This window comes from Neomonachus schauinslandi, chromosome 16 (assembly GCF_002201575.2).
Source record: "Neomonachus schauinslandi chromosome 16, ASM220157v2, whole genome shotgun sequence".
NCBI lineage: Eukaryota > Metazoa > Chordata > Mammalia > Carnivora > Phocidae > Neomonachus > Neomonachus schauinslandi.
This window is the reverse complement of record NC_058418.1, coordinates 55,244,044-55,314,495: the sequence shown is the minus strand read 5'-3', so window position 1 is coordinate 55,314,495 and position 70,452 is coordinate 55,244,044. Positions and strand designations below refer to the sequence as shown.

Genomic DNA, 70,452 nt, shown 5'->3' with positions numbered 1-70,452 from the left:
CCACCCCAGGAGAACAGCTCTCAGTACTTACGTGTAAATCAGCCCAGTACGTTCCCCACGCATAAATTCCCCACGCAGCTATGCAAATGAAGTCATGTGATACAGGCCCTTTGCTAACTGCCTTTTTTCCTCTTTTGCAAATATCAGTTGTTTTTCTCATGCCAGTAAGTTCTCTTCTGCGATATGCTTGCGACAGTGGCATCCAAGTCCTCCATCTTCATTGTGCACTTGACCCTCCCTCCCTATGGGGCATCTGGCTGCTTGCGCTATTAGAAATAACGCCAGGTGAACATTCTTATACACACACCTTTGTGCACGTCCCTAATGATAAAGCGGAGTTGCTGGGCCAGGGGAGTACGTGTTGGTAAGGCTCTAATCAACCCCCCAAAGGCTGTCCTAGTGGGTACCCCCTGACAGCGGCTCAGCACCCTGACACTTCTGAGATTCGGGCACCAGGTGGAACCACGGCCAGGTCCATCATTTGCAGGGTCCAGGGCAAAATGAAAATGTGGGGCCCCTTGTTCAGAAAGCAGGAAAAAGCTATTTCCTTTCTTTGCAGTCTCTGATCTGTCCTGGTGCTTTTTATTGGCTGTTTCGTGCTGTGTGCCCTGGGGGGATACTTGTGGGGCACGTGCAGACCCCCACAGCACCTGGGGCCATGTAATCTGGTGGGCAGGGCCCAGAGGCTTGGCTCTAAGCCTTCCTGCACCTGTGCCCAAGCCCCCACTGAGCGACAGCGATGTAAACCTGTGACCCAAGGCCACCCGCACGCGCTCCACTGTCCCACCCGGCCTCGCTTACACAATCCAAACCCCAAAAATAGAATTATTAAGAATTTCCAGACAACCATCTCAGAGCGTTAAACCCCAAGTGCGGGGCCTGAGTGTGGAGCTCTTTGAGACTGCCAGCCAGATGGGGCAGGTGGGACTGTCACCAAAGAGGGACACGTGAGGCTCGTGTTATTTCTATTCTCTCAATACTTCAGTTCAAAGACATGTCACAGCAGAGTGCCCCTGGTAAAGAACGTCATCTGGATCCACAGAAGGGCAAAAAAAGGGCAGGCGAGGGGCGTAGGCAAGGGAGGCCCAGGTGAAGGGCAGGTCACACACAGGCCCTGTGCCACACTCCCTCGGTGGCCCACGTCATCCTTGTGGCGGCCTTCAGGGTCTGTGCTACTGTTCTCCCCACTTTACAGATGAGGAAGCAGAGGCTCTGCAGGACTGCATAGCACATCGATCGAGTACCACGCAGACGGTAAGTGCAGGAACCAGGACAAGAGCCCGCGCCATCGTGGGCCAGCGCCCAGACTTAACCAGCGTGTTAGAAGTTTCTCTGGAAGGGCTGCAAGCTGCTTTCCTTTGCGGCTCCCGAGTTGGTGCTGACCTTCTGGTGCCCAGGAGGTCACAGCCCATAAGGAGGGGAGGCAGGGAAGGGTGTCAGTGAGCTGCCAGCCAGGCTCCCAGAGAGCAGCTGGGCTTGGCGGGGGCTGACCGTGAGGACCGCTCCGTGCAGCCAGCCCCGCCCCCCGCAGGGAGTTTGCAGGCTCCCCAGCCTCCTGGAGGAGGCGGGAGGGCGGAGGAGGTGGGCCTGTTCTCTAAACAGTCTGTTCTTCTCACCAAGGGTTTGTCCTTGGCCCAGCTTCCCTCCCAAAGGCTGAGTAATCCAGAAAAATTGCAGCCCGGCATAAAGGAGCAGGCCCAGGGGCCAACCAGGATCACGAAGTCAAATGGAATTCTTGGCCTGCTCACTCTTGTAAGTTTGTAACCATTTAGACCCGAGGACAAGAAGCAACAGATGCCTTTGGAGGATCAGGCCGGCGTGGTTAGAGCCTCAGCAGGAGACTGGCACTTGCGCCTTCCTCCTTCCCTCTCATCCCCATCGCTTTTCTCCCCAGCTCTGCCTGGGTCTGAGCCCTGGCCTGGCTTCTGCCCCCCAGCTGCGAACTGGACCAGCTACTTAGCTTCAGCGTGCCTCAGTTTCCCCATCTCCAAATGGGGTGGCACTTGTTAAATGACGTCATGCATGACCACCACTTCCCGTGGTGCCTGCCACATACAGCTGCATGCATATGAGCTTTTGCTGAGGATGCCTGACCCTCTGCGGGCCAGAGAGCAGTTCTTGGCTGAAGCCCCTGCTTCCCACCAAAATACGAAGTGTCGGGAAGCAGACACTTCCTATTAGTCATGGACACCTTAGCGTTCATCAGCTTAGGGCGCCTTCTCCAGATCATGCTGTGACTAGAGGGGAAGAAAGATACCAGCCCCCAGACAGAGGTAGCAACAAGGCGGCGGGGGAAGCAGGTGTCCCAGAGAAGATGTCCAGGAAGCTCCCTGCGGATCACGGTTTCACCTGGAGCCGGGCTCCGTCTTGGGTCTTGTCGCTTACCAGGGAGGCCCCTAACTCAACTGGCCTTGCCCACAGCCTGACTCCTCCGTGGCCCGCCAGACGGACCATGTGCTTCTCTTCCTGCCAACGGTTAACATGAAAGGCCTGGGACTTCAGGTTTGCGAACCTGGTTTGGGTCCAAGGCCAGCAGGTAACCCTGAGGGTGCCATATCCTACTCTGGAATCTTCAGACTTCTCATGTGCAGAATTAGACAACACGGAAGAAAGCCTGCCCAGAATTGTTGCGGCCAGAAGAGCACGAATGCAGTTAGTTGCTCGTAGGTCCGCTCGTTGGTTACACCCCTGCCCTCCCTGGTGGAATGATCACGGACAACGTCCCAGTGTATTCCTGCGTGTCTGCGGAGAACCTGGACCCCATTCTGAATCTGGCATCGGGGATCAGTGTAGGGGAGGCAGGCAAGCCGTCAGGCTCTAGAACGGTGTTGTGCCAAAACCATCACCAGCAGCCCCACGTGGGCATTTCAATTTCAATTAGCTAGGTTTACATAAAATTAAAAATTCAGTTTCTTAGCTGCTTGAGCCACAGTTCAAGTCCGTCACAGGCACACGCCCTAGTGGCTGTTGTCATGGGGAGCAGAGGTTACAGGACATTTCCGGCATCTCAGAAAGTTCTACAAGAGATGCAGTCCTAGCTGCATGACTTACTGGCTTCCTAGCACTTACTAGCTGCATGACTTGGAGCAAGTTACTTACTGCTCTGGGGCTCTGTCTCCTTACCTGCGAAATGGGAGTTAATCCACTCCACAGCAAATGCTTAATTGAGTGCCTGCCAGGTATTCTGCGAGGGGCTGGGGATACAGCACTAAACAACACAGATAAATAAAATCATGGCCCTCATGGAACTGACCTTCTTTTTTTTTTGAGAGAGAGAGTGGGGAGGAGTGGAGGAAGAGAGAATCTCAAGCAGGCTCCACGCCCAGCAGCAGAGCCTGATGCAGATGCAGGGCTCAATCTCATGACCCCAAGATCATGACCAAGAAACCAAGAGTTGGACGCACGACAGACTGAGCCTCCCAGCTGCCCCATGGAACTGATCTTCTAAAGGGGGGCAAAACCAGCATTTATCTCTTGGAGTTGGTTTGAGAATCAAATGAAATAGAGCAGGAAAAGCACTTTACATGATTCCTGGAACATTCTAAGTGCTTAATAGGTGGTAGCTGCTATTACTGCTAGTAAACTGCTCAGCTCCCTTCTCCCACAGCCCTGCTAACTGGGATGGTTAAACACATAGCATTCAGGCCTCCACTTCTTATCCTATACCCAGTGCAGACATTGCTAATCAATCACAGCACACTTTCCACTGAACCCAGAAGTACCTATGGGATTCTCGGAATAGAGCATCAGGCAGCACTCTCAGACACATTCTCTCAGAACTCACATCACCCTGTTCAAAATCACCTCTGCATTCTTCTACAAGCTGCCTGCCCCGCCCCAATCCTGATGCGGGGACCCCTTAGGTCCTGTGGAAGCTCACACTCCAGGCCCAGGCCTGCCCCCACTTAGGAGAAAGAGCAAGTGTCTGGTCATTACCTTGTCAGCCAAGCAGCTGGTCCTGCTCTGACCTCCTGCCAGCAACGGGCTTCTTCCTTTTCTGCCTCCTGGAGCGGGGTCTGGCCTTATTTGCACAGGGCTCCTTGGGGTCTCGAATCCTGTTCTTCTTTTTTGTTCGAGAAAAGTGGATTGTTTCTAAGCCAGGCAAATCAGTCCTGGACCAAGAGGTCTTGAGTGAAGCCCAGCCCGCATCTGAAGTGGGAGAGACAGCCACGTGAACATGCAATTGCAATATGGATAAGATAAGGGGAGGGTGGAGGTGGCCCTGTGTTGCGGGGACCCAGGGGAAGAAGGAACGCTAGGTCCCTGGGAGTCTGCCTCACCAGGTGGGGGGCAGGGAGGATGCACATTCTGGACTACAGCCTCCAGCCAGACCCTCTGAGCTGTCTGTCCTGGTCCCTTTGTCCTCCACTGCACAGACGGACCCGGATGGCCCTGCCTGACGCAGCAGGGCTGTCCTCTCTCTGGATCCTAGGTCGGTTTGGTTTTGCTGGTCCATTCAATCATTCATTCAGCACAGCGTGTAGTAACGATACCTGGTATAAACCTCGGAGTTCAACTCTTGTGTCTACCATTTACCAGCCGTGTGACCTTGGGTGAATTACCAAGACTCTCTGTGCCTTGCTTTTCTCCTCTGTGAAATGGGGTTTACAACAGAGCCTACCAGTGAGGGTCTGGGTCTCAGGGAGGATTTAGCGAGATATTGCACGTAGAGGGCTTAGCACGGTGCCTGGGCACGGTAGTTAAGTATGCAATACCAGCTCACTGCTATTGTCCGTCACACGTACATCTCAGGGTCTCCAGAGAGTTTTCTTTTTTGTTGGCATGGTACATTTCATGAACTAAAAAAAATTTTTTTTTCAAATACTAAACTTTCCTGGCACCCCTGAGATAAAGCTTACCTGCTCATGACACATAGCGATTGGGGATTGACATCTGAGCTATTTGCAAGGATAAGTAGGGAATCAGTAGGCAGGTGAAGGAGGAGGGGTATCCCACGCAGAGGAGATAGCTGGTACAAAGGCTGGGGGGATAAGGCAGCAGGTGAGTCCAGCAAAAACCGGACCTGGCTGCAACAACGGGCACCTGACCTGCAGGGAACAGCAGGAAACAGGGTCTCCGGGAAAACAGAAACCTGTCAGCACTGAGCTGGGTGTCTGGCACTGGGTGACTGAGGCAGCTTTATTTTAAATTCCACAAGTGCACCATGAACTTCGAGAAGGAAAAGCTCAGGTAACTTTTTTTTTTTTTTTTTTTTGGTCACACTCAGTATATATTTGTTGTCTGTGTCAAGCTTTAGCAGGTTTGAGGCTCCTTTTCGTCCAAGCTGCAATTCATAAGTAGAAGATGCTGCCCAGCTGCCCCACCCCCACCCCAATCCTGCCCCTTGTGAATATCTGAGGCTCCTACCCTCGAATGCCTGGAGGCTTTCGGCCTCCTCCCCCTTGAGGGCAGCCTGCAGCCAATGTCAATGGCTGACCAGTATCAGAGTATAAATATATGGCCCTCTTGCCTCAAGGTGGAGGGGACGATTTTGTGGTTCTAGTCAAACTCTCGAATCCCAGAGCTCCTTCTGGGATTAAGCTGAGAGCACCCTTTGCTGGGCTTTCTCCCGCCCTGTCCTGCTTCCTCTGTTCCTTACAGGTTTCTCCTGAGAGCTCTCCCTTCATAAACCACTGTAGAGAGTTCAGGTCTCAAGATCTGCTTGTTAGACACCTGACCTAAGATGCTACAGATGAACAAGTCTGTTGACACCTGTTGTTTTGTCCTTGTAAAGTGATAGCCCTGCCCTTACCAATCCTTTCCACCTTAGTCTGGCTTTCCCCAGACGCAGACCTTGAGGCTAGGATTCAAGTTCAAGTAGTGAATTTGGAAAGTGCAGAAACACTGATCAGGAGGAGGAAGCAAGACAGCAAAGGGAAGCCAGCCGCTTCCGAGGGTGGCGGGAGCTTTATACACAGGGAACTCTCGGAAACAGTGGAGACCACACCCTTTAGAGCTTTCCTACCTAAGGAGTGGGGCAGGCAGGGTACTTACACAACATTCCTGGCGTGTATTGGCTGACAGCTGCTCACGGGTCTCATCAGTCCGCACTTCCAGCCCGCTGGGCGGAGGACACAACATCTCCCGCCCATCTAAGGCAAAGCCCTCAAACCCAGGGCTGCCGATACCACCAACAGGGGAAGTGAGGCCGGCGCAATATGGATGGACCACCTTCCTTTGGGAAACTATTCCTGCCCAAAGTCCTTTCCAGAAGCTTCTATTGAAGTTGCCAGTCTGAGAACCGCCCCGCCCCCCAAGCGTGGGCATAGACCCATATTTAGCCAATCAGAGCCAACGATTCACTGGCTTCAGTGATTGGCTGAAAGGGTGGGCCTGTCCTCCAAGCAGGGCCAATCAGAATCGTTCCCTGGCATTTTTATACAGTTGCCAGGAGCGAGAAGTCCTCTCGCTTCTTTGTTGCTAACTGGGGGAGGATGTAAGGTCAAAGTTCTCTGCATGAGATGGTTACACTGTGTCAGTACATTCCCCATCTTTTTTTCTCCCCAAACTATTGGCTTAAGTCAGTGTGATTTCTGGTTCTGTCACTTGCAACAACTGAGTCCTAACTAATATGGAGTCCATTCTGATTTTAATCCCTCAGACTCACGAGGGCCAGCGTTTTTGGGGATATTTTTTGATAGGGAATCTTGGATTATGAGTCTGTGTACTCAAGGCCAGGCCGTTCCCATGTGGTTGGTTCCCGGAAGGCTGAGCTCAACTGGAAAGCTTCCTATTTTTCTCTTCCAAGTTACGTAATACATGTGATTCCAGGAAGTAGGAATGCAGGATGGGGGTGTGAAACAGGGAATCAGAGGGATATACCCTCAAGCTGGCCAATGCAGGGGTGACTGCGTGGTTGAGCCCATGGGGCCTCTGGGGAGCCCATGTAATGAATTTCAGAAATGTCCACCCAGGAGACAAAAGGGGGATACATTTGTGTATGGGTTCCTGCACCCCACTGGTCAAGGGTAGCCCAGGGGTGTGAACCCCGTCGCCAGCTACTGGGTGGTGCCTGTGTGAGTCTCCCAAGGGCTCCGCGGTGTTGCACGCCATGGTGTCTGAGAGGTCTGGGGGCCAAATGCAAGATGTAGGTGGCATTGGCTGGGTGTCCCCATCATTTTGCTTTTACAAAGCTGGTGAGGTCTTTGGGGCTCAGAACTGCCAGGGGCATGAGTGAGAGTTCGGGGAGAGGATGTGAAGGGTGTGTACCTCCTCAAGTGACCATTTGTCATCTAGCAGATTGAGGGCCACAGTCACCCCTTGTTGGGATTTTCTTGAATGGGATGAGAGCTTTGGAGTCACGTCTATCTGCCACACCTCTCATCTGCCTTCTTGACCTCCAATCTGGGGCACAGTTCTTTTTCTGGTCACCTCCTGGGCATCCAGAGATTTGGCTGGCCGGGTCCCTGTCCCCTGCACACTCCCTCTGACCCCCGTACTGCCCTGGCTGCCACGTCCTCCTCCTGCCCCTGCCACTTCCTCTTGTATTCATCTCAGAGATTTCTCAACATTGTAAGGGCAAAAAGAATTCTGACCCCATCAATTATGCCACCCGTTGGCAAGCAGGGTGGGCTGGTTATTCCCTGTTTGCTCACCCCCCAGCTGCATTCCCCAGGCTCTCCAGATCCCAGAAGTTTTACATTGGTGGACATCACCTGGGCTCCCTCCCCTAGGGCTTCTTGTTGGCTTCAGCCAATGGGAGGCGGGAGGGGACAGGTTGGGACATTTCTTTTTTTTTTTTTAATTTTATTTATTTGAGAGAGAGAATGAGATAGAGAGAGCATGAGATGGGGGAGGGTCAGAGGGAGAAGCAGACTCCCTGCTGAGCAGGGAGCCCGATGTGGGACTTGATCCCAGGACTCCAGGATCATGACCTGAGCCGAAGGCAGTCGCTTAACCAACTGAGCCACCCAGGCGCCCGAGGCTGGGACATTTCTTTCCCTGCATGCTCCATGCTCTGGCTGAGGGTCCATCCGTGGCTACTCCCTTCCATGACCACAGCTCCTGCCAGGCCATCCTATCAAAAAGAAATCATTCTGACACTCATTAAAGATGCAAGGTAGGCTTGTTTTAAGACTATGGCAACAGGAGGGGCGCCTGGGTGGCTCAGTCAGTTGAACGTCCAACTCTTGATTTCGGTCATGAGACTAGCCCTGCATCGGACTCCACGCTGGGCGTGAGAGTCTGCTTAGGATTCTCTCTCTCCCTCTTCCTCCACCCCTTCCCTGCTGCTCTCTCTCTCTCTATAAATAAATAAATATTTTTAAAAACCACAATTTTACCCAATGTTTAAAAAAAAAAAGGCAATGGCAATAGGAGAGACTCTGAGCTCACCTCCAAATATAGTAGAGACAGCTGGGGGTTTACAACTGGATGAGGGGGGGGTGGAAACCTGCTAGAAGAGCCATCAGGGTGGGAGGTTCTTGTTGAAGACGTCAAGGTGGGGGATGGGGAATTTAGTCAGATACCAAGGGTCGGGGGAATCTCCCTAAACTGACTTAGCAGGATTCTTTGCTAAAACTGGGCTTGGCAGGCCAAAGACAGAATGGGAGCTGAGGTCAAGGAAGAGCCTGACTATTGTCTGGTCAAGGAGGAGGCTTCGCAATGCCCACTCCTCGGCTCCAGCCCCCCAGACCCTGGGGAATGCTCCTTCCTGCCCCGAGTCTCCAGGCTCGGGGGCGGGGGGGGTGCGGGGAGAGAGCTCCATTCTTGCTAGCTCCGGGTGCCTCAATAGCCCTTGCTAGTTCTAACTTGGTTCCCCCTTAATGAAATTCTCTTCAGAATTCCATCTGATATGCCTTCTGTTTGCTGTCAGCACTCTGGTTCCCTACCCTGGGAAAATTTGCCTTTCTGGCCAGTTGTCGTTTTCCGAAGTGGCTTTAAGAGTTGTCTGTTTTCTGCCTCATACTGTCAACGTGGAGGATCTGAACTTGTGGTCGAACGGGAAGATAAATCTGAACCCACAGCATTACATAGCAGGAAGCTCATGGGATCTGGGTTTGAAGCCTGGCACTTTTTACTGGCCGCACAAGGGACGAGGGACAAATGGCTGAGTCCCAGTCTCCCCATCAATAACAAGGACACGGTAATACCGACCCTGCCAATCAGCCTGCGTTAAGCATTGTGTCTAGTATTATCAGGTCACAGAAGGAATATTTATTGAATGAAAAAAGGAATGGATGACCAAACAAAATGAGCTAATGCATAAAAGACCCCTAACTTCTAATGTCTAATTAATTTTAATTTTAAACATGTATCTTTTAAGATGCTCTCTGAGCCAGCTTCCACGTACTTGACTCACTAGGTTAGCAGACACGTCCCGTCTCGTGTATGGAACACATCAGCACCCTCAGCCCTGCCCCTATGCCCTCCTTCCCCCACCAGCTGGCCTACACGCTCATCTAGGGTCTGCTGGGTTTGTGCCCAAACTTGTTCCTGGCGGTTGTGTTTATTATTGTCATTAATGGATTTAATTAAGTGTTACATACACTGTGGGAACATGAGGGTAACAAGAAGGAATGAACAGGGTCTCTATGAAATCTGGGAAGACTTGGAGTCTGGGGCCGGGTGACACTGAATTAGCTGTGGAACCCGGGAAGGCAAGGTGGGAGGGAGTGTGAGCCAGAGGGAAAGGGCACAATTGTCCAACAGGTTGCTCAGAAAGCATCCTTAGTTTCTCCAGCTGCGGCAAAGAACAGGAAACGGGAAACTGTAGCGGATGGGTAATAGTGTGATCTGTGCGGGAGAACGGGGAGATGCCACAGGACTGTGTCACCAGCCCACGGCCCAGGAAAGAATGTCTGCTCAGACATCTCGGGTCGTGTGAAATCCACATGGAAGGGGTGCATTTAAGGGGGCTTCCTGAGACAGCTGACTTGTTAGCCCCATAATTAGCTGATTGACCGGAGTCCTGATTTACAGGATAAGAAAGCCTCCTTGTCTTTCTGAAGTTCTCTGTCTTCCCTTTTTCCCTGTTTTTCCTGTTTCCCTTTCTCTCTTCTCTGCTATTTGGTCTGCCTTTTCCTCTGTTTATTAAATGTCCAAAAAGGGAACTGGTTTTTTAAATGTATTTAATTGTAATTCTATTTAATATTTAATTTTTGACGTATTGTACTTCTTGAATTAAATGGAATATTCGCTGTTAAGTAACTCACACAGTGTTTTTACTGGCTGCAAGCTGCAGTTATGGGCTGCTTCGTGCCGAAGGGAGGCTCACTTTAACTGCATGCTGCAGACAATTGTGGCTTTTTATTTGCATATTGTCCACATTAATTTCTTCCTCCCTGTGGGTCTCCCCGGTGTGATGGTTTCCCTTCTCCAGCCCGAAAACAATCTTAGATGAACCTGAAAGTATTCAAAGTTCCAGGTAAAATTACTGCTTGAAAAACTTCGGGGTGCCTGGGTGGCTCAGCTGTTAAGCTTCTGCCTTCAGCTCAGGTCCCAATCTCAGGGTTCTGGGATCGAGCCTCGCATCGGGCTCCCTGCTCAGCTGGAAGCCTGCTTCTCCCTCTCCCACTCCCCCTGCTTGTGTCCCCCTCCCCAAATAAATAAATAAATAAAATATTTAAAAATAAAATAAAATAAGATATCAGCTGCTGTTATATCTCTTTTCATGTATTTTCCACATGTGATGCTCAAACAACTCCTCTGTGGGAGGTACCTATTTTGTGCAAGAGGAAACAGGCTGAGGAGAGATTCGGTTGAGCCCAGATTTGGGTGAGTGGCTGTTCCAAACCCTTAACCATCAGACCAGTGTCCTACTCACCGGCAGCTAAGGTCACATTGCTTTTCCAGCATTTTCCTGCTGGATTTCTGGGACCTAAGTGGAGTTGTCTCTGAGGGACTCCTAGTTCCTGAAAAAGACCATTCAAGAGCTCCATTTTACACTCAGTCACTGGCTCAGCATCTTTATTTTTCAAACATTCCTGGGAACCTCTTTTCAGAGATTTGACAATGCGTGAGCTCAGCACCGATTCTATAAATATCATTTTCTATAAATATTCATTCCGTGAAGGCACCTGCTTCAGAATGACAACCACCTTGCTGAGAACAGCAAGTTTTGGGGTTATGGTTTATTCCCGTCTCTAATTACAGCTGACGTGGGATTTTTTTCTTTCTTTTCTTTTGTATTTGTAGCCCCAAGGAAAATGTGGAAGCCAGGATGCTGACCCTACAAAGTCTGTAAGGTTTTTGCAATGAAAGAAAGAAAACCCGTGCAAAAGTGATGGTCTTAAAAAGCCAGCACAGATTTTTCTAATTGTCTCAGCGCATGCATAGCTGAGCTACCCTGGGCCAATGTCAAGGTCTCCAAACTGCTTCTTGGTGGGGTGGCTCAGACCCCTGAGGTCAGACTGCCTGGGTTCAACTAGTATCTCTGCCATGTTCTAGCTGTGTAAACTTGGGGGGTGAATTCTGTTCCCTCGTCCATGTTGGGGACACACTGATATAGCTGAGGGGCTCACACACACTAATCTCTGTCCATTGCCCATTTCCAATAACAGATTAAAAAACTTATTTGTGAGGTCACCTGGGTGGCTCAGTTGGTTAAGCCTCTGCCCTGGGCTCAGGTCATGATCTGAGGGTCTTGAGATCGGGCCCTGCATCAGGCTCCCTGCTCAGCAGTGACTCGGCTTCTCTCCCCCTCTGTGATCTCTCTCACTCTTACCCTGTCTCAAATAAATAAATAAAATCTTTAAAAAAACTTCCTTGTGTACTTACTTAAATCCCCTCCTTCCTGGCTGACCTCCTTCTTCTCCCCTGCTTAATATTATAGGGATGCATCCTAGCTTGTCCAATGCTGGTCACCCCCCCACCCCTTTCCTGAAATACCACCTTTCCTGGGCTTCTTTCTCACTCTGGAAAATTCTTCTCGGTCCACTTCACTGGCTCCTTTTCCCTTAAGTGCTAGTCATTTTGGAGGCTCTGCTATAGACCTTCTTCTTTTATCTAAGCATCCTCCCTGGGCCAACTCAAACATCCCTGGCCTGATTACCCCCCACCCAATAGACTCGTAGCTTCCAGATCTGCACCTCTGACCCAGTCTCTGTCCTGTCTCAGACCTGTGGTTCTGCTGGACGTCTCCACTTTGATGTCCCATGAGCAACTCAAATGCCACCTGTCCCAAACTGGACTCATTTCCTCCACCTGCCCCACTATTCAGCCCCAAGCCCAAGAACATTCCTTCACTCTTTTAAAAAACCTCATTAAACATTTTTTTAAGAGTACAATTCAGTGATTTTTCATATTCACAAATTGTGCAACCAAGAAGCGAAAATCTAAATATCCGTGAGCTCATTGATAGATACACAAAATGTGGTCTAACCATGCAATGAAATATTATTCAGCCATTAAAAGGAATGAGTCACAGATTCATTCTATAACATGGAGGAATCTTGAAAACATTATGCTAAATGAAAGAAGCCCTAAAAGACCAAATGGGGGCGCCTGGGTGGCTCAGTTGGTTAAGCAACTGCCTTCAGCTCAGGTCATGATCCTGGAGTCCCTGGATCGAGTCCCACATTGGGCTCCCTGCTCGGCAGGGAGTCTGCTTCTCCCTCTGACCCTCCCCCCTCTCGTGCTCTCTCTCCCATTCTCTCTCTCAAATGAATAAATAAAATCTTTAAAAAAAAATAAATAAAATCTTTTAAAAAAAAAAGACCAAATGGTAGGATTCTATCTGTATGAAACATCCAGAATAGGCAAATCCATTAGAGACAGGAGGTAGATTTGTGACTGTGTGGGGTTGGGGAAGGTGGCAGGGAATAGAGAGTGACCGCTGGTGAAAATTCTGGAACATTAGCTATATGAATAATACTGCTGTGGACATTCACATGCTAGTTTTTATGTAGATGTAGGTTTTCATTTCTCTTGGGTATATTCCCAGGAGTGGAATTGCTGGGTCATATGTTTAACATTTTGAGGAACTGCCAAACTATTTTCCCAAGTAGCTACAGTATTTCACATTCCCGCCAGCAGGGGATGAGGGTTCTAGTGTCCCCACATCCTCAGCAACACTTGTTACTGTCTTTTTAATTTTAGTTGTTTTAGTGAGTGTGGAGGGGTATCTCATTGCGGTTTTGATTTGCATTTCTGTAATGACTAATCTTACTCAGCATCTTTTCATGTATTTATTAGTCATTTGTATATCTTCTTTAGAGAGATATGTATTCAAATCATTTGACCATTTTTAGTATATGTGCTGCTGAAGGGAGCACTGCCTATTTTTAAATTGGGTTGGGGCTCCTGGGTGGCTCAGTCGGTTAAGTGTCTGACTCTTGATTTTGGTTCAGATCATGATCTCAGGGTCGTGAGATCAAGTCCTGCATCTAATCCTGTGTGGAGCCCTATGTTGAGCCCCCTGTCGAGCCCCGGGTCAGGCTCTGTGCTAAGCATGGAGCCTGCTTGGGATTCTCTCTTTCCTTCTCCCTCTGCTTCTTTCCCCACTTGGGCTCTCTCTCTCTAAAAAAAAACAATAAAAATAAATTGGGTTCTTTTTTTTTTTTTTTTTTTTGTAAGTGTTCTTTATATATCCTGGATCCTTATCAGATATATGATTTGCATGTACTTTCTCCCATTCTATGCATTGTCTTCTCACTTTCTTGATGGTGCCTCTGAATCACAAAATTTTTTTATTTGGTGAGTCCAATTTATCTAATTTTTTCTTTTGTTGCTTCTGCTTTTTGCATCATAGCTAAGAAATAATTGCTTAATCCAAAGTCATGTTTCCTTCTAAGAGCAGTTCTTAGAAGATCCATTTTGAGGGGTGCCTGGGTGGCTCAGATGGTTGAGCATCTGCCTTCTGCTCAGGTCGTGTTCTCAGGGTCCTGGGATCAAGCCCCGGGATGGGCTTCCGCTCAGTGGGGAACCTACTTCTTCCTCTCCGTCTGCCCCTCCTCCCACTCATGCTCACTCTCTCTCTCTCTCTCAAATGAATAAATAAAATCTTTTTTAAAAAAAGGAAGATCCATTTTGGGTCAATTTTTGTATATGGTGTGAGGTAGGGTCTGACTTCATTCTTTTGCATTTGCTATCCAGTCGTTCCAGCGCCATTGTTAAAAGGGCCATTCTTTCCCCATGGAATGATGTTGGCACCGTTGTTGAAAATCAATCAACCAGGGGTGCCCAGGTGGCTCAATTGATTAAGCGGCAAACTCTTGATTTCGGCTCATGATCTCGGGGTCCTGGGATTGAGCCCCGCATCTGTGCTCAGCAGGGAGTCTGCTTGAGGATTCTCTCTCTCTCCCTCTGCCCCTCCCCCCTCTCTCAAATAAATAAATAAGTCTTAAAAAAAGAAAAAGAAAAGCAATTGATCATAAATGTAAGAGTTTATTTCTGGACTCTCAATGGGATTCCCTTGATCTGTATGTTTATCCTTCTGCAAGTATCCCCTTCCTTGGCCTTTCCCTCTCCTTCATCCTCCATCCATCCACTCAATGGCAGTAAACTCTGCATCTGTCTGGGATTGGTGTTGTGTTTGGACATGGGCCTACAATGGTAAGCCAGGCAGACACTGTCCCTGCCATCACAGACTTGATATTCTTCTGAGAGCAGATGCACAATATGCAAGTAAAGAGATAAATGAAAAAGATGATTTCAGACAGTGATTACTGCCATGGAAACCAAAAGGAGGTTATGTGATAGAGAGTGACCAGTGGACATTACAGAGGGGGCTCTTTACATTGGGGTGCTGGGGAAAGCCTCTCCGAGGCTAACACCGGAGGTCTGGATGAGAGGTCAGCTCTGCAGTGCTTGGGGCGGGCTGTGCCAGGCAGAGGGGCAGAGTTTGCATGAAGCGGAAACTGATGCACAAGGAAGAAAACTTGAGCATCAGAAGCTCTGAGAAAGACAGAGGGGAAACCCTGATCATGACATGCCTGAAGCCCCCTTAGCTCTGGGCTTTTCAGTCTCTGAGCTATTAGTTGCCCTCCACTGTGGGAGCCTATTTGAATAGAATTTTCCGTTGTTAATAAGCAATAGTGTTCACACTGAAGGGACTGCTTGTTCTCCTACTAGACTGTAAGCCCCGTGAGGGCCATGGGAGCGTTTGTCTAGCTCAAATTTGCACATAGGGAGCTCTTGTATGTAACATCTCTATTGCCCAAGTTTAAGAATCAAGAGTTTTCATAAAGAGGTCCAGATGTTTTTCTTTTCTTTTCTTTTTAAAGATTTATTTATTTATTTGAGAGAGAGGGAAAACGAGCAGGCGGGGAGCGGCAGAGGGAGAGGGAGAGAAAGTGTCTTAAGCGGACTCCACACTGACCTTGGAGCCTGACTCGGGGCTCGATCCCACAACCCTGAGATCACGACCTGAGCTGAAACCAAGAGTCAGACGCCCAACTGACTGCGCCACCCAGACGCCCCTGGTTTGCTTTTCTTAGACCACTGGAGGGCTTGGCACCACCAAGCTAAGATTCCTTCATGGCAACGAGGGCAGAGCTGAAGACCAGTGGTTCCCTTTTGATGTCAGTTCTGAAGATGAAAATGACAGCCAGAGGAGGGCGGAATAGAGAGGATCACCTTCTCCAGAAAAATTTTCCTTACAGAGTGCATCTTAGATCATTTACATTACGTGCCTGCCCCCTGCAGGTAAGTGAGTTTGTGATCCCCTTGGACACATAATAGGCCCAGTGCCAGGAATGACTGACTGACTGAATGAATGAATGAATGAATTTATAACACTCCCTCAATTCTTGACACTGTACATTACACAAAGTGTCAAAAATTTTTATTTGATTTCTAAAGAAACATGAATTAGATTGCTTTTCATAGTGTGTGGATTTCAATTGAAACCAATATTGACAGGCATTTAGTTCCGGTGTGAAGTTTCTTTTTCTGCCTTAGCTGGGCAAGTTGACCTCAGGGCGCTCAGAATCACCTTCCCTTGAAAACCGACCCTCTACATTTTCCGTCCAGTAGGGGGCGACAGCAGCAACGAATAGAAGGAAAACAACGTTAAAGGCGAAATCCAGGCAAGGTGCTCTCTCCAGTGATGCTGAGCTGTGGAGTCATATTCAGGATGGGGGCCACCTTTGCGAGGGACTGGGGGGGGGCTTTACTTAATATATTCTGAATAGATAATGCATTCACATGGTTCAGGAATAGAATGGAATAAATAGGATGGCATTTGGTGAAATCTCCCTTCTATCCCCTTCCCCTTCTGCCTGATTTCCAACCTCACCTCTACCACGGGTACGACGGTTACTTTTCTCTTGTGTGCTCTTCCAAAGGTTTCTATGCATGTATAAACAAATAGAAATATCTATCTACACCCCCAACTTTAACCAAAATGTAGCAACACCAAAAGGTATGCTGAACATATTGGTCTGTACCTTGCTTTGCGTGCTCATGATGTATCTGTAGAATGTTCCACATCAGTCCACAGAGGAAATCGCAGCCTCCCCCCCTTCCCCCATCTCTCTTTCACAGCTGCCTTGGTTCTCCCTGGCAGACCTACGTCATTTCTATTTGTCCAGGCCCCCTACTGATGGGCCCTCAGGTTGCTCCTAACTTCCTGCTACTGGAAATAAAGCTCAGTGAATAACCTTGAAAAGAATTACACACATGTGAGCTTGAGTATAGCAGTGGCTGCCTCCCCTGTGTGCGTGAGAATCACGGAAGGGGCCTTTAAATATCCAGAACCTTAGATCAGTTACATCAGAATCTCTGACTGTGGGACCCAGGGCATCACGGAAACCCCAGCGTGCAGCCAGCCCTGGGCACCCTGACCTCTAGGGGAGCTTGATGGATCAAGAGCACAGAGACTCGCAAATTTGCTAGATACGGCCAAGGGGCCTCTGTTGGGGGTTATGTCCACATGTACTCCCACCGGCATGAAAGGGCCTGGGTCTTCCTAGCCTCACCGCAAAGCAGGCTTGTCGAACTTTGATCTTTGATGACCTGCTCATTTATTTATTTATTTATTAAGATTTTATTTATTTATTTATTTGACAGAGAGAGAGAGAGGGAGCACGAGCAAGCAGGGCAGCAGGCAGAGGGAGAGGGAGAAACAGACTCCCCGCCGAGCAGGGACCCCCCCCCGGAAGCGGGGCTCCATCCCAGGACCCCAGGATCATGACCCAAGCCGAAGGCAGCTGATCAACCAACTGAGCCCCCCAGGTTCCCCCCTGCTAATTTATTTTGAAGGTATCTCAGTCCCGCCTTAATTTGGGCTGAGAGTGAGCATATGTTTAAGAGCCATTAGGTCTGTCTGGGGGTGGCCTTTGCCCGTTCTGTTTTTGTTTTTGTTTAGATTGGCTTCTTTATATATAGACAAGAGGAATTCTTTGTCATGTGGGTTGCAAATCCTTATGCCCTGCTTAGTCTTTTGTTTTTCCACGTTGCATGAGACACTATGGTTTTTTTTTTTTTTTCCTTGAAGAAGACTTTTTATATATTTGAATGTATCCATCTTTTGTTCTAGCTTCTGGACTTGCCTGAAGGACCTTTCCCACTCCAGACTTGTGAATACAGCTTCCCCATGCTTTTCTTCTGCAACTTTTGTGGTTTCCTTTACTCACATTTAAATCTTTGGTGCTTTTAGATTTATCCTGATCAATGGTGTGAGGTAGGAATCCATCCTTGTTTTTCTTTCCGAAGGCCACTAGTACCATCACCTTTATCAAGGAGTAAGATAGGAACTGCTTTGGGCTACTTCAAACTGGAATTTGTTTTTGTCTTTTTATTTACAGCAACAGCGGCTCCTATTTTTCTCAAAATGTTGTCCTATCCACTCACCCATTTACCCACACACTGATTGATTCAACTTGTTTGCCACTGAGAATTTTATTAACTGGACATCATCCCTGACTTTTTGGATTTCTATTTAGGATTTATCTTAATTACTTAATAACCAACAACAATGACCTTTTATTGAATATCTAATATATTTATTTTTATGTATGTTTCCATTAAAACACAGACAAACCCATAATGTTAGTACTATTATTATCCCATTTGAGGAAGGTAGTCTCAGAGTGTGTGAGGCTTGCCCAGGGGCCCACAGTTAGAAAATGGCAGCACTGGATGTAATTCAAAAGCCTGGTTTCCAGGATCCGACCTTTTTACCTGCCTCGACACTGTAACTGGTCTTTGTGGAATGGCAGGATGAGGAATGAATGAGTGAGTCAGTGAGGGAGTGAGGAAGACAGAATGAGTCAGCTCTTGCACTCAGGAACCCAAAGGGGGAGATTAGACGTGAATGCAAATAACCAGAATACAAAGTAAACAGTGATCCCACCAGCATTTTGGAAGCAATCCACTTTCTATCCCCTCCTATTTAAATGCTTAATTCTTTCCAATTTCTCCCCACCTAGGAACCAAAGAGCCAAACACTGGGGTGGGAGCAGACTCCTTTGGCTTGCTGCATTAAGTCACCCACTTGGAGGCTCCCTTTGGAGGCTCCGCAGCCCTGCAGCCTGGGTGGTGGGGGGAGGGAGGAGGAGGAATAAGAGGAGGGGGAGGCAGGGAGTGGGAGGGAAGAGGAAGGGAAGAAAGGAGGGGGGAAGGAAGGAGGGGGGAAGGAAGGAGGGGGAAGGAAGGAGGGGGGAAGGAAGGAGCGGGGAAGGAAGGAGAGGGGAAGGGAGGAGGGGAGGAACAGAACTTGAGGAGGAGGGAACAGGGAGGAAGGAGAAGGGGTTGGTGTTGGGGATAATGGGGAGAGGAAAAGACGAAGAGAGAAGGGGAAGAAAGGAAGGGAGAGGAGGTAAAAGAGGAGGCAGAGGGGTTAGGGAAGTGGGAGGAGCAAGGAGGGGGAGGGGAGGAGAGGTCTACGGAAGGAATAAAGAGGGGGAGACACAAGTAAGGGGAGGGGGAGGAGGGAGAGGGAGTAGAGAAGGGTGAGGGAAAGGAGAAAGAGGGGTTGGGGAGGAGGAAATGCGGGGAGTAAGAAGGGGAAGTGGGAGACCGGGAAGGGGGTTGGGAGGAGCACAAAGCCCCTCCTCCAGCCCCCGCCACGGAGTTGCGCAACCCGCCCGGACTGGGATTGGTCGCAGGCCAGTCAAGACGCCCCGCCCCCGCGGCCAGGCAGCCAATGGCCAGAGGGGGGCGTGGCGGAGCCGCCTGGGTCCCGGCGCGCGCTCGGTGCGCACTCGGAGCCTCCGCCGCGCTCGCAGCTCGCCGCTCGCGCCCCGCGTCGCTGTCGCCGCCGCCGCTGCCGCCCGTCCTCCGCGCGTCCCCGCCGCGCTCCGATCCCTGCGGCCGGCCCGGGGGGCGCTTGGTCGCTCGGGGCAGAGTGTTCCCGCTGCGGCCCTGCGGCCATGGCCACCAAGATCGACAAGGAGGCTTGCCGGACGGCGTACAACCTGGTGCGCGACGACGGCTCGGCAGTCATCTGGTGAGGAACTTTCCATTGCTCTCCAAGCCCCGCTCCCCGAGCTCGCGAGGGGCCTGGTGCACTGAGCCGTCTTCCAGACGGGACGGATTAAGGGTCATCCCGAGCTGTCTCCCGCAGCCTTAACTCAGGACAGCGTGGAAGGCCAGCGCTGGCTTCCCCCTAGCCAGAGCATCTTTTACGTTGCCCTGCTGGAAGCTCGGCGCCGTGCAGCTACTACCGTCGCTCATGTGTGTGTGTGTTTTTCTTCTCCCAATCCAAAGGGTGACTTTTAAGTATGACGGCTCCACCATCGTCCCCGGCGAGCAGGGAGCGGAATATCAGGACTTCATCCAAGAGTGCACAGGTAGGGAAGCGCGCCTTCTGGGCGAATTCCTGATCTTTTGGGCAACTGTCAACGCGGGGGCGGGGGGGGGGGGGGGAGCTGCAGAGGCCAAACTGGGAGGCGCCTGGCCACCCCGGGTGCCTCTGGCGCTGGAGGAACCAGATTTGAGGTTTTTAAAGCCTCATAAAGCCCACTCCCCTCTGGACATCCAGAGCCACAGAGGTGGCCGCCTGGCTCGTTGCTCCCCGCAGTACCCGGTCCAGAAGAGAGAGCTCCTTTGCCCATGCGGGTCCCTGGTTTTTCAAGGGTCAACTCAGTGTGGTTCCAACCTCGCGTTTCGCTCTCCGCACCATCCCCTTTCATTGGTCGGTGAGCCAAAATAAAAACACAATCCTGGAGCTTATTGCCGGAGAAAGAAACTGTCAGCTATATCTTCCCTTCTCCCAGGCTCATTGTCAGTGTGCTGGTGACATGCGTGTGCTTTATTTGTAGAATATAGAGCAAGATATGACAGAGTACACTCCCTATGATGCCATTTGCATGAAACTGTGGAAAAGGCAAAGCGAATCTGTGGAGTGAAGAGTCAGAATAGTGGTCACATTTCGGAGTAGATAGCCACTGACTGGCGTGGGAGGCACACAGAAGCTCTGGGGTGTTGGAGATGTCTCATATTTCCATCTGGGAGGTGGGTACACAGGTGTGTACGTAGGTAAGAAATCATCAAGCAAAATATTGACGATTTGTAAACTTCTTGCCCTTCCCTGGGGTGTTTAAACCATTGCAAGAAAGGAACGCATGGTGTATGGAACCACAGACCCCTCAGTAGTGGCAAAAGGCTCAGCCTCCTTGGTAATAGGACCCTTCGGAGCGGAGAGTGGAGAATGAGCTCTTTCCGGGTCTCTGGTCCTTGGCTTTGAAACAGAGGTGCAGACAGAGGCAGTGCAGCTTGGAGGTTAGGCAGGAACCCTGAGCTAGCAAGTTGGGCTTGAATCATTTGCGTGGCCACTCCCTAGCTGTGTGGTTTGGGTAAGTTATTTAACCTCTCAGGCCTTGGTTTCCTTACCTGTAATCTTGGAAGGCTGTTGTGAGGATCCGTGAGTGGAGAATGCTCAGGACAGCGCCTATACAAAACTATATGGTCATTTGTGAAATAAAGAACAAGTACGAAATTGTGCCATGGATCACGTGACGGGTCCTTTCCTTAACTGTTTCCTTAACCAAGTGATGGTTTGCATTTAGTCTAAATTGAAAGAATATTTATGAAGTGTCTGCTCTGGGCTGGGTGGTACGAAGGTTTTGTTTTGTTTTTTAATGTTCTTCCAATTCAAATGTCTTCCTGAGAGCTTCCTCTAAATCATCAGTCGTTGCTTTTGTAAAGGGTTGGTTTAAAATACCAGATGTGTAAAGTACTGTAACAACTCACGTTTAATAAGGCATCTAGGGCCTCTTGTGGAGAGTCAGTGGGTCAGGATTTGAACTCAGCCGCCTGACTCAGGAGCCCTGTCTCTCTACCACCTCTACACTTCCTCCCCGATGGTGGTGGTGAATGCTTTTGCAAGTAGACTAAGTGCAAACTCTTGGCTTTCCCCCAATTTGGTGCACATCTAGGAGATTCAGCAGTATTTTTTGCCTTGTCGGATCTGAAGCTTTGTCTCACAGGCCAGCTTCCCTCCTCGCTGACCTCAAGAACAGAAAACTAGCAGTTTCTTTCCTCCTGCTGACCATCCATCACCCCCCCCCCATCAGACTGGGTTTTGCTCCTGAAGCTATTGTTCTCCCCCACCAAGTAGGAGAAGGTGACCCAGAGATGAAAGAGCATCCTGTCAATAGAATAGATTTTGAACAGATGCTCTGGGCCATTGGGCAAAGCTGGAAAGGCTTGGTGCAGTCAGAGAACACTTCCTTCCTCCCTTGGGCTTTGCAGGGGGTGGGGAGGGGGGTGTTACCCTGACCCTTCCCCCAACCAGCAGGGAGGCAGGGCTGGGAGTGCCTTGCCAGGGACTAAAAATGCTTCCCCTGCTGCTTGTTGATCTTATGAATGGGCTGTGGGATCTGAAGGCTCCGTCTGCTTTGGCTGGAAATCTGCCTGTCTTCCCCGGCCATCTGTTGGACAAATATATAGGCGAGTTAGAGTGGCCGTGTCTGCTCTGGTTCGTCTTGGAAAAACGCGTTCCTTCCCCCAGCCGTGTCCTCATAACCCATGACAGAGGACTCAGAACGCAGACTAGTAACTTTATCCATGCAAGTCGCTGCACTCGACGTGCCTTGTCTCCATGACTAAGATTGTCCCCCTTCCACAGATGAATACAGCAAGACCCGGAGAAGTTAAGTGACTTGCCTGCAATCACAGTTAGGACTTGGCAGAGCTGGGACTCGAACCCAGGCAGACTGGCTCAAAGGCCCATAGTCTTGGCCTCATCTCTCTAAGGAAGTGGGTTTAGATTTTTTTTTTTTTGTAAGTTTTAAGTATTGAGGTAATCTCTATACTCCATGTGGGGCTCAAACTCTTGACCCTGGGATCAAGCGTTGCTCGCACTTCTGACCGAGCCAGCCAGGCGCCCCGGAAGTGGTTTACGGTCTCACTTCCCAGCCGTGAGGCTTCTTCAGTATGGTAGGTTCTGGTCAGGCCCCTTGAAATTGTTTGTTTGCAGGTTACAGGAGACATGCTTGCCCACTTTTGTGAGGCAGAGAGGGCTCTCTGGGGCCCTAAATCCCAAGCAGGTGTCCCAACAAGCCCAAAGGGCCCATGCGATGAGGACAGGCTCCCCTTCTGGCCCAGCCTTCCTGTTTCCAAACCTCTAACAAGGTGCTCGGAGGACTTGGAAGCCAGAACCAGCACCTGGTCTCTCCCTCCGTCTGCACCTGGGGGTCGGGGGTGGGCAGGGAGTTTCCTTCTGGGCTTTCTCTCCTCCCTGACAGCCCCTCTTCCGGCATTCTCTCTGACGCACCCTTCTTTCCCACGCCTGTGCCCTGCCTGTTCCGCTTCTCATCTCTCCTCGTCCCCGGGCCTGGCCTCTCCTTGTCCACTGCAGCTGTTTTCTGGAAAGGTCGCTCGTCTTTGTGTTTCTGCTGGCAGGGTTTGGAGCTCCCTGCGCTCTGCACAGGCTCCCCTGGCCCTGGACGCCCCTGGCCCCCTCCTTCGGCACTAGCCGTCCATCAGCGTCTGCGCTCTTGGCTTCTTGGCCCGCACCTCAGTCCCCTGAGAGCTTGCAGGTGCAGAGAGAGAAACCTCACACAGATGAGCTTAGGCCAAACGTCAGTCTGTAGCTTCCATTCTTAGGAAGCCCCGGGGAAGTACTTCCTGCAGGTAAGGCTGCCCAAACTCAGAACCCCCTCCCTGCTCCATCCCCCAGCTCTGCGTGTCTCCTTTATTACTCTTCTTGGGGACAGGAGGGCCTGTTCTCCCGGAGTGGTGATATGGATGGCCACCAGCCGGCCGGGCTTCGAGGCCTTGGGCAGAGCCGTCCCTGTGGGGAGAGGGACACCCTCGGCCAGTGACTTCAGTGGAAGCTCCCAGACTGACGCACACTCCTTGCCCTGGCTGGGTTCATGTGCCCATCCTGGACCAGTCAGTGGGACTCTGGCTGGCTAGGCCTGAGTCAGTGCCCACCCCTGGAGTAGGGGAGGGGCAGCCCCACCCAAACCAGGAGACCAAGTCTCAGGGAGGGTGGCTTCTTAAGGGAAGAGTGGCAGTGTGTGTGTCGGGAGGCAGGCTGTTTCCAGAAGGGGGGCAAACCAAACACAGGTCCATTGCTCCTCACCTCCTGGCCCTTATTGCAACAATCTCTTAGCCCTGATCTTTCTTGTCTTATCCATTCTAGTCCCATTGCTGGAGTAATTCTTCCTAAAGCCCGTCTCTACCCAAGTGACTCTGCTGCTCCTTAACCTTCTCTGGCTCCCTTCTGCCCATGGAATTTGGCACAGGCTCTCTGCTTGAAGGTCCAGTCAGTTTGTCCTCACCCACCTCTCCTGCCCACACCTTTCTTTGTGTACCTGCAGCCCGATACCTTCGGACCTTTGATTTTGGAAGGTCCCTCCAGGCAGAATTCCTCTTCCCCATCTCTGCCCCCAACAAAGCCAGTGTGATGTCTTCTTTATTTCAAAAGCCCAGAGTTAGAAAGGCTCTTGAGTTACATCCCAACTGTGTCCCTTGCTTGCTGTGTAACCTTGGGCAAGGACATCCCTTTCTCTGTGCCTCAGTGTTCTAGTCTGTAAAATGGGGATCCTGGCAGTGCTTACCTCTGACAGTGACTGGGAATGTGAGCTGAAATAACACATTTAAAACGGGAGCATAGGCCCCTGGTGCACGTGGCTGTGGTTACTGTTACTTTTTATTATTTTTGCTCTTGTAGCTTTTAGGATGATGCTGTGCTTTCTGTGCATGCCCCAGCTCAGTGCTCAGTAGGCACACAGCTCCTGATTAGCCCTAGTAGGCGCTCAACCCCAGGCTGGCAAGCAGTAGACATTCGGCCCCATGTGGGCGTGGGTTAGACCTTTGGCCTGGGTCTGCATGCAGTAGGTGCTCGGTACAAAGCACCTACTGTCCGGTGGTTAAAGGTTTAGGCTGCGTTGGATGGCCTGGGTTCCAAGTCTGGTCAGTCGTGTGACTTGGGGTAGGTGAGTGACCCACCTGCTCATCCTTTGCTATAACGTGGTCATTAGGAGGATTAAGGAAGCAGTTCCACAGTGGTGAGGATATAGTAAGTGCTCCTTAAGTGTTAGTTACAGTGATTGTCCTCTTGTTGGTGGAATTTAATTGATGTGGAAGTGGACTGTGTTGGTCTGAGAGCACCAGAAAGGTGGGAGGGTAAAGAGATGATGGGGAGGAAACGGGCATGGAGCTGCATCCGAGGGCCAGTGGTACCCCCGACAGAGCCTTCGGGAGCCAGGAGGAGCCAGGAGGAGCCAGGAGGAGCCGTTTGCCAGGCTGCCCGTGATCTCTCGGATTGCGGCCGAAAGGGCTCACAGATCATGTATATGTGACCAGCAGTGGCTTGCGCTGTCTCTGAAATCACTGTTTTGTTTTTGCACCTTACAAATAACACGTGTTCCTAGTAGAATATTGAAAAAGTACGACTAAGTGAAAAGAAGAGAAGAGAAACTAGGAAACTGGTTTCTGAAACTAGTTCAGATAACAGTTTTACCACTCAGAAATGGGTTCATTAATTCATTTGCTCAGTTTTTCATTCATCCTCCTTCCCTCCCTCGTTCCCTCTTTCCTCTCATGTATATGAGTGGCTCCTCTGCAGGGTACTTTTCTAAGCACTGAGGGTAAATAGAGAAACAGAGAAAGTCCCTGTCCTCAGGGAGCTGATGTTTTATTGTCATTGCTGGGCCTTTCCAATGGCTACATAATGTTCTCTCATATGAATGTAACATTGTTTAGTCAATTCTTTGTTGATGGACCTCAAAGTTCTCTGTTGCAAGCAGTTTTATTTTGGAACGAATCCAAGCACCTGGGAATGAATCCAGTTTTCTGTTGGTATATATTGCAGAGTCGATCGGTTATGAGCATCCCTGGTCGAGCCAGGGTGTCTTGCCTTGACTTGGAGCCTTGACGCGCTGTGTGACCTTGAGCAAGTCTCCCAGATTTTGTTTCCTCCTCTGTAAGATGGGGATAATGATGGCGTGTCACGCACAGCGTTGTTGTGAGGATAAGTTGACACGATATGTATAAAGCTCGTGGGGCAGCTTCTGGTATAGAGTCAGTGCTCAAAACTATGGTCATTGTTAACAGAGTGCCTTCTTGAGGTGTTGCCCATCAGTGGGTAGGTTGAAATAAACTGGTTACCAAAAATCTGCATTCATGGAGGGCAGTGTCAGCATGAAGCTTGATGGGGATAGATGCCCTGGTATGTTGGCTAGATGATGCTCTGGGTGCGGATGATATTCCCATGATGCTTTCTCGAGCCTGGGGTCTTCCACTCAAAATATCACTCACAGAGAAAAATGGGGTTTGATATTTTTGTCTGTCCAACATCCCATCCTTGGGGTGGAGGTGGGGGGCTTTTCCTATTTCATTATAATCCTGCTCAGCCAATGTAGTTCCAAGGAAGTTGACTTGACTCTGCAAGGCCTAAGGGAAGGCATGTGACCCAGGCCTGGCCAATCAGAGTAAGCCATGCCTTCTGTTGACTGATTGGCTCGGGGTTGGGCCCTTGTGACTCAAGTCAAGCCAATCAGCTCCATCCCTGATACTTTGTTTTTGTTTTTTAAGATTTTATTTATTTATTTGACAGAGAGATAGAGAGCACAAGTAGGCAGAGTGGCAGGCAGAGGGAGAGGGAGAAGCAGGCTCTCTGCCAAGCAGGGACCCTGATGCGGGGCTCAATCCCAAGACTCTGGGATCATGACCTGAGCCGAAGGCAGATGCTTAACGGAATGAGCCACCCAGGCGCCCCGATCCCTGACACTTGGGACAGAGTTGCCTGGAGAACCCTTTTTCTCTGGGATTAAGACCTGTGAGCATAAGGAAGGCCTGGAGCTTGCAGGACCCATGTACCATGTGGAGAGAGGACCTGTGTGAGGACTCAGGAACAGAGCCAGAGATGGGGAGTGGGGCCCGGATGGTATGGCTTAACCTCTCGGGTCCAGCCATGCCTAGAGCTCTCTCCTGAGGCCATTTGCTTTTAGGAGCCAGTTAAAATTTCTTTTTCTCAGGCCAGTTTGAGTAGGTTCTTTATCATTTCCATCTAAAATGGAAATGGCCCGCAGACCCCCAAGGTAGATGGCTGGGACAGGCTAAGGGAGGGGTATCCAGGTTGGGCAAGGAGTTCAAAAGCTCTCATAAGAGAATTGGCTCAGGAATCTGGACATATTTAACTTGGGGAGGTGCCTGAGGAGACATGACTGTTGTCTTCTGCGATTAAGAGGCTGCCATGTGAGAAGTGTGCATTTCTTCAGTGTTCCTGTGCCCCCCCCAATCCCATGTGCTAGAATAAGACCAGACAGTAGAAGTTTCAGGGATAGATTTTGGGTCCGCTTGAGAAAGAACTGTTTTCAAGTTAGAATGAGCTCAGTGAAGGTAGTGAGACCCTCATCATGGGAAGTATGTTAGGAGAGGCTGCCCGACCCTGTGGCATAGATGTTTAAGAAAGGGTTTGGGGGCACCTGGGTGGCTCAGTCGTTAAGCGTCTGCCTTCGGCTCAGGTCATGATCCCAGGGTCCTGGGTTCGAGCCCCGCATCGGGCTCCCTGCTCGGCCAGGAGCCTGCTTCTCCCTCTCCCACTCCCCCTGCTTGTGTTCCCTCTCTAGTTGTCTCTCTCTCTCTCTGTCAATAAATAAAATAAAATCTTTAAAAAAAAAAAAAAAAAAGAAAGGGTTTGAAAGGGACCATCCTTGACCATGCACTCTCCTCCTCTCTCACAGCTTCCTTCTCTGGTCTGTTCTACTCCCGGGAAGAGAAACAAGGTATTAGTGTAGGCGGGGGCAGGGCCCCTGGGGGATGAGGTCAGCCCTACCAGGGACTGAGAGTAGCAATAGGATGGTCCCTAAGGAAAATGGAGGTGTGTTTACTGTTAAAATACGATTTGGGGCGCCTGGGTGGCTCATTTGGTTGAGTGGCCGACTCTTGATTTCAGCTCAGGTCATGATCTCAGGGTCCTGGGATTGAGACCTGTTTCGGGCTCCCTGCTCTGCAGGGACTCTGCTTGAGGATTTTCTCCCTCTCCCTCTGCCCCTCATACCCGTCTTGTGCCCATGTGTGCTCTATCTCCTTCAAAAAATAAATACATCTTAAAAAAAAAAAAGAAAGAAAATATGATTTATTTTAACACTTGTTCAAGAATAGTAAGGCAGACTTTATTCAGGGGCACTGTGTGACAGGTGTAGGGACCAATACAGTGGAGGTTTGCAATAGGGGAGAGAGGTCAGTCTCAATTCTGAATACATACAAGAAAAAGTACAAATTTATTGTCAAGGAGCCAGGGAGCAAGGTGGAGGTTGGTGGATGGGGAGTTACCGAGAGGAAACTTCAGGGCTGAGGGGGGGATTCTGGCTGAACTGACCTAACAGGATTCTTGCTGCCGGTGGGTCTGGTGATCACACATCACCTGGTAGGTGATGGAGGATGAGGAACCTGATGAGATATAAGGGATGATCAGACATGGAGGATGGGGGATCTGGTTGAACTGACTTAGCGGGATTCTTGCTGAGATTGGGTAATGCACAGATGAACACAGAAGTCCAAAAGTTGAGACCTAGTTGAAAAAGAGCTCAGAAGACCAGATTCAAATTTGGTCAAGGGCAGACTCTTTGCCGTCACCAAAAGAACAGGGATGGGATGCAAATTGAGAAGTCCACTTGTCTGTGGCTCCTGCATGTGGGGCCATACGATACAGTACAGTTGGAGGTCGGTTTCTCATGCTGTTCTGCCCGTGGGTTTTCTTCACCCTAGCGGCCCACACACATAGAAATTTCAGAAATTTGAGAGAGAAGGTGAGGAGAGATATTGTCTAGTAGAGTCGAAGGGAATATGAGGTCAAAGGAAGCTTGAAATCTGTGACCGTGCTTTGAACTTTGTAAAGTCCTAAGCAGTCTATCAGTCTGTGCATTCAACACACATTGATAGAGCATCTCTTTTGTTCCAGGGACAATGCTGGGTTATGATTTTTAAGTGGCACCCTAAGGCTACTGAGCCATTACCTTCATAGTTTTCTGCAATAGTCAGTGTCTCCTTGCCTTCTTTTCCCACACATCTGTTGCTGGGAGGTTTCGAGCCACATTGCATTGTTTCTGTGTCATAAGATGCGTGGGCTTTGTGATAGCTCGTTTGGATTTGCTCCTGGGTGATATTGGGGCTTGCTTTTGAATTTGGGGTCTTCTCCTTCCCTAGGGAAGGCTGTTACACGTCCATCTTCCTGATCAGTAGGGTGTCCCTTATTCAGAAAGCATGTTCACTTCATTGAATTCAATTGAGTTTTTTTTTTTTAATTTATTCATGACAGTCAGAGAGAGAGAGAGAGAGAGAGGCAGAGGCAGAGGGAGAGGCAGGCTCCCCGCCCAGCAGGGAGCCTGACGCGGGATTCGATCCCAGAACCCTAGGATCATGACCTGAGCCGAAGGCAGATGCTTAACCATCTGAGCCACCCAGGCGCCATCAATTGAGTTTTTGCTCCATGCAAATCCTTGGGAGTTACTGCAAACTTTTTGGAAGTATTGCTTGGGGATCGAATCCAGGTGTTCCATACCCCCTCATCTCCCCTCGCTTTTTCACCTTGTTACATTCTGGTGCCCCCCCCAACACCTAGAGCATGGAAACCTGCCCACCCCCCCACCCCCCGCCTGCATAGGTCTTTGGTAATCCGGTTACCAAAATTAGTGGTCATTTCTTTGTCTTTATTCCACTTTATGTCCCCCCAGCATTTGTCGGTGAGCACAACTTACTGAAAACACACTTTCCCCTCCCTGTGGTTCCCCTGCAAACTCAATACTTCTCCTTTTACACCCCTCATCTCTCTTGTTCTCACTTCCTACTGCTGCTTCTCCTTTCCCTTCCTGCCCTCTAAGTGTGGGTGTTTCCCATGGCTCCACCGTTGATCATGGCTTTTCCTTCTCCGGGAGATGTGGTGAGCACCTACTGTGTGCCAAGCCTATAGCCCAGGCCAGAGGCAGCTTTCTAAACCTCACATCAGGTGGCATCAACTGTTCTCCCTTTGGAACATTTGGTGGGTTTTGCCCATAAGGTCCAAATGCTTAGCGATGACACGGAGTGCCCCTTATGAGCCCTCCAGTGCACGTCCCCAACACGCAGGGTTCTGACCTCATGGATGCCCAGATGCCCATGTAGGCACTTTGCATGTAATATTAGCACAGCTCACGTCTCTTATCTTTGACGGATGTGTATGAAAGGAGTAAGGAGGAGTTATCCCATTTTACTGATGAGGAATCTGACCGTTTCCTTGGAGAGTCAAAAGTTGCTTGCTCAAGATGGCGTAATAAGTGGACAAACTGGGCTTTGACCCCAGATCTGTGTCCAAGCCCCCCAGCTTTCCCCCTGCCCTGCCCTCCCCCTTCCCTGTGGCTTGTGGGCAGTCCTCCCTGTTCCTGCACTGTCCTCATCTGTTTTGCCTTCCTGGAGGACTTCTATACATCCTTCAAGGCCCAGTGTAAGTGTCCCCTCCGTTCAGATGCCCTCCTTGCCTTTGTGATGCTCACCACATTGTGCGGCGGTTCTGTGTGTCTGTTTCTTCAGTTCCATGGCGAGGCCCTGGAGAGAGGGACTCTGGCTCTGGTGGTGGCCTCCTTGGTGGTGAACCCCCCCACCCATCGTGGTTAGCCAGCCCCAATCCCTTTTTCTCCAGGGGTGTGTTGCTCTCTTATGTGGGCCCATGAGGGGCTACCGTGCTTAGCACTTCCTCGAGTCACGTCTGTCGTCTGACTCTCCTGCTGGAGTCTGAGCTCCTTGGCCACAGTCCTGGTCTGTCGGGTTCTGGGCCGTACCTTCAGCATCTGGAACAGCACCTGACATTCTCCCCAGATGCTGGGTGAATAGATGAATGGATGACCGTCCCCTGAGAGGTTTGAGAGCTGAGCTCACCCCTGGAAGGCATGCCATCCCCTGCCGACGGAGCAGCCCAGTGACCCATACAGACGTCTGCAGGTGCTAAGGCTTCCTGGCAGCTGCCTCTGCCCGAGCTGGCTTCTGGCCAGGGTTTCCTGCCCCAGGGCCCCTGCAGGGCTGCATTCCTCGCCCACCTAACTTTATGGGTTTGGCTTTTCAGATTCAGCTCCTTGGCCTCAGCAGGGGCAGGTCCCCAGAGGCCTGTGTCTGACCTGATGGACAGGCAGGGCTATTCCCTCAGCATTTTATCAGTGCATTTTGAAATCAACTTGCCTTCCATCCTGATTTGGTTCTGGACTTAGTTTATGGTCACCTATCTCATTTTTCCTGTGCCTTCTGTAACAGATTCCCACAAACTTAGTGGCTTGAGATGATGTAATTTTATCATCTCACAGTCCCGGAGGCCAGAAGTCCAAAATCTGTCTCACAGGGCTAAAGTCAAGGTGTCAGTGGGGCCGTGTTCTTTCTGGAGGCTCCGGGGGAGAATCCATTTTCTGGCCTTCTCCAGCTTCTAGAGGCACCTGTGGCCCTTGGCTCATGGCCCCTCTTCCACCTTCAAGGCCACCGAGAGTGGGTCGGGTCCTCTCATGATGCCATCTCTCTGGTTCTGATTCTCCTGTCCCCCTCTTCCTGATATGAGGATGCTTGTGATTACTGCAGGCCCACCTGGATCACCTAGGGTGATCTCCCCACATCCAGATCCTTAACAATCACATCCGCAAAGGCCCTTTTGCCCTATCAGCTCACACCGTCACAGGTTCTAGAGATTAGGACGCGGACATCTTCGGGGGCCGCTGTTTTACCAGCCACCGTGATCTAATGATTTCATTTAATCTACACTGTGGCCCAGTTTGATAGGCCCTGTTGTAATTTCTGCTCCATAGATGGGACAACGGAGGCTCAGAGACGTGCAGACACTGGCCCAGGGTTGCACAGAGGCCCAGCTCTGCTCCTGTCTTAGTGCCTGCCTCCCTGGCCACCACTCCCGATGCCCGGCTGCTTCCCTACACTTGCCACTGAAATTCTTTTAAGACAAGGAGGGAAGGGGTGCCTGGGTGGCTCAGTCGGTTCAGCATCCGACTCGATTTCAGCTCAGGTCATGATCTCAGGGTCCTGGGATGGAACCCGGCACTGGGTTCCCAGCTCAGCAGGGAGTCTGCTTCTCCCTCTCCCTCTGCCCCACCCCCCTCTAAAATAAATACATAAATCTTAAAAAAAAAAAAACTAGGAGGGAAGACCACAGGCAAGCTCTTTTCTTTCCCCACCCCCAGCTTTATCGAGAAATAACTGACATACATCACTATCCGTGTGAGGCGTACAGCATGATGGTTTGATTTATATGTACCACGAAATGATTGCCACGGTAGGTTTCCCACGCATCCATCATCTGATGTAGATACAATAAAGAGAAAGAAAAGAAATTTCTCCTTGTGATGAGGACCCTTAGGATCCACGCTCATAAATAGCTTTCCACGAGCTCTTTTCTTGAATGCTAAGGGACAGACCTGAGGCCCGTGTCTCTGGCTGGTGGCACATTTGTGGGAATACGCAGCTCGGAGGTAATTTTTCTGCCTTCCTTGAAGTGGCAAACCTGGGGTGGCCTCTGAGGAGCAGCTCTGTGATTCAAATGCCTCTATCCTTCCCAGGGTAAAATTCTGACTTGACGACTTTTGTCTGAAAGGATGTGCCTGGGAGGTCATCTGATCTGACCCGGAAGTAGTTTCATCCCTTTTTGGGCTATAGTTCTACCCTGACTATAGACTGGAGTGTATTATTCACGGTTGGCAAGTAAAGGAAGGTGCCGCCTCAGGCAGGCCAGGGTCCCCTCTGGGTCACGCTGGGCTTGTGGGGAGGAGTGAGCAGAGCCGGGCTCCGGGCAGCCCCCATGTGAGCCCTCTGCCCAAAAGAGGTGGGCCTGTGTTCACCCCCACGAGCCACGCAGCCCTGGAAGGGATGCCACTTGCCCTGTTTTCAATTTAGCGAAACCCACTGGCATGTGTCCAACTCTGAGAAAGTAGCTTACTCTCTTCTTCGACGACTTGTCATTACTCACCCACTCAACAAATATACGTCGAGGACCTGCTAAGTGTGGCCACTCTGGGTGCTGGGGAAATTGAGGGATCTAAATCACAGGGCTAGCATTTGTTTGGGGAGTGCAGGGGCAGATAATAGACAGGCTGGCAAATTGGACCACTCAGAATGGAACGAGTGCCATAAAGAAAATAAAACGAAGCCACAGCCTGGAGACAGACCACAGTGGGGCCTGAAGAGGAGGGGAGACTGAGGCAAGACCTGAATGAGAAGGAGGTGGACTCTCAGGTATCTGGGTGAGGAGTGGGCCCAGCAAAAGGGAAGGCCCTCAAATCATACATTATCTGATCATAGCCTCATGTCCAGAATATATAAAGAGCTCTTATAACTCAACAAGAACAAGATAAACAACCCAATTAAAAAATGGACAAGGGATCTGAACAGATATTTCCCCCAAGAAGACCTACAGATGGCTAATAAATGAAAAGACGCTCACCATCATTAGTTATTAGGGAGATGCACATCAAACCATTATGAGATATCACTTCCCACGCACTAGGAGGCCGTGGTGAGGGTGTAGAGAATCGGAACCCTCATGCGCTGCTGGTGGGGAAGGAAAATGGTGGCAACACTGTGAAGGACAGTTTGGCAGTTCCTAAAAAGTTTAAGCCTAGCAAGTCCACTCCTTAGTATTTACCCAAGAGAAATGAAAAGACACGGCCCCACGAAAACCTGTATATGAACGTTCCCAGCAACATTATTGGAAACCACCCAAACGACCATCATCTGATGAAGGACAGACAAGGTGTGTCTCTCCATATGGTGGACTATTATTCAGCCATAAAAGGGATGGAGTACCTTTTGAGATATGAATTACCATGCTATTACCTGGACGAACCTTGGAGACGTTATGCCAAGACCCAAGAGGCTCATATTGTAAGAGTCCATGTGTTCGAAGTTTCCAGAACAAGTAAGCCCGTGGAGATAGAAAGCAGATGAGTGGTTGCCAGGGTGGGGACAGGGCAGGAAGAGTGACCACTAGTGGGCATGAAATCTCTTTTTGGGGATGATGAAATGTTTTGGGATTAGACCTTGTGATCATATTAAAAACCAGTGAACCGTACACTTAAACGGTGTGTACCTTTTTATGGTATGTAAATGATATCTCAGTCTTTACAATGTGTAGAAGAAAGGGGGTGAGCGGGAGGAGAGAAATCCAGCAGGGCTGTGGCAGCAAGCCTGTAGGGAGGTGAGGCCCAGGGCGGGCAGGGTCCGGAGCGTGGCGGGCCTTGTGAGTTACGGTGACAACTCTGGGTTTTACTTGAGCATTTTATTCCTATGGCTTCAGTTCTACAACCTTCTAGCATTTAGCCTTGGCCCTTTTTGTGGCGAACTCCCTGGTCAGTATGTTTAGCTCTGTTTCAGACCTGTTCTGTCTGTTTCAGACCTGCCCGTCCCCTTGGCGACCCTCCACCCCAAGAGCCCCTCAGATGCACTCAGCACTGCGGGCCCCTCCACCTGCCATGTGCATTTGACCTCCTGGGTTTCCAATCTCCTTGCCACTTCCATTCGCTCCGTGATAGTTGACCTTCTGTCATCACTGTCTAGCATTTTTTACTGCCAGCTCTGTGCCGGGCCCCCTTCTGAGGGCTTTAGCTATCAATTCTGATGAGGATTGATATCCAGAGACACAGTGCCCATGGCTGGGTCCTCATCTCCCCTGATCCGGGACCCGGCACCGGGCTGGTGCCGACGATCTGTTTGTTTCATTGCCTGAAACCCTGGCGTCGGAAATGAGCGCTTAAAGAAAAGAGGAGGTTCTGTCTTGGATATTCAGAAGGGGTAATAAATAAGTGAGTGACTAAAAGTAAAACGAGTCACCTGTAAGTGTCCTGGCAGACTTGAAGGCTGGTATGTTAACAGCCGTGGGGATAAAATCCATTCGTGAGTTCTGTCCCCACCACCCAGGGGCTCCGAGGCAGCGATGGGAAATCCACGCCCCAGCCCAGAGAACTGGGGATCAGTGGGGGAGGCCACTGGGCCACGGTCACTCCACGGAAAGAGGCGGAGCCGGCATGCTAGCCTGGGTGTCCTTGCCCCCCCAGGCTGGTGAGGTTTAGCGCTTGCTTTGCTCGCCTGTGGCAGCATCCTTGGTGACATGAACATGAGAGGTAGAGAAGACCCCATGTTATGCGTCTCTCGATAATTCTAGTAACATCATGCTGGTCTGCTTTCCCCTCGTGCTTTTATTTAAAGGGCACATTTGTCCAGACCAGTCAGTCAGCTGCTATCCGTCTGTCCACATCAGATCATTTCTGCTTGTCTGTTCACTCCTGCTCCCTGGGGGCGGAAGCCCCGCTTTTAAAATCCAAGAAGGGGATTGGTTTTATTTTTCTAAAATGGCATCTCCGCTGAACTGAATGCAGCCGACAACGGGGGACTGGAGAGCTTTCTAGCGGCCATAGAAGAGGGGCCAGGGGCTCTTCGCGTACTCAGGGCATCTTTACTGAGCATGCACAGTGTGACTGGCACTGTCCTGGGCATTTGATAGAGTAGGGGACAAGACTCCTGCCCTCCTGCAGTGTAGGGATGAGCCAACTATAGGAGCCCTCAGGAGAGCCATCCTGAGCCCTTAAATGCTGATTTTACATGCAGTAATAAGCCAGTTATATGCTCCTCTCGCCTGTGGCAAGTCAGAGATAGAAGAAGAAGTAGAGGAAGGCGTTTGGACTTGCCCCCAGAAGCTGTTGCTCTTGCCTGTGGAGTTCTGTCAGAATCTCTCCCCTGAGTTGTTAACATGAGCCCTTTTGTCCTTATCTTGTTAGCTGGATGAACTCTAGGTTGTCCTTCAAGACCCAGATCAAACATCACCTCCTCTGTGAAGCCTGCCTTGATTACCACTCCCCAGGCAGAATGAGTTTCCTTCTTTCTTTGATGTTCCCATTCGCCCTGTGACAACTTGTTGCTAGGGCACTGACTCCATCGTGTAATTACACTTTGTTTTTGTTTGCCAGGCTAGACTGGGTATCCTTTGAGGGTATGGACTGTGTCTTATTCAGCAAAGTGCCCACATCACAGGTTGTTATTGTCTGTCAAGTGACAGACTGATGGCCGGGGAGGACCCTGCAGCAACATGAATGCAGAGCCGAGCACAACAGAGGAGTTTTGCGCTGGGACAGACACTCCAGTGTCCCCAGGGTGTCCCGCTGCAGGTGCCGGAGACATGGGCTCCGTCTGGGGGAACTGGTTATGGCCTCTGTTCTCTAAGCCAGAAGGTAGAGCCCGGTGTAACACGCTGACTTCCATTTAAGGAAGTAAAAGTAACCATCAAAAAAAAAAAAAAAAAATCTGGTGCCTTGTCATTGGGGGAGAGCCTTCAGCTACCCAGATAATTTGGGTATCCGGATCAGTTCAGTCCCGGAGGGTCCTACCGAAGTAATCATCTTGCTTTTCCTCTGGCTATCTTGTACTCCATTTTCTCGTGTTCTCCGGCAAAGTAGGAAGCTGGGTCATTTCGCATTTAATGAAAATGCAGTGAGTAAGGAATCACTGGAGAAGTCTCCCGCTTCGAGGAACGGGGTCACCAACATCCACCTGCACACGCAGCGTGGCCAAGGATGCGGAGACCGTGTGCTCATCCACGTGCGCACACGCAGTATAGAGCTCGTAAACAAATCAAATCTCCACGCTCTCTGAGCAGCGAACACAGCGGGGTTGTATTCCTAGGATAATGGGCTTTCTTTATTTTTTTTTTCTTGTGCTTCGTGTTTTCTAAACATTTTTTGAGTGGGACAGGAGGGGTTTTTTTGTTGTTTGTTTTACCAATCAGGGCAAACAATAAAAATCACCTTGAAAAAGAAAGAGTGAGTGATTGGGGCTTTTCAGGAATGATAGGTCTCCCCCCTTCGAGGGAGGAACTGGGTCCTGTCACCCTCAGGCCTCAGTCCTCTCCCTGGGGCACCCAACAAACCCTCTGTCCTCAGAGTCCCAGGGAGAACGCTTTCGACTTCCCAGGCCCTGGTCTGTGACTGCCTGCCCACCCCCCGCCGCCCACCCTGTGAGCAGCCCGCTGGGAGGGAGAGCTGATGCGGCTCTTGTCCACGGTCTGCTCATCCCCTCGCCCTGGGCAGCAGGATGTTAGAATTCTTTCCCATTTCCTCTCGTCCTCGCTCCAGGGAGCTCGCCTGGTGGAAGCTGACAGCTCAGCTTTTTGGTGTGTGGGTTGTTTTCTTCCTTACTGAACCTTGTTTGCATAACTTCTTAGGGAGTCTATATAAGGTAAGGTCAGCTTTAGAGCAAGCTCTGGGGCAATTTCCTCCCTGCTTCTCCTTCCCCTTTCTTTTGTCTTGCTCTGAAGTTCACTGTTGAGTGGAAATTATGAAATGAGGTACTCTCTCTGTCTCTCTGTTGGCCAGCACGTATGTAGCGGGCCTACTATGTGCCTGGTGCTGGGGGATGTAACAGCGACTGGACAGATATGAAAGGAGCTAAATAGATCCACAGGACATACACCAGAGTGGTTACTTAGGTGGTTAGACTCTTTATTTTTGCTTATTTGTACAAATTTGCGGATTATTCTCCACTTTGTGTTCTGTGTGAAATGAAAAAAAAAAAATTGTTCAGGGCATTTATAAACAATTCTCAGTCTCCTCTGGGTTTTGTCCCTTTCCAGCCAGGGCTGGATTCAAGGAGAGGCAGCGGGAAAGACTACGGTCCCTTTTGGGAGAAGGTGGGGGTCCTCGGTCAGTGCGGACCTTGCATCGGGGTCACCCTGGTGAGAATGCTGGGTGGCATGGTCAGAATCTGCCTCTCAGTGATGACCTGAGCTGAGGGGGATTTCAAGTTGGGGTGGGAGGGGTGGGGGAGTCCTTGAGAGCTTGGTGGAGATTCTGTGCCATTCGCAGTTTTTGGGAAAATACGGGGTGGCTCATCCTGGTGGCCGCGGTGATCCCAGTGAAGTCTGACTCCTCCTTTCCTTCCTCTGTTCCCGTGCCCTGTGTGGTCATCTCGGTCATCTCCCCTCTTCATGTCTCCTCCCACACCCGCCTTGTCCTAAGCACTTAGCATCACCCCCTGGTCCTCCTGCCATCCCCTCTCTCGCTTCTGAATCCCTCCTGCTGGTCCAGCCGCAGACAGAGCTGAGGAGGAGGTGGTGAGGGGTAAAGGTGGCCATCGGGAGAGAAGGGAGGGAAACGCAGGGTGGAGAAAGGGTGAAAGGAGAGCCCGAGGCAGGGAGGGGCTGTGGAGGAGAGAGTGCACAGTGACCACGGTGACTATCTGGGTGCTTGCTTGGTGCCAGGCCGCGCCCGCAAACTTGGCAGTGGCGGCCTCATGTTGTGTATTAACTTGCTTAGTAAATGAAGGCAAGGACCTTGCAGAGAGAAATAGGACTTGGAACCAAGCGGACCCTGTCCGGCGTCTCTCGGTCCTGAGCTGGCCGGGCCGTGGGGCTGTGGGAGCTCTTTCACACTGCGAGGCCTCACAGACCACCCAGAAGGTCAAGTTCTTTTGCGAGTGGGATTTATTCACGCCATGTGAGGGCCATCTTTCCATGACTGAGACTCTGGCTGGGTGGGAAGGGGCAGGTGTCCACAGCCCTCACTCAGGGACGAGGCCTGACATGCAGTCAGCCTGGGCTCTGAGCTCACAGTGCTGGCCAGAAGGCAATGGGCGGCGGCATTGACGGTCCTCAAGGATGGCGCTCCTGGCCTTGCTTTGTTGCGGGTTGGCGTCTCCTCCGAGACGGAGCTCTATGTGATCTCGTGATGCATTTGTGACTCCTCATCAGTGATAGCTCATGTCTAATGGGCGATCTGGAGGGGACAGGACCCCCGCTACCCCGTGCTGCGGCTCAGTAGCTCTGTTCCTAAAGACGGCTCTTCTCTTCCTTGGGCTGTGGGATTTGAGCGAGGGAGAGTCCTGGGGGGACCGTCCTGGTGGTCTTCGGTGCTGAGGTACTCAGGAGTCCTGCCTAGATGCCTCTGAGTCTGTAAATTCTGATGTTGAGAAGCCAGGCCATACAGGAAGCTCCTTTTCACGATCACTTCCTCAAAATAAAAGAAGTGTGGGTGGGAAGGAAGGGGGTGGGCTGAACTTGGGGCACTTCAGCTTTTCTGCCCTTGAGACCTTCCGTGTCCCCCCTCTCCTGCCAGGGCTGGTGCAGGTTCTCTTCCCCTCCCCCGCTTTCTCTAGGTCAGTGCTTCTCAAGCTTTGAAGGCACCCGAATCCCCCAGGGGCACGGCTTCCCAGAGCTCGCGAATCAGCAAGTCTGGGGTGGACCCTGAGCAGCCACGTTCCCATGGTTTCCTGGGGGATGCTGATGCTGCTGGTCCGGGGCCCCCCGCTCTGGGAACGGCTCTCAACCGGTGCTCCAGCAGGCAGGGAAAGTGGTGTCTGGCTGCTTACCACGTCAGCATTCTGAGCCTCAGTTTCTTCAGCTGTAAAATGGGCCTGGGAGCAGAGCCGACCGCACGGAGAGCTTGGGATGCAGAAATGTGCCAGCATGTGTATGCGCTTCGAACGGTGCCCAGCATGTCCTCGGCGCTCAGTAAATGGCTTCTGTTATCCTTAGCACCCTTGTTTGTCTAATCTGCCCGCCACTGTGCTCGGCACCTAGTAGGCCTGCGAGTAGTGCTCGCCAAGCGGTGGCCAATGACTGTGTGCCTGGGAACGCCCCTGCTTTGACGCTCAGAGGAGTAAGTGTGGGGGGCGCAGAAAGCCAGCGGGGAAGGAAAGGCAGGAAGGCCACCGTTGGGTCTGGTGGGTCGGAGGCACTGAGGCCCCCGGGGCACTTTTAGCGGAGAGGTGGGGACCCAGGAGCCACGCCCGGTGCATATCCTGTTTCCTGTCATCCTCACAGCTATGCAGATGGGGGACACTGAGGTTTAGAGCTGTGGGTGCATCTGGTGCAGGTCACAGAGCTGGCATGAAGGTGGGGGAGCTTCTAATGGATTCCGGAACTTGGGCTGTTAACCTGGATGCTGGGGAGCAGAAGGTGAACGGCTGAGGTGGCAGCCGGTGTAGATAGCTGTGTGGAAGTCTCTATAGAAGACAGGGAGCTCAGGGGTCTGTCTGTAACCCCTCCGGGGTTACCCGGAGCTGCATCCTCAGCTCCTGAGCCTCAGGCTGGAAAGATGTGCCATTGGCCCTCTGGGGACCGAGTGGCACTATGAAGGTGACGGCCGTCTCAAGGACCCACGTCCTCCCGGCCAGATTCCATCACAGTGGGCACACACGGGTGCGTGCACACACACATGCAGGAGCACATGTTATCCACGTGTACGATGTGGCTTAGCTCTGCCTTTCCGTTGGTACACCCACGTTTTCCTGTGTGTGAGCCGGGTACCAGCGGGAGAAAAGGGAGGGGAGGGCTGTTTGTCACTCAGATGCCATGCTGTGGCCGGGCGCGCGCATGTGTTTTGTCAGCCCCGTTTGTCCAGAAGAGGGAAGGTGGCCCAAGTCATGACTAAGAACAAGAACTTCCCCTGCGCCAGCCGGCTGGAGGTCAGAACGGGCTCAGAGCCTCCTTCAGGGTGAGTGGGATAGGGAGGCTTCAGGTCCGAGTGGGCAGCTGTGACAAGGTCGCTCAGACAAACCGACTTTCCCTTGCAGACTCAGCTGACCTTGCAGGTTGGGCCAAATCTGGGGCCGCAAACATTTGTAAGCATAACGTGACTCTTGGATTTTCAAAAACGTCAGCAATCTCGTCGGCCAAAGCATTGTCAGATAAGCCCCAGCAGCCACCCAGGAAAACCATCCCTCCTGCCGTTAGAATGTAAATGACATTGGGCAAGGTCCACGGCTGCCAGGTTCCCCATGCCCGTGGGGGGTGGGGGGTGGGGGGCGTGACTCACTTCTTGTGCATCTCACACTCGGTCCCTGGCTGGTACGTGGGGCACACGGTTTGCAACTTTCCCACCTGGAGGCCTTGGCCATTGATGGGGCGCTGGGAATCCAGCCGCAGTCATGGGCACCCAAGCCTCCAGGCTTCCAGGGTGGGGCTGGGAGACACAGAATGGTTCCCATGGAAACGGGCTGCTGTGCTTTTGCTTGCGTTGCCTTGGCATGAGCACGTCGGGAGGCGCCCGACGTGCGGCCCTGCCTCCCCCTCAGATCGGGCAGCGATTTCATTAAACGCCTGCCATGGCATCTCGGTTTCCTCCACTACGGCTGCTCGGCTGCTCAGAGGAGCGTGCTGGCTTCTCGCATGCAGCTCCGGAACCGGGGGGCCTCCCCCCACGCCGTCTGCACCAGCCTTGCGTGGCTGCGTACATTCAGTTCCCCCGCCCCGCCACCCTGTTTCCTGTGCTCACTGCCCACCTGGCAGCTCACGGAGACATTCCCACCGTGGCCGGGCCCGGCGGGTTGCACGCTGTTCCTATTTAATCCTTGTGGCCGACTGATGAGGGAGGTGCACAATCACCCCGATTGGGAGACCTCCCAGACGTGCATCAGCAGGCGAATGGATGAGCAGAAGGTGGCATATCCATACACTAGAGTATTATTTGGCCCTAAAGGGAATGAGGGACCGATGATGCCACGATGTGGATGAACCTTGCCAACGTGCTGAGTCAAAGAGGGCCATGGATTGTGTGCTTCCATCTATGTGAAATGCCCAGAGTAGGCAGATCCAGAGGCAGAAAGCAGATTAGTGTTGCTTCAGGCTGGGCAGAGGGGCAGGGGAAGGACTATAATGGGTAGGGCTTGGGTGGCACAGAATTGTGAACGTACTCAATATCGCCGAATCGTACCCTGTAAAGTAGTTACAGTGGTGAATCTTATGTTTTGTGACTTCTACCTTTTACTGTGACTTTTTCTTTTTTTAGAAAAAAAAAAAGGAAGGACCAAAAAATATCACCCCATTTTACAGATGAGGCAGCTGAGGCTCCGGGCTTGGAGATTAAGTCAGTCCTCGAGAATAAGAGAGAGCTCCCTTGCCCCCATGTGGAGTTCCTGGACTCCTGCTTCCTTCCCTCCCACGGCCAGTCTGCCACCAAGCCCTTTTGATTTGGCCCGTGAAATGTCCCTGAGACTGTCCTTCTCTGTCCCCACTGACCCCCATGGTCCATTCCCACAATGGGTGTCTGCCGGACTCCTGTGGCCGGGTGGGGGCAGTTCCCCCAAAGGAAGGGGGCTGGGCAGACACACCCAGGCCACCCAGGCCTCGGCTTACCGTCACGTGTCACCTTGGGCACATCCCATGACCTCTGAGCCTCATCTGTCAGAGGGTGAAGTGCGTGTTGATGAAGGCAACAGTGGTGTCCCCTCCTCCCCCATGGCCCACCTCACAGCATCATTTTAAAGACCACCTGAGATAGTAAAACATCAATGTGTTTTATAAACTGTGACTGGGTGATTGTGACCTGTTTCCTTTAAGACATCGACGCCATGGAGCCACCTGGCCTGGACCGTAGGGTCCGAATCAGGAGTCTGTGGTCAGCTGAGAACCGTGTTCCTTGGCTTCCCTGGCCGCCCATGAGACAGCACCGCTTGTAGGCCAGGATGTGCTCAGGCTCTGATGTCCTAACCAGGCAGCGAACTTAACCAGCTCCAGATCTCCTTTATACTCAGAGGGCGTTGGCCTTGGGTCTTGGTGTAAACCTATACTCTGTGTGGGATTCAGCAGGGAGGCCCTGGGAAGTCTAAGGAGGAAGAGACCTTGATTTACAAAAAAATGAAAATACAGAAAAGCTCCCATGTGGTCCTTTTACCCATAGCATCAGCATCTATGGGATGCTGGGAGCCACTTAGAAAATGCAGGCCCCGGGGCCCCATCCAGGACCTGTGGACTCTGAATGTGCATTTTAGCGAGATCCCCAAGTGATTCAGACACACACGAACACTTGAGAAGCACAGCTCTCCACTCGCTTTGGGGACCTGAGAAATCCTAAAGCCAGGAGCTGGGCGCCCTTTGAGAACGGAAGAGCTGAGCCGAGCAGCTAGCCGGAGGGGAACACCTGAAGCCGGTCCTGGGCCGCCGTCTCCAGCAAGGGACAGTGATGAGCTCTCCCTGATAATCGCAATTAAAATATGGACTGTTTAGAAACTAAGCTGACTGAGGATATATAATTTCCTCAAAGAAAAGCACAGAATGTTGGTGGAAGACACAAAGAGGGTCTTGATTCAGTGGGGACACAAACTGCCCAGAAGTTCATTCTCAGCTGGGGGCAAAAGGACGCAGGGCAATGTCTGGCGACGTTTTTGGTTGTTATAACTGGGGCCCGGGGGGTGGTGTGATATTGGCATCTAGTGGGTGGGGGGCCAGGGATGCCGCTCAGCACCCTGCCTTGCCCAGGATAGTCCCCACCACTGAGAGCGATCCAGCCCCAAGAATCAGGAGTGCCGAGGTGGAGAAACCCTAGCTTATCCTAGTGGGACACACGGGTCACTCTAAAAACTCAGGACTGTCGCAGATATTTTGGGTAATGCATAGCAATGGCGGGCTATCTGAAGGGACAATAATGAAAAAAAGCATGGTAATGAAACAAAAGGTAGATAGATGTGGACCAGTGGAACAAACCGCCCCCACCCCGCCCCGAGGCCTTTTAATAACAACAGATCTGTAACATATAGCCAACAGGACATGTCCAATGGGACAATACTCAGCCTTCTTTATTGCGCTAATCCTCCAGCCATGATCTAGACAGGCCCAGCGGTCCTAGGGCCATACCCCACTCCAAGATCGGGGCTACTCTGTCCCCCCCCCCACTTCCCCTCTTAGTTCCCATTCTGAGCAGCACCTCAGGGGACAAGAGGACTTGAGGAAGGTTTCGCTAAGTCAGATCCAGAATCTGAGCCTTCCTTGACCATGTGAGGGATGCGGGGTGGGGGTGGGGGGGTGTCTCAGGCTTAGTGGCCAGAGGGGCCTGTGTTCCCAGGCCAGTATGGCCTTGAACTGCCCCCACGGCCTTGGGAGTGTCACGTGCCCCTCCGTTCCTAGGTGTGAACTGGGTCTCAGAGCCTGTGGTGCCGTTATACAAGGGGTTATACGAGGGGATGTTGTGCAAGGTCAGCGTCGGGCTCCTGCCATGCTGCTCTGGGAGCATTCTGGCTCGTGGCTCCTCCGCGGGAGCAAAGTCTTGGGACGTTTTCATTGAGCACTGTGCCCTGTTTTTGCTGTTGATGACAGATGACGTCCGGTTGTTTGCCTTCGTGCGCTTCACCACCGGGGATGCCATGAGCAAGAGGTCCAAGTTTGCCCTCATCACGTGGATTGGCGAGAATGTCAGCGGGCTGCAGCGAGCCAAAACCGGCACGGACAAGACCCTGGTGAAGGAGGTCGTGCAGGTAATTGGTCTTGGGTTCTTCCTGGGTCCGGGCGGGCCACATCCCACAAAGGATCACCATCCCCAGGGACGGGGTGGGCTGGGTTTGGCTCCTAGGACGTAAAACAAACTGCGCCACATCTCTGGACCCCCAGAGCCACTGAGGAAATGTTCCCAGAGTTGTTTGCGGGGTGCGGGGTGCGGGCAGGTAGCCAGGTTTGTGATTGTGACCACCACATAATGGAAACATGGCACCTGAGGGCCTACCTTTGAGATGGGGCAGGTGGTTCATGAAGAAGGGGGCTGGAAGGATGATCAAAATGGTAGCCACTGTCTACTTGGATCATGGGTGATCATGGCTGACTTCCTGGTGGCCATGAGGACCCAATGGGAGACTTCGTGCATGGCCTCTAAACAGTGCTGGGCTTGCGGTAGGTGCTCAGTAATAACGCTTATTCTCCAGTCCTTGCTAGGTTAGTAGGAAGAGGGGTTTTGTCCCTGAGTTCCTGAAGTTTTAGAGGGCTCTCTATTTCCAGGTGTTTCTCTGGTCCAGATGTAACCAAAATTGGTACTGTCGGAAACTTCCAAGGTGGTTCAGGTGGGGCGAGGGCTTGGGGTCACGCTGAGAAGAGAAAATCTGATTTCCAGAAAGATAAACCAGGGGAAAAGGGAGCTGATGGAGAGTTCTCTCCTTACCAAAGGGTTCTCTCTTTTGCAAAAGGGTTTCTCAAAGCCCCCTATCAGGAGATAGTAGCTTACGGGTACGGGCTTGCTTTCTCAGCGGATGAAGATGTTCTTGAATTGACTATGGCGATGGTTGCACGTATCTGTGACTATGTGAAAAACCATTGAATTGTAAAAACCAAAAACAGAACAAACACAAAAATAGGCTGTATAGAACGTGGTCTCGTGGACTGGATCCTGGAACAGAAAAACCGGTGAAATCGGAACGAGTTCTGGAGTTTAGTTAACAGTAATGTTTCAGTGTCGGCTTCTCAGCTCTGACCAACTTAGTGCAGGAATGTAAGATGTTAACCCTCACGCACACGGAGTGTGGGGTATGTGGGAACTCTCGTACTGTCTCTCTGGCAGCCTTTCTGTAGGTCTAAAATTATCCCGCAAATAAAACTTTGACTTAAGAAATAATGTTAGGAAAGAAAAAAGAATTCCCATCCTTGCATTATCGTGGCCTGTCTTTTCCATCCGCCCTGCCAGCTCTGGGGGCGAGCTCCCCCACCCCAGCGCATCTCAGCCTGCAAAGCGCACTCTAGGTGGGCATCCCCCCCGCCATGACCGCCAACCTAATTTCATAAATGATGCAGCTGCAGTCTCTGTAATGAGCGTTTTTCTGGTGGCTGAGTTTGGTGCTATTTGGTTTAAAGTACACTGTTACGTACTAAATGTTCCCCTGTTGTTGGCCTATTGAGTTGCTTCGAGTTTTTATTTTTATAAATAATGTTCCAACCCACATTTTAATACATGCAGCTCCTTTGTCTCTCCCTCGGAGTTATTTCTTTAGGATCCATTTTCAGGAGGCGGGGTTCCAGAGTTAACGGATGTGAACATCATTTTTAAAAGGTCTGAGTTGTCAGATGATCTTCTCTGAGCACGTTAGTACCAGGTCTGGGACCCAGTAAGTGTTTATTTAATAAACGTTATTGAGTTCACATCCTGGTGAGCATCACTAGCTAATACCGCTCTGCACCCCGCTCAGCACTGACACCCTTGCTCTGGAAAGCCCCCTACTCAACCCCGCGGGCTGTTTTTCTCCAGGTCCCTTTGGGATTTAGTGGTTGCCCAGCTTTCAGGGGTCTCCTTTGTGGCAGCAGAATGAAAAATGACAGAGTGCCTGTTCTGTGGCCAAAGGTCGCCTGCTGCATTCCGCCTTCCATGCGTGTTCCTCTTCCGTTGGCCGGCCCGGACCTGTGTGGCCAGCAGGGGAGGGCGTGTGGGGAGAGAACGCTTGCCAGTGGGGCGGTCTTTTGAATTTTGCAGGGCTCCTTTTTTCTTTCCATTTAAAAAATTGTGGTAAAATGCAGTAACATAAAATTGCTCATTTTCCTCATTTTAAAGCATATGACTCAGTGGTGTTAAAGCACATTCAGTGTTGGGCAACCACCATCCCTGTCTAGTTCCAGAACTTTTACATCACCTCCAAAGGAAACCCCGTCCCCATGAGCAGGCTACAGAGTTCCTTTCAGGTCTAGAACTCGGCTCAGTTTGGTTGAGTGAGCCAGGGGCCGAGGGTGATTTTTTGGGAAATAGAATTTTTCGGTGTGAAGTTTCACTTGGAACTGTTGGTCATAATCCATTTGTTTGCGAGCTCAGAGACCTTGAAGGGGAAAGGGGGATTGCCTGGCTTTCTAAACTGGGAAGCGCAGGGTTTCCAGCCTTCAGGTGTGGCTGGATCCAGGGGTCCAGCAGTAGCTTCCTCTCATCTCTCTTTTCTCTGGGTTTGGCCTCAGGTGGCCTCTGTACAGGAGCAACGGGCCAGGCTAGGGTGCTTCTTCTGGGTCTTGATCCCAGGGAAAGAGGGAGCCCTCAGTGTCAATCATTCCCTTAAAAGGACCCTGATTGGCTCAACTTAGGTCACATGCACATCCCATGGGCAGGGAGGCGGGCTTCATGATTGGCAGCTCAGGCACGTTCCCAGGTGTTAAAGGGATGCTGGTAGATGGAAAGACCCCCTTGTCCCCTGTGGCCGGGGAGCTGGGATGCCGTCTCGAACTGCAGGTGCAGTGTAATATTTTGACCATTACCTTTTGCCTTTTTCACTTCTGCATTTAAAAGGGTTTATTATCTGAAGCTATCACAATACCTCACATTTATGCTCCAGTTGCAAATACAGCCATTTAAGTTACAAAGGGTCAATTATGCTGGCACAATGTGTCTTTCCACAGTCACTAAAATCCTGCTGATCCTGGCGCACCAGCCAGTTTCCCCTCTGTTTAATAGGGACTCAGAACAGATGTTCTCTAAGGGACCTTCCTGATGGGCCATTCTGGATTCTCTGTCTTGTGGACTGTGGCACTTCTCCACATGCCTCTTGCCATGAATTCCATGTGAAAAATAAGTGGATTGCCTATAAGATTGCTGATAAACCCTTGGGTTTTATTGTAATGAAAGTAATAGACCCACATCCTTGTACTTTGCCTGAAATGTAGACAATGTAAATGGACATAAGAGACACTAGAATCAAGAAAGGCCGATCTTTGTGCCCCCTGCCTGGCCGTGGCCAAGTCTCTTTCCTTCCCGGGCTGTAGTTTCCTTATTTAGAAAATGAAGAGTTGAGTGGGTTGACTTGCTAGGTCATATTCCGCTTTGAAACGTTTTCATTTAAAAAGTGTGGCAGTTTGTTTAGGGCATCATTCCTTTGAAGGAACCTCATTTTACTGTGTCGGGCAGAGGGGCATTGCAGTGCTGTGGTCTGAAGTGGAGCTCTTTGAGCCAGATGGTGTGGGTTCAGATTTCAGCCTCAGCCCTTGCTGTGTAGCCTCGGGTGCGTTGCTTACCTTCTCTGGGCCTCAGTCCTCTGAAGTCCAAAACAGGGGTAATACAGTATCTGCCTCTTAGGGTTGAGCAAATGGAGGGCAATGCTTGGAAGCACGTCTGGGAAAGACCTGGCTGTGGTAGCTGCTCTTATTCCTAGCTTCCCCTTTTCGACAAGACCCGTGAGACACAGCTCTCTATCTCCCCTGGGCGTTATTTCCTTAGAAGATGGTAAGTCTGTGGTTGAGCCACATCGCCTCGTTGTCCTGCACATGGCTTGGACCGGAGTCCCCGCCATCAGCAACACCAGAGGTCCCGGCCTGGCCCACCGTTGCCAGTGCTGACATTGGCCAGTTCCTCCCTCCCCCGGGGCCTGCTGCACAGCTGCATTAACAGATGGGGCAACTGGGCCCAGGGCAGTGCTAGGACTTGCCCCAAAGCCCTGGCTCCCAAGCAGCAGACCCAGGCCGGAGCAGCAGAGGAGTTCAAAATCCGGAGGTTTGACCTGGGGTCTCTAGTCTGTTTCTCAGCCAGGCTGAGAAACTGAGATAGGTCTGTGCCCAGGGGAAAGGGAGACAAAACAAGACAGTCTCCCGGGCAAATCGGACTGGACGGTGGTGACGCCCAGACTGGGGTCGGGGGGTTTGGCCGGACGGACAGCATGCCTGGCTGCCCCGCCCTGGCTGTCGTCTGCCACACAGAAGGGCCCGGCTGGTGCCGGGGACAGAACACCCGGGCCATTGTTCTGGCGTCTGTACAGGATTATGGGGACAAGGCAGGCCCCCCTGTTAGGGGCCTGCTGTCCAGGCTGGCCCAGGCTGGCTTGATTGAGAGCAGACTCGGTTGGTGGTGCATCGTGCTTGCCTTGCAGAATGGCTTTATTCGTGTGATCCTTTCATTTATTTATTTATTCATTTTAAAGATTTTATTGATTTATTTGGCAGAGAGAGACACAGCAAAGAGGGAACACAAGCAGGGGGAGTGGGAGGGGGAGAAGCAGGCTCCCCGCCGAGCAGGGAGCCCGATGCGGGGCTCGATCCCAGGACCCCGGGATCATGACCTGAGCCGAAGGCAGATGCTTAACCGACTTGAGCCACCCAGGCGCCCCCCTTTTATTTATTTTTTAACATCCTATGAATGTTCATGGCGTGGAGTGACCAAGGTCCATCTCCGCTTTCACCCTTGGGAAAGTAGGGCAGTCCTGTGCCCCCAAGGAGCAGTGAGGGCAGGAAGGACGGACGTTTCAGTGACTGTGTGGAACTCTCAGCTTAATGTGTATTCTCATGGCTTCGAAACCCCAGGAGCGGGGTCATGCTGGACCCCCTCTCACCCCACAGGGCCAAGACCAGGTATACCTAAGGCTCCAGCAAGAGGGCCACATCTGTGTATCCCTGTGCTAATAACATGCCTAACGATGGTTTTATTGTGCTCCGCTGTGTGCTTGGCATTTTGAAGGACTTTCCCCATATTGAAATCATTACTTTTTTGCCACAAGCCTGGTTCTATCCCTCTCCTCATTTTATAGATGAGGGGCTGGGGGCCCAGGGAAGCCGAGTCATTTGCTCAGGGTCCCAGGGCTTGGACATGGTGAAGCCCTGCTTGGTGCCCAGACCGCCTGGCCCCAGAGCCCCGTTGCAGTCACCTGGCCCCGCTGCCCGTTTCCAAAGTCCTCAGCACCAAGAAAATGTTCTGAGGCCACATGCGGTTTGGAAACCCTACTTCTGTCGATTTGCATGGCCCATTAAAGGCTCTGAGTTGTGCGGGAAATAAACCTCTTAGATTTATTTTTAAACTTACTCAGTCTTCTTGATGGTAGAGCCTTTAAAATAAAAACTGGAAATGGAATATCATTGCTCAGCACTTGTTTGAAAAAAATAATAATAATGCTGCTGTGTCAAATGGAAAAGAGCATGGGCTTAAGGGGATGTGAGACGCAAGTTGATATTCTAGCTCCGTCAACTCCTTGCTTTGGGACCTCAGGCAAGTAACTTTGTCTTTCGAATCTATGAAAAAGATGTTATAAAAAAGAGAATGTAAATTTCCGTGGGGCTGTTGGAAGGATTAAGTAAATGCAAAGGGGAAAGGGTTTCTCTATTTTGGTGACCCATGAACTTCTATTCATCCTTCAAAACCTTCCTTCTTTATGCCTTTCTCCTACCAGCCTCCATCAGAATTAATTGCTCCTTCATCTGTGTTTCTACTGTGATCCCATGAATTATAGATTCCATGAACTATAAATAAATGACCCTAGATGGTAATCCCGAGGGCAGGGACCATGGCAACGTTATTACAGAGCTAGGAAAACAGGTGTTAAAAAGTGAAGACACAAATCTGTTCACACAGGCCTCAGACCGTGTCTTACTTTTTGCACATTCCTAGGACAGAGGAAGAACATTCCTAAATGTTCAATAACTGGTCTCAGGATTGCATTAAATTGTGGAAGCCAGTTACACTCAGGGAGGGAATTGGGGGTGGACTGGGATTTCCAAACACTCTGCTTCTGTTTCTGTAGCAAGCAGAAGTGCGAGCTGGCGGGGTTGGCCGGGAGAACCCGCACTCGTCCGTGTCATGAGATTTAAGGGGCTGATGCCGCCCGCACTCTGGGGACCCGGCTCTCTGGGGACCGACTGTGGCTGCTTCGAGGCTCTCCAGAGGGTGTCAGCTGTTTGTTTTCACCAGGAATGTTAATGCTTCTTCCAGCTCGTGGTTTATGGAAAGGCCCTTTATTCTCCGAACCAGAAAGGGCCTTCTGTGCTCATGCATTTCACCTGGGCCTGGGCTCAGGCAAGGGGGCTTTTTGTTGCTTGTGTCCTATGTTTAAGACACAAACGACCTGATCAGAAATACAAAGCCCCAGGCAGCCTGCGAAGGGCGGTGTGGGTATCACGGATGGGGGCCAGGATTAGTCATCATGGACCAGGTGCTGTTACTACCCCCATTACTCAGATGTGGAGGCTGAGGCAGAAGCAGCTGGTGGAGGATCAGAGGCCACTTTCACGGTGGGGAGCCATGGGACCCAGTCTGTGCTCCTGCTACCAAGAAGTTACAGCTCTTAGGAGAGAGAGGAGGATGCCCCACATCCTGAGCCTGGCACATAACTGGCCGCTGCTTGCACGAGCCAAGAGCTCTGCCTGGCGGGCTGGGGCCTGGGTGCCCCTCGCTAAGCCCCAGATGGGTCCCAGCCCTTGGCCAGCCGGTGGTGGCATGGGCACTGGCATACGGTTTCCCTGCAGCGGGGACCTAGCTAGAACTCAGGGAGGTCTTCACCGAAGGAGCCCGGAGCACTGAGATCAGTCCCCTCCTCTTCACGGGTGACATGAATGTACCCCACGACCTTGTTGGGCTGGAGTTTCCTGTGCTCTTTGCAGCTTGTGTCCTTGGGGTTGTTCCTGTTTCTCGTCCCTTCCATGGACCACGCCTCACTTTTGTAAAGACCTTGTCACGGGCTCCATTGTGGGGTCCAGGCCCAGCCCACCACTCAGCAGGTGTCACCTTTTGCTGACTACTTACTTCGTTTCCCTGAACTTGAGCTTCCTCCTCTGAAAATTTGGGATGATAATATCCAACTTATGGGATTATAAAAATTAAATAAAATATGGCATAAAATTCCTGATGTATATGAAGTGTTCGATGCAGATACTATTTACTTATTCAAGTTTTGTTGAAATGGGGAAACAATCTGGTGTTTACTGACAATGAACATCTGTGAGTATATATTATAATTACCAAAAAAAAAAAAGTCTGTTGAATTATTTCCTGGGAAAAATTCCCCAAGTGGGTGTGGCTGAGAAGAAAGGCTGGGCACAATTTTGACCAGGCAGAAATTGAAAACGTCAGCCTGGATTTAACTGTGCTTGTCAGTCGATCAATAGCAGGGGCTCTGGGTTAAGAAGGCTTCTGATGCTAAGTCTGGACTTGTGAGAAAAGTGCCCTGATTGATGATGATGTCTGCCGTGGATGCAGGAGGAGTGAAGCATGTTTCCCACATTCCTGCCATTCCCCATCTAGATGTAGCCGTAGTCAGACATCAGCAGAGGGGTGTCGGGGCTTCTGTAAATATCCACGGTCAGGAGAGCAGGGGTCAGACTCCAGGCGGTCACCCAAATGCTGAAGAGGTGGGTGGCCCTGCAGGGGTCAGGATTCCAGGCATATGAACAACTGCCCCTGTTTGGTGTTGGCCCAACCCTACGCCCAGCATGCTCCAAGATGTCGTGCCTCCTTGCCACCTGCCTTGGAAGATTGGACAATTCCCCGGTGCCCCCCTGAAATGTGACCGAATGCCTCTCCCTTGTCCTCTGTTTTCTCCCTAGCGAAGTGGGGTCATGTCACTCATGAGCTGCGTGGGTGACGCCGGGGCCTTTGTTCCCGAATCTGCCAAATACTAGACGGTGCCATTTTGCTGTTTGTTTTTTCCCTTTTCTATAATGACTCATGCCTGTTAATAAGAACCTGTTCTTTTTGAGTAAATTACACCTTGCTGGAAGGATTTTGCAAAACTTGGGTCTCTGAAGCTCATTAGAATGGTTGTAGGAGGGCAAGTGTGGGGGGCCCAGGAGGGGTTGGCAGCTGAACACCCAGCGGGCTTGGCACTGTGCATTTTCTTTTTTTTTTTTTTAAAGATTTTATTTATTTATTTGAGACAGAGAGAATGAGAGAGAGCATGAGAGGGAGGAGGGTCAGAGGGAGAAGCAGACTCCCCGCCGAGCAGGGAGCCCGATGCGGGACTCGATCCAGGGACTCCAGGATCATGACCTGAGCCGAAGGCAGTCGCTTAACCAGCTGAGCCACCCAGGCGCCCTTGGCACTGTGCATTTTCATCTTGCACTTGTTTCTCGGAGGTGTCCTTTCTCCTAGCACGATGTAGGCTGTGGGACACTGACTGCTTTCCTTAGCATACTGAGGTCTTTGGCTTATAATTAATCTTTACCCACTTGGGGAAGAGATACATTATTGCGGCCAGCATGTGTCTTGTCCACCCCCTGCCCCAGCTCACACACGGGGGAGGAGAGATTCTATTGCCCGCACTTCTCTGCAGGGGTTGGGGATGGACCTGAAGCTAGCACACGTCTTCCCTTTGAAAGCCAATCTCTGATCCCATAGTTGACTTTCCTGTGCCAGTTTTCCCCACTGCCCCTCAGATTCTGGCATCCGAGGTGGAATTGTGCCCCACATGCTCCGGGGGCTCAGGTGCAAAGCCACAGATGGCTGCTGGGAAAGTGCCAGGAGAACCTGTTGTCTCTCCCTCTTCTATCACAGAGATAGAGACCAGGGCCCAGAGCCATTGACTGCTTCCCTTGGGGCATTTTAGAGCCCCCCTGGTTCTCTTCCTATGCTCTCAGACTCTTAAAAAGAGAGTCCGAAGCACCAGACTTCTGCCTTCCCAGGACCTAGGAGAATGTCTGGTATACAGCAGGTGCTTAGTAAGCATGTGTTTGCTGGAAGAAATGCATGGCATTAGTTCTCCTTCTCTTTGGATGCAATGAAAGTCACCTCTCTTCCCTCGTCCCACTTTGTAGAAACGTGCATTGCTGACATCACAAACTTAACTGCCAAAGACTCCACACTCAGTTTCTCTTCCCAGACCTTTCTCTGTACCCACATTCTCTGCATAGGTTAGTGACCCACCCTAGTCCTAGTGTTCTGGGTAGGAGACCCGACGCTTCTACCCCAACAGGCTTCCTGCCTATCCTCCTGTGGCTAACCCTGTGCCCAGCTTTTGGGTGTGCAGCTGGATTTGCTGTCTTCTCTCTGCAAGGGCCAGGAGATGCCGATGTTGCTGCTTTGGTTATGCTAAGGAATCACCTGGACTTTCCTTCATTAAAATAAATGGCAGGGATGAAGAAACCATTGTGGGTGAGAGAAGAGGAACCAGCTGCTGCTCCCTGTGCCTTCACTCTTGAGTGTTTCAGGAAACTTTCCATCTCAGATTCCCCTGACAATCTTGAGAACAAAGGTGAACCCAGGATCACTTAAAATATCACCTCCTCAGGGTGCCTGGGTGGCTCAGTTGGTTAAGCGACTGCCTTCGGCTCAGGTCATGATCCTGGAGTCCCAGGATCGAGTCCCGCATCTGGCTCCCTGCTCGGCAGGGAGTCTGCTTCTCCCTCTGACCCTCCCCCCTCTCATGCTCTCTCTCTCTCATTCTCTCAAATAAATAAATAAAATCTTTAAAAAAAATATATATCACCTCCTCATTCTTGGGAACCCTCATCGAGTGTCCAAGCCTTATGCACACTCATCAGATCCTCCTGACAGCCCCAGGATGTAGGTCTTATTGTCCTCATTTGCACACGAGGAGACTGAGTTGGGGGCGTGGAGTGTCGGGGTGGTGGAGTGTGTGTGGGGGAAGGGTGGTCAGTCCCAGGGTGGCGGGGGAGGGGAAGACCCTGGGGAGGGCCAACTGCCCGAGATGCAAATGGACAAATGTTCCTGTTTGTGTTTGGACCAAACCCACGCCCAGCACACTTCAGGACTGAAGCTGGGGTTTAAACCCAGGCAGTTGGGAGCCGTTTAAAAGTGAGATGGTTTAGGGGCGCCTGGGTGGCTCAGTCAGTGAAGTGCCCAACTCTTGATCTTAGCTCAGGTATTGATCTCAGGGTTGTGAGTTCAAGCCCCACATTGGACTCCACACTGGTTGTGGAGCCTACTTAAAAAAAAAAAAAAAAAGGTGGGGCACCTGGGTGGCTCAGTTGGTTAAATGTCTGCCTTGGGCTCAGGTCCTGGGATCGAGTCCTGCATGGGGTTCCCTGCTCAGCAGGGAGGCTGCTTCTCCCTCTCCCTCTGTCTGCCACTCCCCCTGCTTACACGCTCTCTCTCTCTCTCTCTGTCAAATAAATAAATAAACAAAATCTTAAAAAAAAGAATTAAAAAAAGTGAGATGGTTTAAAACAAAAGACAGGCAAATATTTAAACACTTTTTAAACCAGTCTCGCAAATAGATTCTAGACTATGTACAGAGCCTGGTTCTAACCTGTCCTTCTCTAGAGTTGCCTTCCTAGGGACAGACCATTGGAAGCTTCTAATGGAAGCAATGTCTGTCTTACATCTTTGAAATATGAACATATATGCACTTGAGAAAAGTCACAGGGACAAATGCATCCTGAACTTGGTATTGCATGTCTCAAGGCCATCCTGGAGTCAGGTTTAGATGCATGGGCCTCTTCCATGGAAAAGAGTGAGGAGTGACCCTTTCTGGAAGCTATCAGCCAGGGACAGAGTGTTCCCAGATATGACAGAGAAGATCTTTCTAGAACCACAGGTGACCGTGCCTCCAGACCGGCACCTTTTGCTTTGAAGTTGTTGCCATGTGGCTTTGTGGCCTTGAGGGTATGACAGAGGCTGTGGTGGGAGGGACGGGCAGTCTGGAGCAGAGGAAGGGAGAGGACAGGACAGACCAGGGTCAGAACCTGCCCCACGGGGCCCCTGCCGTGAAGCTGCTGTGTGCCCTGGGAGGAATGCATCTCTTGCTGCTTTTCAATCAGATGGGGGGTGAATGTCAGAGTTTTAAGGGCTTTTTTTTTTTTAAGTTCTGGATCAAGATATGGCCCATGTCCAGGCCTCCGAAAGCTCCCCCTCCTCTATTCATATCAGTTGAGCTATTTTATGATTCATGATTCTCCTTGACTGAGCACATTATTCTTTCAGACTCTTTCCTGTTCTATCTAGACCCGCCCCGTCACCAGCCTCACGGGGCTGCTGAGCACTTGAGGTTTGGCCCGTCTGCACTGCTTTGTGCTGTACGTGTAAAATGTGCACTGGGTTTCGAAAACTTCCTACACAGAAACGAATGTGGAAGGTCCCATTAATGATTTTGTATGTTGGTTACGTGTTAAAATGGCAGCATTTTGGATCTGTAAAGTTAGATAAAAATCCTATGAAAATTGCTATCACCAGGTTCTTTTTTACTTTTTTTCAACGTGGTTGCTAGAAAGTGAAAAATTCCCTATGTGTTAGCATTGCTCTGGGCCCTGTCTCCTTCTGACAACTGCGGCCTTTGGTATCACCTGCCTCTGCCCTGTAGGCATTTGGTGACAGCGGGAAGGTGCTAGGGACAGTGGCTAAGGGTAGAGGTGTGAGCAAAGGCAGGTGGTGGTCGGGCCCTGCTCAGATGTGCTCTTTGTGGTTCTCAGCTGTGGGCTGGTCCTTATGCAGGCTCCTTCCCGTCCGGTGTGTTGCTCCCAGGTTGGGGGTCCGGCTGCCTACAGAGCTGGTTTTGCTGTTTCTGCCTCTTTTTGAAATGTCACAATGAAGCCCACTCCCTGGGGTCGCTGGTGTTCACCCTGCCAAGTGCAAGGTCCCTTCTGAGGATTGCTGGAAGGAACCGAGATGGGGAAGGGAGGGGTCGATGTTGAGTTGGGTTTTGGCTGACTCAGACCTTTTGGGGACTTTTTGTAGCATCCACACCCTGAGGGGAAGTGTCAGTTCACCTTCGAAGCCTCTGGGGGTGCTGAGCATCCTGTGTGGGGGCGGCCCCTCCACATGTCTCCACGCCCTCCCACTCCTTTGGCCCCCTGGAGGGCGGATGCTGCTCCCATAGTGAGAGCAGGTGAGGTTGCCTCTCTGTGTACTTTTTTTGATATAATCATTTTTTGCCTCACCTTTTGGTTTTTAAATCATGTCTCTGGTATCTAGCATAGAGTTTGGGGGGGGGTGTTTTTTGATAGTCTAAGACATAGCTGTTTTGGGGGATAATTTTGCTTGTTTACATTTATTGTTATGTTACGTTTTTACTAGATTCTGTTATTCTGGATTGCTCCTTATTTTGTCTGTGATTTGATTTCCCATATGCTGGTGGTTTTCAGTTGGACTCTGCATAGCTCCGTGCACAGTTTCACTGTAGATTTCTTAGTGCCTTATCAAACTTCTTGGTAATCTAAATCTCCTAATGGCTAACAGACATGAACAGGAGTGATCTTATTTCTTTTGTCACCATATATAGCTATCACACAGCAGGGGAACTTTGCACTTCCTGCTAGAGGCATCTCGAGCTGTTGGCTTCCTCCTCCTCTGCTCTCTGCCCCTCCCCCCACTGCCATTGGGGCTCAGGTTGAGAAACACGTTAATTCTCGGTTCCCCTTCCTGGCCCATACGTCCAACTTGTGTTCACTCACTATACTGAAGACAGACACCAATGCTTAAAATTTTAAGCACAGGATGGTGGATGGGAATAGAAAGGGTCAGAAGGATGTTTAGTCATTCTGGGCTAGTTACACAATCTCTTCAAGCCCAACCCCGTGGGTCTTATCTTAAAAAAAAAAAAAAAGCTAACATGCTGAGGGAGGATTAAGTGAGATGTATGAGGCTGCACCTGGCACATATGAGTTGCTTGACAAATATTAACCTTCCCCTCTCCCCTCCCTGTTAGAATCTTAGTGGCTTGGTATGGCAAATGGTTTGTCTTTATACTGTGAAACTTGACCTTGAGTGTTCTCTTGGTTTACTCATTCTTCTTGGAGGCATGGTGACTTTTTTTCTGTAGTCTTTTTTTTTTAATTGAAGTGAAATTCACATAACATAAAATTAGCCATTTTAAATTATACGATTCATTGGCATTTGGTACATTCACAGTGTTGTGCAACCACCATCCCTATCTAGTTCCCAAACATTTTCATCCCCCATCCCCAGGAGAAAACCCGTCCCCATTAGAACTCACCCCCTATTCCCCATCCAGTCCCCGGAAACCACAAATCTACTTCCTGTCTCTGTGGATTTACCTTTTCCAGACATTTCATGTAAAGGGAATGATACAGTACGTGATCCTATGTCTGGCTTCTTTCAATTCAGCATGATGGTTTTGAGACTCATCCATGATACTGTGTATCAACAACTCATTCCTTTTTATGGCTGAGTAATATTCCATCTTGTGGACAGACCATAATTTATTTACCTGCTCTTCTGCCCATGGACATCTGGGTGGTTTCCACTTTTGGGCTGTTATGAATAATGCCCCTGTGAATATTCGTGTACAAGTGTTTGTGGGGATGTGTGCTTTCATTTCCCTTGTGTAGATCTCTAGGGGTAGAGTAGCTGGGTCATCTTAAAGGGTTTTAAGAATTAAGTTTGCCATGGGCGCCTGGGTGGCTCAGTTGGTTAAGCGACTGCTTTCGGCTCAGGTCATGATCCTGGAGTCCCTGGATCGAGTCCCGCATCAGGCTCCCTGCTCGGCAGGGAGTCTGCTTCTCCCTCTGACCCTAACCCCTCTCATGTGCTCTCTCTCATTCTCTCTCTTTCAAATAAATAAATAAAATCTTTAAAATATATATATATAAAAAAAAAAGAATTAAGTTTGCCAACGTGTGACCATGTCTGGTACCCATAGGTGCTTAATAAATGGTGGTCATTGTTTACACTATTTCCTTGTGGATTTTGTGTGTGTGTGTGTATGGATGATTTTCTGACCTTCAGACATTTTATTCGTATTTTGGTAAATTTCTGTGTTTTCTTCTCTTTCACCATCCTTGTTTGGTGAAGTCTCGTGATCCACATATCAAAATAACTGTTGATTCTTCATGGCTCGGAGTTCTCAGATAAGCCAGATCACCTGCCTCACACATTCATGCCACAGGCATTTATTGAGTACCTCACATGGGCCAGGCCCGGGGGAACTTATGGTGAAGTCTGTGCGCTCCGAGGGCAGACAGTGTCTGCACCGATTCAGCTCATCACTGTGGCTGAAACCCACCTTGGTGCAAATGTTCACACCATGGAAATGAGCACAAGCTTCTGTTCAGGACTTGCCCCCACCCCTCATTTTGGAACAGCCTGATGTTAAACACTTCCCAGCACACCCGCCTGTCTTTCTGGCCTCTTCTCCTATTATTCTGACAGGTTGGTCTTTCACAGACCAGGAAACTAAGGCACAGAGAGTTGAAGGAACTTGCCCAAGGTCACACAGCCAGAAAATGACAGCGCAGCATTCAAGCCCGGTCTGACCTTGGCCCATCACCTTGGTCGGGACTACACCGTATCCTGACTTCACCCATTTCCTGATCTCCAGTCACGGTTTTTCCTCTTCTTGCCAAACCACGCTGCCACCAAATTTTCATTTTGATCATTTCTTAGTATTTTGGGTGCCAGGACTTTCTGGTGTGTTTTCTGAGCAACACTTTGATCCTGTCCCTTCTTCACGGGAACTCTGTGTTTTATTTTGTTCTTGCAGAATTTTGCTAAAGAGTTTGTGATCAGCGATCGGAAGGAGCTGGAGGAAGATTTCATCAAGAGCGAGCTCAAGAAGGCGGGGGGCGCCAATTACGACGCACAGACGGAGTAACCCCAGCCCTTCCCCTGCCCCTTGCAATGTCATCCGCCTGCTCCCCGGGGAAGGGGACCGCGGCCTCAGCCACCAGCCCGCCAGCCCACCAGGGACAGGAGACGCCGTGCGAGGCCACGCGCGCCACCCTGTCTGCGGCTCATCTCCCCTTCCCTGCTTCCCTCCCGAGCCCCCCTGCGCCCTATCTCCCGAAGCTCATGGAACATCTTTCTTTTATCTCCTTTTCCTTCTCCCCCTCTTGCTTGTTCTAAGGAAAAATCATTTTGATGCCAAGGCCACGCACATCACCAAGATCTGAGGCTCCTGTGGTGCCCCCTTTTTCTGGCATTCTCTTACACTGCATCCCGCCTGGCCTCTCCCGCCACCAGCTCGCGTCGCCTGGGGGTCTGGGCCGCCGTCTGGTGTCCGTGGCGCCCGCCTGCTTGGTGGAGGAGGCCACTGTGCCTGTCGGGGGGCCGCCTTCGCCAGCACACACGTCGATCCCATGCATCAGGCTCAGACCACCCCCACCCCCGAGCGTGCTCCGGGGTCCCTCACCCCCCGATTCAGAGTTGCCTAAGTTACGCATCCATCCAATGGGGACGGTGCTCGGCAGTGAGACGCTCAGGCCTGACTCCGACCCAACGGAAGAGAGAAAATTTGCCTTAACAGTTGCCCAGCTGCGGCTTGGGCACACGGTCTGGAGTGGCTCATTCCTACCCTTGGGCTTGAGGTCTCATCGCAGCATGGAGTGGGGGCGCGGGGCCGAGTCCAGTGGGGACGAGGAATCTTTCAGAGTTCCCTTCAGGGGCTCCCCCGGTGAGGACGCCTGGGAGGGAGGCCAGGGTGCACAGCGGGAATTCAGGTAGAACTGGGGGCCGATTCCTCGCTTTCGGGGAGGCCCTCTGCGCCGGGGGGGGCAGCTCTGCCACTAAGCGGGTCCCTGCCCTCGTGGCACGAGAAGGTCTGTGGTGTTCCTCCCGGGTGGGCACCACGCGTTCAAAAGGATTTTTTTTTTCCCAGAGAAAGATGAGATTGGCTTGGTTCTTCATGAGCACAGTTTGTGTTGTTCTTTTTCTTCTTTTCCTTGCTCATTTCATTTGGGGGTAGGAAATCTGTGCTGTCTTGGGGTTGTGAAGAACATCTGCCCTCAAACAGTTTACAGAAATAAATTTTTTTTTTGTTTTTCAAAAAACAGGTTTGTCTGGCGTGTGTGAAAATGCTGCTTTCTTGACTTACACACGAAGGCCGCCGTCATATTCAAGTCTAACAGACATTCGTGGCGTCATTGGGGGCGAGGCACATTCATATTCTGTTGCTTATTTAATTTTTCACAACAACCTGAAGAAAAAGGTGCCGCTTGTGTCCTTGTTTTATGGAAACGGAGGCTCGGGGAGACAGAGTGAGTCCCCTGAGGCTGCCCAGCTAGCAAGTGCAGAGCTGGGATTCGAACCCAGGTCTTCCTGTGCCCCTGGCGCTGTAGCTGGGACGGTGACGTGCTGCAAGACTGTGGGATCTCCCGAGTGGCCAGAATCCTCCACTCCATCTTCAGGAAAAGCTGAGAGAAAGCAGCCTTTCTGGGGTTTTCTAGAGCTCAGAAACTGGACTTGCAGCACGCCAGCCTGGTGGAAACCCAGAATCGGGCTGGAGGAGTCTCAGACATACAGACGACCAGGTGTGAGGAGCTGAGTGTGGGGTGGGGAGGGGGCAGAACCCGAAATCAGAGTGGGAAGGAGCCCTGCTAGGTGTGGGCAAGGCCGCCCTCCAGCCCGCCCCCAGCCACGATTGGGTGCCAGTTCCTCCCCCTCCCTGTGCTTGCAGCTCTGTGGCTTCAGGCAAGTTAGTTAACGTCTCTGGGCCTCAGGTTCCTCATCTGCAAAATCAGCAGCAACGGTACCTGCTGGGATGGGTCGCAAGGCAGAAGGGGCAGCAAGGATCAGGAGGATGTCCCGTAGGGCCTCAGGTCTCCTTATGTCAGGCCCATCACTAGGTCTTGTTAGCTCTGCATGCCCCAGATTTTTCCTACACCCAGAACAGAGGGAGCCAAACTAGGTCGGCTTTGTAGCATGTGGGTTTTAGTTCTGGTCAGAGAACTCGGGACAATTACAGATAAGGATAAGCGCCTTCTGGAAGAAAAGCCAGGCTCTGGGAGGGAACACTGTAAAGACACTGGGCTTGGTCAGAGGCATCAAGGAGGGCTTCCCCGAGGAGGTGACACCACCTGGGACCTGAAGGAGAGGAGCAGTGAGGTGGGCAAAGGGGGTGGGGTGGGGGGACGGGGACTGTGGACAAAGGCTCCATGGGGACGTTTGCTCCGGGCAAGAGCAAAGAGGGTGAAGCTGGGTTTATGGGTCAAGGAGCTGGGTTTGAATCTAAAGTAGCAGCTCAGGCCTTTGCTGGGATTTCAGAGGGCACCTGATGGGATTGTGAGGTCTTTGAGGGCAGAGAGAGGCCCTGCCTGTGCATGTCTTTATCCCTGTAACCAGCACTGAGTAGGTATCGGGTGACATCGCCTAGAACTACCTCCACCCGCTGCCCTCTGGGCCGGCCCTGAGCCCTGAGCCCTGACGGGGAGGGGTTGGGGATGGAGCTCTGGGGACTCAAGTCTCTGCTTAGATGCGTTCTGAATTACTTTACCTGGTCATTCAACACGTGCTCCAGATTACCCAAAATCAAATGATGTACAACCACCACCATCTTATTTTGCCCTTGATCTTGTGAGGCAGGAATTTAGGAAGCGCTCGGTGAGGTGGTTCTCACTGGCAGGGGTCTCGTTTGGTTGAGGTCAGATCCACTGGTCGGACGTCCTGGTTGCTGGCATCTGATGCAGGTGGTTGTCCAGCAGCTCAGCGGGGTGTGGATCTGAGCGCCCAGCATGGCCTCTCCCTCTGGCCCGGCGGGGTCAGGGTTGTGGACCTCTTCCCCCAGAGCAAGCGTCCCAGAGGACCAGGGGGAGACTGTATGGCCTCTGAGCCTCAGAAGTCCCATGGCAGCATTTCCGCGAGACCCTACCGGGGAAAGGGTCATGAGCTCCCCAAGTTCGAGGGGAGGGGACACTGACCTCACCTTTCAGTGGGGGGAGTGCCAAGGCATGTGTGACCTTATTTGTGGCCAGGCGTGCTGCCGGGGCTGGGGCACCCTCCTGCTCAGGGGCTGACCTAGGTGGGGGTGGGACAGAGGCGACCCCGATCGTTGCCCTCGTGTCTCTGTGCCCTCCCGGGAGGTCGTGGCTCCTAGCTGATTGATGCTTGGGGGAGGCTTCTGTTTCTCCGCTTTACCCGGGCTCCTGATGGATGTTGACTCTCCAGGGGGCTTTGCGAGGCTGGAAGGAGCTCAGCCCCGGGTGCCACCCTGCTGGGAGCAGGCCCCCTGCTGCCCCCGTCCCAGGACAGGTGGTCCTCATCACAGTCCCTCGCCGCTTCCTGGTCCCCATTTGTCAGTGAGCTGCAGAAGAGAGGCCAAAACAGGAACCAAAAGGTCCGCTGTGAAGAGGGGACCACCTGGGCCAGGAGGCAGCTCTACGCTCAGGCCGAGTCGGGCTGGAGGTGGCCGGTTCCTTCACCCTCTGAGCTCCAGTCTCCTCCTCTCAAAGCCAGGACCGTGACCACGGTACTTCTCTGTCTTAGCCGGACTGCTACGCACAATACCACAGGCCGAATGCTTATAAACAGCAGAGGTTTACTTCTTCCAGTCTGGAGGCCACGACTCCAAGGTCGGGGCACCAGTGTGGTCAGCTGAGGGCCCTCCCCTGGTTCTCGCGGTGTCCGCACCTGGCAGAGTGAGGGAGCTCCATGGGGTCTCCTTTACAAGGACGAATCCCATTCCTGTGGGCTCTACATGCATGACCCTTTCACCACCACCCCGCCCCCCGCTGAGGTCCCACCTCCTAACACCATCACACCAGGCCTTAGGATTCCACCATGTGCATGGGGGGGGGACACACACATTCAGACCACGCTGTTCCCTCACACACTTCGAGGACAACAAATGAGATGGACCACGCCAACAACGCAGCACGAGGATATTCTCTACGTATTATGATGGCCACTCTTTAAGTGGTTCCAGAAGACCAGCCTTGCTCTGGGGAAGGGCTGGGCTGTGAGCCGCTTCCAGCCTGACACCAAGGCAGTGACAGAGCATCTAGATCCTTCTATCCCTGCTGGTTAGTGCCACTGTCCAGGGTCCCACCATTATAGCTCTGGGTCTGGCGTGGAAGAGAACACAAATGCCTTCTGTGGTGTGTTTTACCAGAGCAGGCTGACACCTGGATGGGGATTGAGAGGGGCTCCCGCCCGCCCCCGCCTCCACGAGGCGAAGTGGAAGGGTTCCAATCGCAGCTCCACCACTTAGAGGCAGGATCTTAGGCAGGACACTTCACCTCCCTATGGAGTAGCCAGGGCAAGGCAGATGGCTAGGCTGAAGTTCAGTGGGGCAGGGATACATCACCAAATATTTGTGAACAGAAACACAGTCCGCCACACACCCCTAGTAAGTGAGGCAGGATTTGAACCCAGGGAGTCCGTTTTTTTTTTATTTTTTATTTTTTTAATTTTTTTATTTTTTTTTTATTTTTTAAAGATTTTATTTATTTATTTGAGAAGAGAGAATGAAAGACAGAGAGCACGAGAGGGAAGAGGGCAGAGGGAGAAGCAGACTCCCTGCCGAGCAGGGAGCCCGATGCGGGACTCGATCCCGGGACTCCAGGATCATGACCTGAGCCGAAGGCAGTCGCTTAACCAACTGAGCCACCCAGGCGCCCCCCAAGGAGTCCGTTTTTAAAAAAGATTTATTTATTGAGAGAGAGCACGAGAGCGAGGGGGGCAGAGGGAGAGGGAGAGAGAATCCCAAGCAGGCTCCAAGTCCAGCTTAGGGCCCGATGCGATGCAGGTTTGATCTCACGACCCTGAGATCACAACCCTGAGATCATGACCCTGAGATCATTGGACGCTTAACCGACTGAGCCACCCAGGTGCCGCAGGTCGTCCTAAGCAGCTTCTCATTAGCCCCCGCTGCGGGTCTGCCACTCAGGAATGAATGAGTGAGCACCAACCTTCTGCCCAATGAAAGTGACTGATTGGCCTCACCTGGCTCCGCAGAACCTCACGGGACAGAGGCCGCAGGACACCACGAAGAGTCAGGGGAGGAATCCCGCCACACCTGTGCTCGCTCAAGACTTGGAGGAATCTTGTGTGTGAGCCTGCCTGGCACCTGCTGTCGCCCTCAACACCCACGCGCCTCCCAGCCCAGAGCAGCCCGGGCGCCTCCAAGACTCGCTTTATGTTTGAGTGTAAGTTCTTAAGTCATAAAACTAAAAGGCATTTTTAGAACTTATTTCTTTCCAACATTATGCTTTAATTTCAGGCCTTTCCTTGCCCATCAGAAAAGCTCATCCTAAACTTAGAAGAGAATTTTGCTCCCCAGACTGCAGCTCCGTATTAGCCCTTTGCTAACACCCCCCCCCCCCAGGAGTGCCTCCTGGCCCTGGGGTCAAGTCTAAGCTTCCGGGGAACAAGGGGCCAGGAAGCCTTGTTGGTTTCTCAGACCAGGACTCTGTGCACTTCCCTCCCTGGACCCCTGATCCAGTCGTCCTTCCTTCACTCTGTCCCTCTAGACAGCGACTGGTCTCTGCTCTGATCTGCTTCTTCTAGAAGGTACCCCCACACTCTGTCATGGGCTGAATGGCAGTCCCCAAAGACACATCCGTGTTTGGCCATAAGGTCTTTGAGATGAAATTAAGTTAAAGGATCTTCAGATGAGATCATCCTGGATTTAGGATGGGCCCTGAATGCAATGGCAGGTGGTCCTTGTAAGAGAGAGCAGAGGGAGGCTTGAGACAGAGGCACAGAGGAGGAGGCCGGGTGAAGACGGAGGCAGGGATCGGAGGAGGGACACCTGAAGCCCCAGCAGCTGGGGGGCGAGCCAGCAGTGTCCTCCCCGGAGCCGCCCGCGTCTAGAGCTTGGGCCACACCTTGACTTCAGACCTTGGCCTCCAGAGCTGTAAGAAAAGACGTTTCTCTTGTTTTCAGCCTCCCTGTCGTCGGTGGTCAGAGTTATAGGAGCCCAGGATACTTCCTTATATTATTTGCTTCTCCCCATCCCCCACTAACCGTGACCCTCTCCAGGGCAGGGACGGTCTCCCCAGTGCCTCTCACATAGTAGGTGCTCAGTCAACAATCGGTGTTCGGTAAACTGGAACAGGCGGGCCTCACCTGCTTTCCAAGCCAAACATAGAACCCAGACCTGCTCCCACTGGGTCAGATCTGTTCTGCGCCCAACTGGGCAAAGAGGCGGAGAGGGGGGGTCCCGGCTTCCTCATCTGGGAACTGGCTCCCTCCCGCCTCTGGCTCTGTCCCTGGTCGGCCCTTGGAGGACAAGGACATATCTTATGTATCTGTCTACCTATCTGGTGCCCCCGTCCAGCTCCTCGGCCTCCAGGGGCTTCCAACCATCCCCTATGCTCCTCCCTTTTAATTGTCTCTGGAGGGGCCTTAAGATACCACTAGAGAGACTGGAGCGCACCCCAGGGCTGGGGCAGGTGGGGGACCTTGGCTCCCTCTGGGTGGGGCAGAAGGGGCAGGGGCAGCACATATGCCCTGAGGCCAAGAGCCCTACCAGTCATTCTGCGGAGACTTGCAGACTAGGAGCCTTGGGAGGAGGCTGGCTGGGACCTGGAGCAGGGAGCTCTAACCCTGGTCTGGGGGCAGGGGGAGAGGTGCTGCCCTGCAGCTGGGGGATATGGGAGAAAAGAGGCCCCTTTGAACGGAGAGCTAACTCGGCCGTGGGTTATTTTGTCAATTCAAGAGAGCTAGGGCAGATCTCGACATGTTCTTGGGTTGGCTTATCCCAGCAGTTCCCGAGTGTGAGGTCACTGCTGAGGATCTGCCAAGCCGTGGTGGCATGCACAGGCAAGACATAATGGGATTATGCCCATAAATCCCAAAGCATCAAGGTGGGTGTAAAAGGCAATTTGCGAAATGATAAGGCTGTGGAATGATTACACCGGAGCTAAATTTTCAATGAAACGATATATCGGTTGTGAATATATACATACAAGCAAAGTACCTCGAGTGCTGGGAGAAGGGGTGCTGAGTCCCAGGGAGGGAGGTGGCGTTGGAGTGAGACTCTAGCTGCATGTCTTTGCTTTCATTTATTTTTAAAAGAGTTGAAGAAAATACGATAAAAGTAGGCATCTGTGTTATGGGCAGGTGGGGATTTGTTAGATTAGTTTTTTCTATTTTCCTGTCTGTTTGGAATACAGACGTTGAGACAGATTTTAAAACAATTCACAGAGCGCACCCAGCAAGGCAGGGAGGACACGTCAGACTTCTCACCTGGAACAGGTGACTTTTGCTGAAATAGAACTGACGGCAGAGTCCCGGGAAGCGAAGGGACAAAGTGAGAAGCCCGTTTACGGAGGTCTAACCAGGAGCCAAGCAGGCGGATTGCTGCCCAGTGGCGTGAGTTTTGAGTTTGAAGATCCAAACACCAACTGAAAGGAGGCTGGTTGCTGTTGAGACCCACGCTGTTGGTCTGAAAGATCGAGAGGAAGAATGTCTCCAGAGGCTCCCAGCACCCTCTGCCAGGCTGCCTCACCCAACTCTGGGGGTGCTTGCTGCTTCTGGCTCTGCCCCGTGTCACTTCCAGAAGGCAGAGGCTTGTTTCTGCAGCTGTCCGGGTCTGCCGGCTCCTGGCATGGTGCCTGGCATAGAGCTGGAGCCCGGTGACTACTCAGCAAATGGGTGCCACCTAAAAGGGCTTGTACCTCAAAGGGTGTCCCCAGACAGGCCATGGCAAAACCATCCGGCATATTTGCTAAAATGCAGATAAAATTCCCGCACCCCACTCACCCACCCAGTGGGCCATGATTTGGGGGATTATCCTAGAACCTGTATTTTTTAAAACAGATTTTATTTATTTATTTGAGAGAGAGCGAGCACAAGCAGGTGGAGTGGGAGAGGGAGAAGCAGACTCCCCATTGAGCAGGGAGCCCGATGCGGGACTCGATCCCGGGACCCTGGGATCATGACCTGAACTGAAGGCAGATGCTTAACAGACTGAGCCACGCAGGCGTCCCTAGAATCTGTATTTTTAGCAAGTTTGCCAAGTGATTCTTAGCTACTCTAATGAGAAAGTCTTCGCTGAGGTAGAACCTAATGATGGCTTTTCCTGGTGGTTCATAATGTGTAGGGTCCGGGACTGCATTAGCGTCACCTGGAAGTATGGTGAAGGCAAATTCCACGAGCCTGGTCCCTGGGCGGTGGAGTCACGGACGGGGGGTGGGCAGGAAGTCTGCATCCAAACACTCAGGGCAATGTGGATGCACATTTGGGTTTGGGGACCACTATTTTTTACCATAAAAAGAAACTTTGATTGCATTTCAGAAGAATTTTTGAAATAAAACATTTTCCATTTTGTTAAGTATTACTTGCCATCATCAAGACATTTAGAGAACAGAGATTAAGAAGACAAAGATCAGGGCTGCCTGGGTGGCTCAGATGGTTGAGCATCTGCCTTCAGCTTGTGTTGTGATCTTAGAGTCCTGGGATGGAGCCCCGTAACGGGGTCCCTGCTCAGTGGGGAGCCTGCTTCTCCTTTTCCCTCTGCTATTCCCCCTGCTTGTGCTCTCTTGCTCTCTCTGTCAAATAAATAAATAAAATCTTAAAAAAAAAAAAGACAAAGATCAAAATGATCTGATCTTCCACCTCCCAGAGGTGGTTGTTGTAACTGTTGTCACATTTAGGGGTATAGTCTTTCACTTTAACTGAGAATATACATTTTATTTTCAAAAACTGAGATTATACTCTGTTGATGTTTTTGTAACCCGCTCTTTCCACCTGCTAATATATGGTGAGGGCTTTTTCACATCCGTGAAAACTGCTAGAGTCGTGGTGTTTGTCTTCTCCTGGATGGTTGTACAATCATTAGTTTAGTCAAACATCTATGGCTGGATATTTCGAGTTGGGATTGGCAAGCTGGTGACCCACCAGCCAGATCTGGCCCCTCTGTCACAGTTGGACTGCGCAGTTTGCCAATGCACAACTGCAGAGAGCGCTGTTCCCTTGAATTTACACAAGATGGGTGACCCCAGAGCAGTGCACGACCTGCACAACGGTACTCAGAAGGCCCACCCCAAATTTTGAATTGGCCATCAATGTCTAAAAATGGAAAGATTTCACATAAAAACCCAGCTCTTGACTGTTCTTGACAAATCCAAAGAAGATCTGTAACACTGGGATCACATTCTTGCTGGGCTGGGAGGGGCTGGGACTGAGATGAGTGCCCATACGGATTGGGGGGCGATGCACTTTCCAGGGCCCTACAGCCCCCAGTGTTTGGTTAATCCCCTGCTACCCTTTTACAAAAACTCCTCGATGTTAACAGTCTGATTCCTGTAAGCATCCGAGTTTGCCACCCCAGGATGCCACTTTTAAATATTTGTTGAATGAATGAAGGAATCCCTCTTCAAAGCCACACCAGGCTGGAAGCAGAAGATGCTTCCTATATTTCATTGAAATAGCCCAGATGGGAGTTGCTATGGCAACCCTGGGACCATATTGCAGGTTGCCTCAAGAGCGCTCACAGAGTATCCTCCAAGAAGCAGCACCCCCCCACCTCCCCCACCCCGTGGGTAGTCACTTTCAGCTCAGCGAAGGTTCCAGCTGCTGTGTAATAGGGTAAGCAGGCTTGCTTTCAGAACAGAATGTTAGCTCTGAAAGGGAGCCCCAGGGATCATTTAGTTCTGTAGATTCTGGCTCCTCCCTGACAAAGGATTCCTTTTATTGTTTATGGCCCCATGCATCCCATATTTTGGAACAGTTGTCTGCCAAACAAACTGCATTTAGGAAGCACAGATTTGTTTTCTCCTTTAAAAAGAAAATTGAAGATGAATTGTGGTAGCTCCAATGTCACATCGTTAATTAAATGTCATATGGTTAAATAAATGGGTTCTCATCTTGTCTCTGCCATTCACTTGCTGTGTGACCTCAGGCAAGTTACAAGACTCCTCTGGGCCTCTGTTTCATCACCTTTTAAATAATAGCACAGTCCCCGTCCTTTAAGTTTGCTGTAAAATATCTGATACACGGTGATGCATGAAACGCTCAGCACAGAGCTTGGCTAATAATGGCAGCCCCTGGATACAGAATGGCCAATACAACTTGGATGATCAACAATAATCAGAGTGTGAGCTTCGCAGGAGTTAATCTTTGTAGCCACACCAAGGCTAAAGCAGAGAAACCTGACCCCCACCACTATACTTAAGGACCCCTGGGGTCATCTAAGAAACCTAAACTGGGGGCCATGCCGAAGTTCTTGCCCCTGGGGCTGGGAACCCGACTCCCAGGCCCCTGGCTGGATCCTTGACCTCCTGCGGCATGTTGTCCCCCCTCCTGGGTAAGGATCCTTGGAGTCAGCATAGGTTCTAACTTCGTTGAAAAGTTAAAAATGAATTCCCCAAACTCTCTTGCCATAGGGTTCTGGTGTGCCAGTTAGATGTGCTCACGTGAGATTTGGAAGGTGGGGGGACATGGAGCTGTGTCTCTTTGGCCTGTTTCCTCTTAGCCCCAAGGTCATCGGGATGCTGGTGTTGGGTTCCCAGCTCTATGGGTACCTGTCTCAAGGGAGGTGCAGGGCAGCCGTGGGGGCTCTCAGCCCCGGGCTGCAGCTTTAAGGGTGTGTCCTTGACTCGATGGTCTCTTCCACAGCTTTCTGATGCTCAGTCCTCCGAAGTGTGGCAGTTCCCGTGGCAGCTCCCCGGGCAGGTCAGCCCTGCGGCCTCTGGGGGTCCTGACTATGGCCATAGTCATATGGCCAAAGTTGGCCAATTGACCAACTTTCTGCCAGAAATACTTAGAATCTTTTCTACTTTCTGCCCTGAGCCTGACTCATGCCACCTCCCGGGGTCCCCCATCCCTGCTGGCCACCTGGTGTGCGTACACCTGCCCTGACCTTCCAGGAGTAGCTTGGTCTTGCCTCCCAGCCTGACTCCGATCTCTGGCTGCTGCTTACCTCCAGTGTAGACAACCCGCTTCAACCCACCGCCCACCTGTGCAGAGGCATTTGGTCCCTGCTCCTGGAGAAGAGCACTGTGCCGGGGGAATGGTTCCAGGTTCTCACCACACTGATTTCTGGAATCTGTCACTTAGCAATGAATAAGTTCAAGAGTCACTAAGGAGTATTTCAAAGCTAAAAAGAAAGAGCCTGGCTTGAAAAGGATGCCCAGGGTCATCACATCAAAGGGCCTGTGGGAGTGGACCAGTTTTCCTTTACGTGCCTTAAAAATGTGGAAATTAAACTAGTGACTACTTCATGAGCTTTTTCTTATTAATGCTTTAATCTTTTTTAACTACAAAAGTAACAGATATCCCATGTAACGAATTCTAGTAGTTCAGAAGTATATAAATTAAGAAAAAAGTCTGGAAGGATATAGACCAGACTATGAATGGTCTGCAGCTCAACACCTGTATTCTTCCAGACTTTGTGCGCACATGCACGCGCAAACACAAACACACGGGCATGCCTAGATATAATTTTCTTGATAAAATGAAATTATGTGCAAGTGAAATGGTACACATCGGTGAAATTTTATTTTTATATATATATGTCTAGTTCTGCAATGTGCTCTTTTCCCTTGATGCATCACGGGAAATGTTTGTCAACAGCTTGCATAGATGATCTCCTTTTATTTAAATTCTTTGTGTTCGAGATCGTGGAGGGATCCTAGTTGACTGAAGAAGTCCCCCATCGATGGACACGGTGGCAGGCAGAATTCTCTGACGACCCCCAGTGACCCACTGGGGTATCCCTTGCCCTTGAGTGTGGAGGAATGACCAATAGGAAGGGGTCTCACTCGCGGGCTTGGGGCCTGTTTCACATAATGATTTTAAGAAAGGGACCTTATCCTCGATGGGCCTGACCTGAAAGGGATGGGGCCTCCCTGGCGGGGACATTCAAAGTGTGAGAGGGTGTGGTGTGCGGGAGATGTTCCATTGCTGGGGGGCGGGTGGCTGAGAGAGGCTCCTGGCCTATGGGCAGCAAGAAGATGAGGATCTCAGTTATAAAGCCACGAGGAAGCGCACCCTGGGGAAGCCCCGTGCTTGTCTGCACGCCCCCCTTTCCCCACACCCCCCCAGCCCTGGAGAGGATGCCTTTTTTCTTTTATTGAGGTAAAATACACATAACATAAAATCTACCATTTTAACCATTTTA

General features: G+C 51.2%; 1 protein-coding gene across 1 annotated transcript; it reads left to right on the top strand.

The window, feature by feature from the left end:
• Nucleotides 1–19,112: 19,112 nt before the first annotated feature.
• Nucleotides 19,113–59,434, top strand: COTL1 (coactosin like F-actin binding protein 1). The gene is made up of 4 exons (XM_021702542.2): nt 19,113–19,330; nt 19,591–19,673; nt 43,373–43,530; nt 58,156–59,434. Exons 1-4 carry the CDS (start codon nt 19,254–19,256, stop codon nt 58,264–58,266), a joined length of 429 nt encoding a protein of 142 aa, XP_021558217.1. The 5' UTR covers nt 19,113–19,253; the 3' UTR covers nt 58,267–59,434.
• Nucleotides 59,435–70,452: the final 11,018 nt, after the last annotated feature.

What these genes read in the sequence shown, in the direction of transcription:
- COTL1 (XM_021702542.2), top strand. Translation starts at nt 19,254, where the DNA reads ATGGCCACCAAGATCGACAAGGAGGCTTGCCGGACGGCGTACAACCTG. An exon ending in GACGGCTCGGCAGTCATCTG is followed by an intron (nt 19,331 to 19,590) that starts GTGAGGAACTTT and finishes CCCAATCCAAAG; the next exon opens with GGTGACTTTTAAGTATGACG. An exon ending in TGGTGAAGGAGGTCGTGCAG is followed by an intron (nt 43,531 to 58,155) that starts GTAATTGGTCTT and finishes TTGTTCTTGCAG; the next exon opens with AATTTTGCTAAAGAGTTTGT.